We start from the raw sequence: 72,089 nt of genomic DNA, 5'->3' as shown, positions 1-72,089 counted from the left end.
TAGGGTATAAATACCCAGGTTGACGACCCTTGGTTAGAATAAATTATTCAGTTGTATTGTAAACTCCATTTAGTTGAAACTACAATACATTAAGTCTAACATAAATCTTACTCAACAAATTACATGTTATTCATTTTCCTGGTGCGAGATTGAATTACCATTGCGGCTTCGATGTGATAAAATAGCTCTCCTCTCCATTTGGTATATGCATCCTGGGTCTCACGTCTATCCCATTTGTGCCTCGTGAGAAACTCGTTGTACTTGGTGTACAATTTCATAACGTGAATCGTCCTATCACGAATGTGGGAAGGTTCATAATTAAAGTGTAGTTTTTTGTTGTAATTAACAAAAGGACTCAAACCAACTTGGCTCCAAAATATATTCTCATGTTGATGTTCTTCGGGAAGATATTTGACGATGTAACAATTTTTAACCCATTCGGTCTTTTCCTCGACTTGCTTGAATACTTCCCGGAGATGGAATTGTTCTTCGCCCCATTTTGTATGCGAGATAGTCTGATTAAGTTTAATACGGATATGGAAAAAGGGAGTTAAAAAGTAAAGACTTTTAGATATCTACCATTTGATTTCATTAACATAACAAGAATAAATACATCCTGTTCAAGTACATCAAAGATGAAAACAATGATAAAATACATATATCTCGTTTCATAGATGAAACAGATATTTGAAACATGGCATATGAAATAATATTCTACCATTTGAAATCTTCTTCTTCATTAAGAGTAACATGTCCCAAAGGGGAGTAATTTGCGCAGCCCATCGTTATCACGATCACCTCTACTAGCCATTGATCTTCCCATAACTGGAGAATTTCGACCTTCTGGTAAATCGTCATCGATGATATTGTTGATTTGAATGATCCATTCAAAAGAAACGCCACAATGGCTATCAGAAACATCTAATTGGCTCACAGAAGCCATTAGCAATGAAATCAATTGAAGATAAACTAGAAACATTATTTACAAACCCTAAAATCACTTAACAGTGATTGTTTTATTCATACTAGAAAATAGTAATAATATTTATAACCAAATCTGCCAATAGATCTGAAAATTTCAGACCAAATCTGACAGATTTGGGTTAAAATCTAAAAGATTTTTTGAAGAACTTGGTTTTAGAGGAAAAACGATTATTTTCTGGAGAGAGAGGAGGAGAACTTGGTTTCAAGTTAGAATGAAACAAATCTTAAATCTAAACCAATCACTCGGAAAATTGTAAATAAAAAATCACTAGTGGTGCTCTTGTTGTTTACTGAAATTTCTTCAGTATTCACACTATTATAATATGTCTCAAAGATTTTGTTGGCAAACCACTTTCTGTTTTCCAAGATCTTCAATTTGAAGCTTCAAATCAGCTAGCTCATTTTTTGCTTCTTCCATTATATATTTCAGACTGTCTCTATTTTATCAAGAGTATCTTGAATTTTGGGGCAGGAGACAATGCGGTAAATGACATTGGCACAGCACGTGTGAGAAGAAAGATGTAGTTTCATTAAGAATCAGACGGTGGAGTTTGAGGTAGGGTATGAGTGGTGAAATCGCGTCAATATTCCAAAAGAAACATAAGATGGTTTGCAAGGAAATACTTGGGTTCTTATTGACCGAACATGGAGTATCCTCTATTTCTTCCGAATCAGATCTTTCTTCAACAAAGAAATGCGCAATTGAAGGCCTTGGAATTACCTTTTCAGCATGAATCCACGTACGTCCGAGGATCATATCATATCCTGGGTCTTTCCTAATCGTGTGAAATTTGGTTTCCGCCCAGGTTGAACCGTTTTTTATTTTGAGAATGATGTAACCATACGCATCACTAGAAATTCCTTCGTGATCTCTGACCGAAACAAGAACATGAGTGGCTTCTTGTCGAGTGATTCTTGCAGCTCTGAGAGTCTTCAAAGGGATACTATTGACATATGTGCCAACATCGACCAATGCTCTCCTGAATTCATTTCCTTTTATATTTACCGTGGTAAGAAGTCCCCATTCATACATCTCTTTGTCAATGGTCGGAGGTTCAGGGAGTGCTTCTGCAATCATTTGTTGGATGACCTACATGCCCATGAAAGAGGCAGTAGCGCGGATTCTCCATTTCCTCCTTTTTCGGCTCTCTCTTAATGGGAGGTAGTTTGATTGCATCGTATTGAATCCAAACTTCTAATAGATCGATCAACTCTCCAATGGGAAAAGGAAGCCTGGTCTTTCCTGGTCATTCTGCTGACGCTGAGTCGGTATTTGTGCGTTTCGAGCTTGGTTTTCCTTCTTTGATTCTTTTGTAGGATGAGAGGTGGAGGAGCGTTCTTATGCTGATGCACTCTGGCTTTCCTCTTTCTTCCTTCAGAAATATTCATGGAAGGTTGGAGATTATATTTCTTGCTGATCAGGCCACTTTCACTGCCTTGAGTTTCTCACGGTTCCTCAACTTTTGTAGCTCTTGTTCTTTCTAGTAAGGTCGGATCAGTAGTTGTTGATCGCTTGGATGCTTCATGAAGTTCTGAGAAAGTCTGGAAACGGAGATTTTCCAATAAGGCTTTGTTGACCGGGATCATTCCGTTAATTCACAAGTGAAAAACACATGGTATTCACTAAGCATTAATCTACCATCTTCCAAGAGTATGCTTCAAAATACAAACCCCAAAATAAACATGTTCAAACAATTAAACACTCCTTCATTCTTTAATTTCATCATCACCCATGTCAACATAATCCGGTGTTGGATCCAAAGCTTTCCACAAGTTCATGCCGTAATCGTACTGGTTTGTCCACTCCTTAGAGAACTCTCCCAAGTCACCATAGCCCACCCGTGGCAAAGGACAGTCCTCAGTTATCTTCAAGCCTATGTAATGGTTCATGTTGACACGTGTAGTTACAATTCTTCTTTTCCTTAACGCCGGCTCACACCTAGTTCTCGAGGGTACATACGTACAAGAGCCTCCGGGGAACCCTTTGCTGAATACATGAATGACACAAGTGAATGTGTCCGCTAAAAGTTGGGCACCAAAAGGCATTTCGATCCAAAACTTATAACCGGCCGTCTTCGACCACTTTCGCCATTTCATGTTGGAAACATAATTCCTTGAAGTTCATTTCTTTCTCTTTTGAATCTCCTTCCATGATCATTGTTAGATATAATTGCTTGTTCTCAACGAGTTTAGCCGCCATTTTTTTCCTTGCATATTCAATTTGGGTGAGTTTTAGTTTGTCCGCTTCATCGAAATGACCTAACTGTTCCGTTGCAACATGGTAACCACAATTGTCATCGTCGTCAACATCGTCGGTGGATATAAGGTGATCCAAGATGACGTAAGGAAGTTGATCGGTATACTCTTTATACAAAATGTAAGCAACACGATGTGGTCTTCCTTGGGAATCTCTAGGGGTGCACGGATAACCCTTCATTTCTCTTATCGTCATCATTCCGCTAGTTTCACTTTGTTGGGTACCAACCGTATACTAAACAATATCCATATCCACCTTTTATTTCACTTGTATATGACTTTGGGTGACTACTTTTTTTTGGCGGACCCCTTTTCTTGGGTAAGAAAGAGTTCTCATACTCCTTATATTCCGGCTGGACATACTCATGACGTGATGGGTCACTTGTGCAACCCTTGTCCCCATTCACAGTTTCTATAAACGACTTTTTAGTTGTTGGTCTACCCGGTGGTTTTTGTTTGATTGTCTCTTCTTCCACTCCCAAGCTCTTACAGGCAGCTGGCCACAAATTAGAAACCAATATTTGCCTTCCTGCAGTTTTCATTGATGTACTTTCCAATCTCCAAGTCTCCGAATTCTTGCTCTGCGTCTCCTGTGGGATTTGGCGTGAATGAAAGTTGTTGCCAGAATGGATCGATATCTCCAAGAGGAATGATATCTTTGTATCCATCAAGTTTATGTTTACACGGGAGGCCGAGCCATGTCTCCGTTGTACAATAACACTTCATCACCTTTCCAACGGCCACATTGGCTCCAAACTTTATAAGTTCTTCCATCTTATATTCTATCGCTCATCATGATACTTGGTGTGCTACCCCTCTTATAAAATCTTTGTCTTATATGAATTGCATTATAAAACGGTCTTTACTTATCTCCATTTGAGCCACTATTTTTCATAGATCATTCTCTGCGTGCTCGTGAATAGCTTCTTGTACCGTAATCACCCCACCATTATTCTCTTCCAGAATTTTTTTTAAACGTCCCTGAGACTGCTCTGCAATACTTGTAGACTAATTTTTGAAGTGATTGTATCTATTGGTCCATGCATAAACAAACTTATTCTTCCAAGGATTCAACCAAGTATCTAGGCAATAGTCTACCACCTTCTTATGATCCGTGCTCCAATCATCAATAAACTTCTGCAAGTTAGCATAATACTTGACCTCGGTCTTCAAATGAGCCAAATGATCCCAATCTTTTCAGAAATCTTTCCATAGGTCCCCCTATTCGTCGTATTTTTTCTTTTCTTTCATTTTATCTTCCACTCGCTCCTTCTTGGAAAGTTCACTTAGACGCTCGTCTTCCTCCTTCGAACGTTGATTACCCTTCTTAGTATGGATCTTTTGGATTTGATTCTTACAATTAGATAAAAGATTGGTTTGAATGTGCCACGTACAAAGAAAATGTTGAGCTAGTGGAAAAACTTGACGGACGACACTCATAACTGCATAATCCTGATCCGTCAATATAACTTGCGGTGTCTTTTCACCACGGTAATCAACCTCACTTTCTCCAACGCCCAAACATAATCCTTTATTTCTCCATAAAGCACCATGCCATGGTGAATGATTGTTTATCCGAAGTATGACTGACCACGTTCAACATCGGCATGTTATACCTTTTTGTCTTGTAGGTGCAATCTATGAACAGAATTTGGTAAAAACACTGAGCCAAATCCACCATCCTAGGATGGGCCAAAAAAATATGAGTCACCGTGTTGCCCGGACCCACCCTTGTTTGCAGGCGCAGTTAAGTTTTTCTGCCAACCACTCAGGTTGTTGCATAAATAATCTACAATCCCATTCAGTTTTCTTGATCGTTGCTTTGGCAGCATAGATTGTGGAAATGGTGAATAAGTTATCCTTATCTTCCGCCCTTATTGCATTTAGGATCTTAAGAGGCCTACATCCCTTCGTCTGACAGACCTTCTCCATTTGATGCGGTTTCAACCGGGCATATGCATGGTGTCCATATAAACTTTTAGGTGGAGGATGGTTGTGACGACCGTCTGGAATACTATCCAATCTCCATAGATCAGTTTCGTGATACCTGTTGAAATAAATCTTGAACGAGCATTCACACTTCTTCAACGCAGTTTTGTAGCCCCTAGTCGTCGTCTTCTCATATTTGTAATTCTTACCTTTGTGACTTTCTCCTTTTTTCCCCGCTCTCTCGCATACCATCTCCATCTTCTTAAAATCCACGTGTTTGCTTTGAACAACCACGCACATCTTCTCTTTTGCGTTTGAGATAAGCCATTTGATAGGGTGTAGAATACATCCTATTTATTATCTATTGTTTATGCTTTCTGCTATTTTTCTTGTAAATTATGTATTTTACGCATGTTTTTGAGTTATTAGGTATTTTGGAGTCACGCAGAGGAAAAGAAGAAGAAATCACCCAATTTGTGCGAAATGGGCAATATTGTCATTTCATAGGCGACTCAATTAATGAAGAATTTTCTAGACTCATGGGTTTGAAGAATTGGGCTTGGATTTGGAAAGAGAAGTGGAAGATTTGAGAAAGACTTGGATTTGGAAGTTGAGTTACAAAGGGAAAGTGGTGTTATTATGGAATGAGGATTCTATTCCTAAGAGGATTGCTAGGAAATTGAAGCCTATAAATAGATAAGTTCTCTACACCTCTCTACACACCTTTTACACACACAACACTTCTCTTTTTTTTATTCTTTGTGTGAACTCCTTAGCATGAGTAACTAATCCTATTAATTAAGGATGAATTCCTAGTTCTTGATATGTTGTGAGTTTTGTTTTAAATCTACTTTGAAGTTTTCACATGATTATCGTTTGTTTTTACTAATAGGAATGTTTATACATTCATGGTTGATTGATAGGTCGTTTATGATGCATACTAAATTGATTTGTTAATTGATCTAAAGCTAGTCAAAGTTAGGGGATAAGTAATCGTTTCTTGACTCTTTACACAAGTAGCAAACACGAGACCTTGCGGAGGGATTCCGTGGAGCAATTGTGTGTGGAAACAACGTTAGCAAGTAGAACTTGATCTAAGAGTCTAAATACTAATATCAACCTAATAAATTCATAAATCTTAATGCGTTTAACTAAATTACATCTTGAGTGAGCTACTACTAGGTGGTTTGGTGAATAGAATCCGGTAGTCGAGAACTTCCGTATCCGGTGATACTAGGGATTTAGGGGTTTAGCACTGAGCTAGCTGCTTTACCTACGGTTGGTGATAATCTGTGACTAATAACATGTGGATGAAAAACATAACTTGAATCATTGTTTTGCAACGAAGAAGGATTCCTTGATCTAATCTCTCTTATTGATTTTCCTTTATCTTTTAATTGCTTTGTTTATTTATTTTTCTTTATAAAATCTAAAACCAAAACCCCCCTTTGTGACATTATAAGACAACTAAAACCTCTTGCTCCTCGTGGGAATGATCCTTACTATCGCTATATTACTTGTTAATTAGTGAGAAAAATATTAATTAATTTGTTGTGGTTACGATAAGCATCACCATTCCTTGGCCTCAGCCTTGTCTTTCCATGTCTACATTCAAAAAAGAAATTACACATCCATGAGATAACTAATTAAATAATTTAAATATAATTAAACGGTTAAGGGAAACATACCAAATCAGTCATATAGTGTTGGGAGGTATCCGGACCCATCATAGTGACTGGTTCTGGTTGAGAGCTTGGTTGCACCACCAACTGCAACATAGCACAAAACATTCATTAGAGGGTCGTCACAATTTAAAATAAAACAATGATGACTAAACTATTAATAACCTCGCAAAGGCTAGAGTCTTCATCACTGCAACTTGCAGATTGACAACTCAACAACCTAGAAAATCTTATATTTACGAGGGTCGTCACTTAATATTTTAGAAGATTGACGACCAAATAGTGAGGAAATGTCGTTTGTGTACCAGGGATAGAGTCGTCATAGGTTTTATAGCAGGCGAACGACTCAATTGGTAAAAAATGACGACCCTAAAATAATGCTAATGACTCTTAACATACAAACACAGGCCATTATGTTCAGTTTTAAGCTAGAGTCGTCACTATATATAAATATAAACTGACGACTCTATATGAAGTTATTGCAATATTTGAAATTCAACGGTACGTTTAACTACGACGTGCAGTTATTTCATATCTGGGAGATAGGTAACTGTTTTTTTTCAAAAAAATAGTCGTTGGCCATTTTGTACTATAAAAGGAGACCTATCTCTATCAAAGTTATTCAACCATCCCTTTCAATCATCTTAAATCAGTCATCCATCACTTTCAAACACCAAAAATGACCCAAACTCAATTTAATAATCAAGAGGATGTTGCTATTTTTAGAGCAAACATCACGGTTACAAATCACGACTTTGAAAGATAACACTGGGTCTTCAAAAACCACGACGAAACCGGAGATCCATACCTTAAAATGGATCAAGCATCCGATGCTTGGTGGAAACGTGTGTTTACGATATTCAAAGCAATAAACGGAAATCGTTATAGAAGGACGCTCCGGCAGATAAGGGAAAGATACGATTATTTATACAATGAATGCGTATTCCTGAGAGACGAATTGAAAGCTCGGGATGACGCTCTTCCCAACGAACCTCGAATGGATAGAGTAAGTTTGTGAATTAATAGGCCGTTCATCAAAAATTATTTTTTGGTTATTTTTGTTCAACAACTCTAACTTATATAAAAAAAAACTTGTTTTTACAGTACTCTTTGTGTCGCAGCCATTACGAATTCAAGTACGGACATGAGTTTTTGCACGAGGACTGCTATCGTCTCTTGAGGGAACGTGAATGGAAAATTCGGCGCATATGATTAAGCTCATTTAAGAGTTCAAACGCAATGTAGCGAACTATTTTATGTGTTTTCCTTTTATGTTATTTCATAGTACGTGTATGTTTTTTCGGATTCAATAAAATGCTTTCATTCAGCAAATATAATCCCCAAAAGGGTCGTCAGTGTTTGTAAATATACGGGTGACGACTCTATAGATTGTTTGAAAATGTTGGTATGAGTCGTCACTTTTGGATAATAGACATGTTATCAACTTTAAATGCTATCAACACAGAGACTTGTTGATAGTAGAGTCGTCATCCAGTTACAATAACTAATGACAACTCTTTGGAGATTAAAGGGTCGTTATTTTATTAATTTGACCAGTAACGACCCTCTTAGCAGTTAATGTGAATTTTGAATTCACCAAATGTGGTTGAGTCCATCAACTGAAAAAAATTCAAAAAAGTGGCAGTTGGGTCGTTCAATTCTATAAATAGAGACCCATATATCACCTCTTCCTTACCAAAACCATAAATATCAACCTTATCTTCTCATTCTCATAGATTTATCATCCAAGAGGGAAAAGAAGAGAAACCCCATGACTACTCCCTACACTTCCGAAGAGAATCGTGCCATTGTGAGAGCTTGGTGGACAGTCAAAAACCACTTTGAAGAACAAGGAAAAGACATTTATGAAAAATCGGATGCTTGGTGGAACCGTGTATTCATCGTTTTTGTGGCGTTAGACGGAAATTGCAACTCAAGGTCTTTAAAACTCGTCAAGGAACGGTTCAAGGAGATATTCTTCAAGTGTGAAGTTTTCAAAAGAGAATTGACGGCCGCAAGGGAAGCCTCACCAAACATGTTGGGTGCTTTAAGAGTAAGTATATAAACAAGAGGTAAAACTTATCCAAAGCTTTGATCAATACTAACTGAGTATGTTTGCGTTTTAAGTTGAGGAGGGAGTATGGCTATTACGAGGAGCTTCGTGGGAAAAAGTTTGAGTTCGATGATTGCTACTTTATCTTGGAAGACACAATGTATAATTACATGCTTTATGATTAAGTGTATAAGTGCATCGTTGTTATCTAGTGTTTTTCATTTCCTTCAATGCAACGCTATGCAAGATGTATGCCTTTTACGATTCAATGAAATGATTCTATGAAATCAAAAATTATGATAATCCAGTGTAAGAGTCGTTACACCATATTACTACGGAATCTAACGACCCTGCATAAAATTCGCAATGCCTAGCTAGGATCGTCATTTGGTATGACAACAAATGTGACGACCTTAAGTGTTGTATTTTACGGGGAGTTTTGGTTTAGAGTCGTTCTTTTGTAAACAACATAACACAACGACTCTATGTGACCTGGCTAAAAAGGGTCGTTTAGGTTTATGCCACTACCATAACGATTTTTCTTAACCTGGAAAAGTTGCAGGTTTGAGTCGTCATTGGTAGTGTCAATAAAGTGACGACATTAAAGAGTCGTTTGGGTATACAACTCCCGACTATAACGACCCTCACTCTGAGTAGTTGGATAATGACCATGAATCAACCACTTGGAGCACCATTCAGACAATTTCAAGAGTATATGAGGTTTACCTGATTGTTTTGAGCTGCGGGTTCTTCATTTTGAGGATTGGTTCCTTCATTTTGAGCAATGGGATCTTCATTTGAATCATCATTCATGGCTTCCTCTATTAACATATCTTCATCAAACATCCAATCCAAATTAGTTGAGACAATCTTACCATCAACACAATCATGATTGTTGTTTGAACCATCACCAACATCATTTCCTCCACTAGAATCACTCATTTCAAATAACCCTAACTTTTCCCCCAAAAACTCAACTTCTCCTTCTCCACGACACAAAAACACAATTTTTTTTATCAAAAATTAATCCCCATATCTGATTTTAATCTAACTAAACTAATTACAATTTAATTAACTTAATCACCACTAATAATTAGGGGTAATTTTGGTATTATTCAAAAATTAGGGATAAGGGATACCATGAATTGTTATTTCATGACCCTTTCTATCTTGTAGTGTGAGGCCCTAATTGTTTTTTGGGCCCCAACTAAACGAGGCTAGCTAGCTATGTAGCTAGCCAGAATAAAAAAGGATTCATATTACAATCATATTATAGTATCCGGAGGAGCCTTAAAAGTATTAGTGTAAAATATCCTCTTAGAGTATAGATCGGTACAATGTTTACCCTATCATTACTCATTAGCCTTCATCACAAATATAGTGGACTTGAGCTAAAGTCGTCATATTAGCCCCATTTAGTATGATAGTAACAGGATCAACGACGTACCACTGCATCTTTTGTCCGTCTTTTTCTTTTTTTATCGGTAAAGATAAATTTTATATATATAGAAATGCCACGTACAATATTAAGGAGTACACGACCCTTATACTAGAAAACCCACAAGACACCCTAATATAAGAATGATTTTTTAGGGACTATGTTTTTTTTGGGATCATGGTCTTATTAGGCTAACTTCCCTATACTTATAAGGGGTGTCCTAAAGTTAGGTAAATACACATTTACCCTTTATTTTAATTTAAATTAAAACTAACCTAATAACTATATAAATCTAATCATATACACGTAATCTAAATGAATCTATTATCAAAATCAAAAACAAAAATAAAAATAGGAGGGGAACCAAAAAAATTTAGTTTTGAAAATAAATAAATTATTATCTTCTTCTTCTCTCTTTCCTTGACGTTCCTCGTTCGATTGAAAATTATTCTTTTCTCATGTTTTCTCTTCCTCCCCATTACTTTTAATTGAATAGATATCATCAAAATAGGGTTCATATGGAAGTTACAGTGCTTTGTTCGGTTAGGACGCGTTTCACAAAAATCCTAGTTTCTTAACCGAACTTCCTGAAAGGAAGAACACGAAGAACAGTGTGGTTCCATAGGATTTAAAATTAGGTTACCGAACTGCGCGTTCGGTTGGTTCGCAAAAAATTCTAAAACTATCTAGTAACCGAACTCTACCCATATTACAAAAAGAAAAAACCAATGTAACCGAACTGTGCTATTTTTTCCACTATGTTGAGTTCTCATTCAACCGAACTTTTCCCACTCTGTTCGGTTGGTTCGCAAAAAATTCGAAAACTGGTTAGTAACCGAACTCTACCCATAATACAAAAAAAAAATCAATATAACCGAACTGTGTTATTTTTCCCACTATGTTGACTTATGATTTAACCAAACTTGTCCCACTATGTTCGGTTTGTTCACAAATTTTTTTGACAAACCGAACTCTTCACTAATTGCATACATGTGGAATTCGGTTAGATATGTTTTTACGTTAAAGTTTGCGAACCAACCGAACATGACTCTGTAAATCCTATAAACAAAGTTCGGTAACATGTCTATTAATCGAACGACTAAAAACCTCCATTAAAGAGCGAGTTCGGTAACCTGCGTGTTTGGAAAAGTAACCGAACTAAACTTTCAGATGAGTTCGGTAAGCTGTTCTTCACATAAGGTAACCGAACAAGCCCAAATGTACTCTAAAAATTTACATTTTTTTGAAAATTTGAGCAATTCAACCAACATTATCTAAGTTTGAAGCATACCTGGGTACCCAAATACCCTTCCTCTGATTGTGGTTGGTAAAATCCATCGTTTTTCATGTTTTCCTTCTTCATCTTCTTTAACTTTACTCTCTCAATAATTCTACTTCTTTTAAAAAAAAAACCCATCTGATTTTTTAATGTCACTAATTATCTTTAACTTAATGATTACACTAACTATTATTAGCACTAACTAATCATTACCCAAAATTAATTAGGAGGGTAATTTAGGTATTAATATAAATATCTAGATAAGGGGTGACCTAGATTTACATTTAATGTCTTATCCAAAGTAAAACAATGGTCCCACAAATAAACCATGGTCCCCACAAAAATCGTTCTAATACAAACTTTCAGGAAACCCATCAACTGATTGATGGCCCAAAATAGAAATCCCACAAGTTAAATTTTGAACCAACATAAAAGCCCACTGTATGAATCAAGAGAAACAAATATTCCCGCCGCGACCACCATGAATCAACTGAGAAAAACTCTTCATGAAAGGTGAAAACATCACCACCCTATGTAGATAAATTACCATTAAAAAGAACAAGCTATTGTACCATCAATCACGAACACTCATCACCATGATTGTCTGCAAATCCAACTTTGAAACACTTACAACATCCTCTGCACCCATCGTGTTCAAACATCACGACCATCAAACACCCAATGAAACCGCTTTATAAAAGTTAGGATAGTTTTACACATGGGTTTTGACTGATTATGTTGTTGAAAAAGAAAGCAAAGAAGGATGTAGAAGAAAAGTAGGAAGAACAATGGTTTTTGACTGCCCCACAAATCATTGGATATGAAAAATTACCTAGGGAAGGGAATAATGGAGGGAGATCAAGATAAACAGGGATTTAGGGATGTAGGTGATGAGAAATACAAGAAAAATCGACCATTTCGGACTCCTAAAGCCACATCAAGATGAATCCATACAACAAAGAGTGAAATCTTTGCTCAGAACCCCCATGGAACCAATTCAAGCAATATCTCTGCAAACCCAAATGAAAACCCCATAAGATAACGATTGAACCCCATGAAAAAAAACAGCCAAAGAGCAAGTAGAAATCAGTAGTCCTGTCCGGATCTAGTCCGGATCTTCCCGGACTAGATACGAGCAGAAGGATTATTAGAAAATTGTGTGTTTCATTTGTTGGTCTTTTTGTTTTCCAAGAAAACAGCGAGAGCGGGTAGAATAGGAATCAAGTCTCTACCAGTGTATTTCTGTTGAGCACTCTTCCATAAACATCAACTATTCTAGTATCAATTAGGTTATTAGCTGCAAGTTCGCACTTCTCGTAAGTTAATCACCAAAGTGTCCACCAACACCGACGGTAACTTACGTTAAGGCATTGTACTACTTTGAGTTGTAAGTGTTCTTATATCCATCGTCCCTTGAATTTAACTCATTATGTACTCGAAAATGAGATCTTTTGTTATTGCCAATGAAACTGATACTAGGTTTTCAAGATCCAAATCACTCGATGCCTATCTTCTCAACTATACCTGAATTTCTCTCCTTTCAGGGTAACTTTAATTCAATGTTTACATTATCAGCGTGTTACCTGATAATTGTAGAGACAGTGGTTTATATACCATATCTTTTATTGGAAATTGAAGGGAACTAAACAAGTTAAATATTATTTTTATAACATTTAGTAGTGTCCAGCAGCAACAACGTAGATAACGAACTGGAACGTCGTACCAAACATCAATTGACAATCCAGCATTTTACAACTGCGGACACATGGTTTTTGTATGGCCGCTTGGCATCTTTTTCTACGAATTACTTTTTTCTTTTCCCTTCAAAAGAGTTAGAGTAACTTCCTTTAAACAAAAATTGTGTCCTGATATATGCACGAATAATGTACCATGCCACATGCATGCTGATATCCGCCACGGTCTATGTAGCCCATTTTGGATAGTCTGCTCGAATATATTAAGAGGATAACTTAATGACAGCTAATAAAGTAGTACATTGATGTAGGCTATAAATTGATGCCAAAAAACAACGGAAAATGGGTCATTTGTCCAAATATTTTTAAAACAAGGTTCAAATGGACGAGGAAAAATTATTATGGGTGAAATGAACACCAAAAAAATAGCAAAGATGAAAATGGATTCATCCTGACTTAAACTTAAAAAATAGCAAGGATGAAACTGGATGCATGCTGATGTAAATTAAAAATAAGAAAAAGTATTTAAAAAAGGGTCGGATGAACTGTTTACATCCTGGCTTTTTTTTACATTTTTGTCCATCTAAACAGTATCAAAATTTAAATGTCATTTTCACCTGGAAATTGTTAATTTTGGTCTTTTTAACCAATTTTGTGAAAAACAAAAAGAATCGAAGGAGGTTGAACCTAGGCCGTAGGGCTCGGTGATACCTAGTTATACTCTAATAGGATGCATGGGGTTTTGGCCGTCTCACGGTGTTTTACACTTAGATTCTCCTTTTTATCGCTACTTCTACCTAATTATTTAAAAAATAAATCCAGTTTTTCATGGCTGCTAAAAATTAGAAAGATGAAACCAGAGTCAAGACAATAAAATACTAGCGGGTTATTACCGGTGAGACTCGTAATACTATTGACTTGTACGCTTCGTATATTGTGTCACAACTTACAAGGATTTATGGCATAGAATAATTTATGTCTCCTATAAAACCTTAAAATGTTCGTACACAAGCATCGTTTGTGTCAGTGTTATATAGTTGATGAATCCACAATCCTATACCAGACTTGAACTGATTGCAAACAAGAGGAAACCAATCTCATAAAAGTGCACTTATAAAAGTAATCATATTGTTAGTATTAATAATTTACAGAATAGCGCACATTGTACATAGGCTGATAGTAAGTAAGTAACAACCAACAAGCGTCGAAATTTCAAAGCAGTGCATATCACTGAAAACTTTATACAATAATGGCCTCAAAGAAGACAATGTAACTTGGTAAGAAAAGAAACATTTTGTATAACATGAGTGATGATGACTGTTATTGTCGAGTAATCCACCTCAACCGTTTTCCGTTTACTTTCTTATGGCATGTGAGAAAAAATCTTAATATGTTAAACTGAAATTCGCCCTAAAACAAATTTCTTTATATCATGAAAATATTGATATCGAGATTGATAAATTTACACCCCAAGAAACGAGAATCCACTTCATCAGAGGTCTTGTCAGTGTATCAATTCAATACCCTTTAATCTAGCATAGATAAGCGTAATTATCAAAATCTCACACGAAAATTACTTAGATGCCCCAAAATTTAATAGGAATAGTTGGATGGTGTTGTACCTGTAACATTGGGGCAGTTACAATTACTAGGATATGCATCGTCACGCAACCTGGATGGTGTTCTCTCAAAATACCAATCGCCAACTGACTCTGCTATCGTCTGTTAAAAATTATCTCATTGTTAGTTATATATCCGGGACTCGAGGCATATACAAAATGTGTAACTAAATATGTACATTTTGCAAAAGGTGCTTAAATGAGCATAGCTGAAGATGGATAACGGTGTATATAGCTAAACAACTTTTTTTTTTAGAAAACTGGAATTGGGCTTAACAATTTAACACAACCTCAAAACGTGGACCTAGACCACTATGTTTAGTCTTTGACTATAACCGAATTGGTTGTAGAATTGATCCGTTTAATGTTTTCCCGGTTTAATGTTATGATATGTTACTGATAGTTGCATTAGGTGATCATAATATCAATTTAATAATCTTATTTGATGATGTTAAGAAATTATAAAGTGGTTTTTACCGGAATAAAGGTAATCCATTTATAAAAATATGCTTCCGCTTTATCGAAATCACTAATGTATAATGTAGATAACATTTTCATCAAGAGATTTTATTATACATTTTTTTGGTCGGAAATATTTTATTTGCATTATGATATAGGACTTTGTCACAGATTCTTTACAATCGAAACCATTTTTTTGATACTATTGAATTTGTATGTGCATTATGATATGGTTTGCGTATGTGCATTATGGAAAAGTGATTAATATATTAGAGTTTTTCATGTAAAAATGTTAATATGTTGTCTTACCCTTCATAACATAGGAAGTGAAAAAGGAAAAACCAAAATCTCCACAAGGTATTACGGCAAACAGTAAGATAATCGGTGATGTGCTGCAGATTAGCGTTAAAAGATATTTCTCTCAAACTAGTCTTGGATTTTTTATTGGGTGATTATCATGAAGTTCAACGATCTTACAATCAATGTTCTATAGTATAAAATTAAATCTTATATACATACCTTATTGTGAATTCGTGGGGAATCCGGAGCAAACCATGTTTCGTCGTACTCGGCTTGGCAGTGAGCGAAACATGAATTTATGAACATCCCTCCCGTTTCGGAGAAATCGTTAAAGTCTGACAAAGCGTTAATCATTTCAGATCTTAAACCTGTAAGTTCGATATTGAGAGCCTTAATCAGAAATGTGAATAGAGAATCTAAAGATAACAGAAAGATATCCGTGGTTAGAACAACCCTGCAATATATTAAGCTGATCTACATCACACGCTGCAGTCTTGTTTTTACATTGCTCCCAATATCGGCTCGGATCAGTAGAAGGTGGGACGAGATGACGCTTAAACTAAAAAAAGAGTTTGATCAATTTTTCAGAAGGAATACAAAGCAGGATTCATTTGAGGTTTAGCACTTCAAAGAAAGCGAAACGCTACATTCTTACTTGGTAAGTATCATAAGCCGAATTTAAGATGAAGTATGGTGCTTTGACGTAAGACAAAGCATATTGTGGAAAGAAGCACTGTAAGAGACAAAGGACATATATATGAGATCCATGCGCCATAAACAACACGAAACCTTTATTCATACGACAAAATATATTCAGTTTAGTGGACTTGTACCTGAGATGTATAGTTACTTGAACTAGTACAGTTTTCATTCAGAAATTGTTTTGCACCCTGTAAATTTACCTCTCAGTTTGTTTATCCAACGTTGAATATTCTCATAATACAATTAATTCTAACCTTGTTGAGCAAGAGACATTGAATTAAGACTAACCTGTAGAGCAACAACTTTTTCGAATTTTTCCCTTGCTGTGTGAGTCGAATTAATGTCCTTTCTGGGGGGGGGGAAAAGATGAAAAGGGGACGATAGACCATAGAACTATTAGACTAAAACAGGTTGTACAATATTTGGTTTCGCGTGTGTGCATGGTAAGGGTTGGAAAATCACTTACATATCAAGGAAAACCCCAGCGTCACTCATGCATTTTGTAGTGGCATTCTTGGGTAAAAAAGTAGTGAAGTCATCACAGTGCAAGAAAGTTGCGAGACCACCGGCAGAACAACCTGAGAGCAGAGCCTAGAAAGCCAAAAAATTTGTAAATATTCCAACAAATTGATCCTTGAACTTCGGTTAACAACTTAACATGTACAATGCGAAACTAGTAAAATGAAAAAAAATAAAAATAAAAAATAAACGAAAAGAACTGGAATAAGAAGAAAAAGTTTAGCAACCACTCACCTTTTCTGTAACATTTAAACCCTTGGGAAGAAGATCAAGAATGATTGCCTTCCAAATCCTCTGACCCCTAAAGTATAGTATGTCTGTCTGTTTCCAGTAAGTAATTAAAAACCCCACCCATTAGTAAATCTGATCTCTAGTACAAAATCTGTAGGTCTTTTGTTAAGCATTGCTCAGAGTATGATGGGCACCAAAATCGTAAAAAATGCTTTTTGGAAGGCAATGACCATAAAATAAAACGTAAGACGACTTACTCCATTTTTGTACATAGAGTCCCCGGAAAATGACCCTCCATCGCAATATCTAATCCTAACTCGATTCCAATTATAAAAATCTGATACATATGTTAGCTAACTCAGTTGATAATTTTTACTGTATTTGTAGAGTAAAAGTATAATAATCAGCGAAATTGTAACATGTGTCAGCGAACTTAATTGATGGTTTTTCACGGTGATTACAAAAGCTAAATGGTGAACCACCAGTGAACCATGCATAACAATGCACAAGATCAGTGAAAAAGACCAAGCTGAGAGAACCCAACTAAAACTTTGTTCTTTTGTTTTGTTTACCAACTCAGTTAATCCCTTAATGGTGCTGGAGTATATATATGTATTGATGTGATGAAATCTACTCTTCTCCTACCTCCTGTATTCGAGTGTTTCCAATGCCAGCTGTAAGCTTATAGTATAATAGTTACGACATTTTATGCGGCATCATTGTTGTTTCCAAAAAAGAGAAAAACACATCGACATAAGTCTTGCTTAGGAAGGGCGGCAGTAGTGTGTAAGAGATTGTGCTTATACCAGGATTCAAGGATGCGTTCTTGCTCATGATGCCAACGAAAGGGTTCTGTTTTTCCATATGAGTACTCGACCCTCTATGCGTTATTGCTCTTTTCAAACATTGCTTAATAGTACGACACCAACCACCTCCCTATAAATTTCCCAAACACAACAGCCAGTTAGCAACTTCAACAGAAAAAGAGAACACATAATGTACCAATAATCTATCAAACTTTTATGTGAAGGAACAATAGTATGTAATTATTAGTTTGATCATTATCTTTCGATTATATGAGAGTGTAGTAATTATTATTTGATCATTATCTTTGGATTGCGATCACCATTTATGTATGCGTTCACGATCGAAAACGGTCAGGTCAACGATTACGTGAAGTTGTTGCTTTTGCTTTTGGACAATGATAATGGTGGTGGTCATGAGATTAAAAACTTCCCGCTTTTTTTTTCAAGTCCTTTTCTCATTTTCTTCGATGACTATGACTATCTTGAATATACACATTTTTCAAAAAAATGATTCACCCCTCAAAATAAACTACCTTAAAAGCGTATACACACACCCAATCGTTAAGTAGGATCCCCTTATTTTTCCCAAGAGCGGGCCCATATATTTCCACTTGCATTTTCCAAAAAAGCTGGTTAAACCGTGGAAACAAACTACCTTAAAAGCATATACACACAGCCAACTCTTAAATTTGATCCCATATTTTAACATATGCACAGAGGAAAAGGTTAAGCAAACATTAATTGATCTTGGATCAATGAATTTTTTATGGAAAATATAAATATTTTGAAATAAACTGAAATCTCAAAATTATCCTTAACAATAATAAATGAGTCATAGGAAACGGTAAAACTAGAAAAGATGTTGATAATATAATAATGCACAAATCATTTTACTATTTCTCCCTTTTAAACTCTTCTTTCTCCCAAATTTGACATTTAAGGTTGTGAACTGAAAGGTTATGAATCTGATTTAACTCGTTGAGAGATCTTGAATCTGATTTGACTCATAGTGTCATGAGTCAAAACTCACCTCCTTTAGTGTTTAAAAAAAGATTATTATCAAGGGATAACATGGTTGACCTCAAACTCGCCTACATCTTCAGACAAAAATACATGGAACAGTTGTTGTGGGATTCTCGGTTTAGTTAATTGCAATATGCAAACATAGAAAATGAGCTCAAATTTGTTAACGCCATGTACATTTTCACTAGAACTGTAATGATCAATCCATGCCTTATCTCTCTTTTTTGTAATGGACATAAAACGCCTCTAGTTAGTCTGATCAACGGGTGAACCCAAAACCATAAAGGAATAAAAATTATACTCCCTCCGTTTCATTTTACTTGTCGTTTTTAGGGTTTTTTTGTGTTCCAAAATAGATGACAGTTTAATTTTTTGCCCATAATCTCACTGATTTTTCCTTGCACTGGAATCACACAGTATCATTAATTTTTGTTGTAATCAGTACTCTAATTTTTAAATCTACTATAATATTTATTGTGTTGAGAATTTGATAGTATATCCCACGTAAATTATATGGGATTGATAAATTATTATGGGATTGATAACTTTCCCTAGAATGTAGGAACTAAAAACTAGGTCATTTAAATTTTTAAGAAGGAACTAATATGGTTAGAAGTGGAAAGATTTTACTCTCTCTGATATTTCTTAATCTCCGTGAAAAACTCTACAACGTCAAGTAAATCGGAACGGATGGAGTAAAATGGAAGGTATAAATTGCATAAGTAAACCATTAATTAGTTGTTCGCATTACTTAATACTAACACATATTCAAATGCAAGGGTATAAACGGAATTCCTAAAGTATTTGTTGAATCAGTATCATTTAATACAAAGTAACGGGTATTTCAAGATAAAAATATTCATTTAATTCTTCCTTAACCTCTTCTTGCATGCATATGTTAACGGGATCCTTCAAAAAATATTAAATCTTTTTCAGAAAATGGGTCATTCGTCCAAATATTTTTAAAAAATGGTTTTACTGGGCGAATAAAAATTAGTATGGACGAAATGGACACAGAAAAAATAATAAGGATGAAACTGGATTCATTCTGGCTTAAACTTAAAAATTAGCGAGGATAAAACCGGATGCATCCTGATGTAAATTAAAAATAAGAAAAAGTATTTGAAAATGGGTAAGATGAAACTATTTACATCTTGGCTACTTTTACATTTTTGTCCATTTAAACAGTATCAAAATCTAGATGTCTTTTTCACCCAGGAATTATTGATTTTGGTCTTTTTAACCAATTTTGTGATTTTTTTCTGTACAATCCAAAAAATATTGTTAAACCGTGAAGACAAACTATCTTAAGAGCGTAAACACATAACCAACCCTTATATGGGATCCTCCGTTTTTCCCCAAGGGTGGGGCCCAACCGACTTGTAGATCAACTGGTTTCATGCCCTCCACAGAGGTTTCATGCGCTAGGAGGTCCCAGGTTCGAGTCCCAGATGGCGCAATATTACAGAGTTTAACATGGACGGTAGAGTTAGTTTGGCCCCCTTGTGAAGACATTAGCCATACTATCCGCTTCGGCTCCTCGGCTTTGTTCCTCATGAGGCTCGCTGGTAGGCTAGCACGGCAACCTGTTCAACTAATGTAGTAGTACGTTGCTTGGAGCTTAGTTTGTTAAGCTTCCAATTAGTTAATTATGTAATAAATAATAATAAAATTTCTAAGAATTTTTTTTTTGTTAATGTAGTTGCAGAAAATCCTACAACCACACAAGCATGAGAATCTAACAATGATTAACCGACCTCAATGTAAAGCATCTCTTTATTAATCAAAATCACAAGAACAATTACAAGATAATGGAAACTCTAAGTTTACTCTCTCTCTCTACAATCTTTCTCTCCTAATTTCTTGACCAAGGATTCTAAGAGAAATCTCACTATACATGAACCATCTACTCTTTATATAGGGTATTACATAGTGGATGACATCTAAGAGATCCTTTATTTTCGAAATTCCTGTGCGTTATTATCGCACATGTACATTAGTTATACTCGCAGACTCCACAGGCTTCGCACGGATCTTCACACTTTACTTATGACTAGGCTGACTTCATTCAATACGTCACCACATCTCAGATGAGCGACGATCTTCGCACACACCTGATTGTCCTTTGCTCGTATATAACACATGTGCGATATTCTATTCCTACATTTTGCCTCTTCTCATTTCGTTCCTTTCGTAAAATGAGCGAAATGAGAATTTCAACTTGCCTCATCGCACATGCCTATTTTTTCAAATTCCATCTTTCCGACAAATATTTTAATCAAATTTAAACTTTCCTTTCTACGCGTTTCTTCTTTACCACATATCATTCGACACGTCTCTTTAACCGCTCATCCTACCCAATTATTCATCGTATTAATGAGGTAACTTCCTCGAAAACCAAGAGTAATTTCTCTTTGTATTTACTTCATCTTCTTCTTCTTTTTACTTCTTCTTCTTTCTTCTGCTACTTTTTCTTCATTCTTTATTATTCATTATTAGTTTTTGCGTTTTCTCATCTTTTTTCTCTATTAATTGATCTCACCTTGATCATAATCTTCCAGGATTTGATCTTGATCTTAATCAAATTAAATTGTTCTTCAAACTTTTTCCATTCCCCTTCTTCTGATGGAACCAATTGCTAAGAAAAACGAAACATCCTTCAAAATTTTGAAAGATCCATTCAGCGTGAGAGGCTATTCACTTTCTCTTCCTCCCGGATGTAACTATTCATCCAAACTTACACTTGAGCTGATTAATTCGGAAGAATGGACAAATCAGAGAATTATTGTTTCCTTGGAAAAACTTTTGAATGGTCTTCCTGTCCCATTATATAATCATAGCTATATATTCAGAAATCTACGTTATTATGATGAAGCGGCTTCTCTGTTTCGCTATGTTCATCATCCCATTGATGATGATACACTTCTTAACTACCTCAATTCTTCTTTAAATAACCTTACCGAAGATAAAATAAACTCCCTAACCTTGCAAAAACTGAAATCATAATACCAACTTCTTAGTATTGATCATAGAAGTGCCGTAGTAATAGTTTTAAACATCCTTTCCGAGAATCCAAAGAAAACATTAAAGTTTTAGAAGCAAAAGGTAATTCCCTTATTACTGAGAAAGATCAAATCATTCTTAACGGTGCGAAAGCTTTGAAGGAGTTCCAAGAAACTATTCTCCAAGTTCAAATAGATCGAGACTTTGCCATAAAAGAGAAGAGTGCACTTATTGAGCGAGAAAAATTGATTCGGTCTCGACTTCTTATAAAAAGCGACGCTGAATTTGATTGGGCTGCTAGAGTCTTAAGAAATGCTAGAGAAGGCTTAGTTGTGACTATGAGCCTTGAATCCGAACATTCTGCCTTGATTAGAGATATTACGTCCAATAATGAAGGTCGTTTATTGCTCCTTTATGTTTGTCATTTTTGAATAGAATTATCTTCTTTTATCTCTAACTTGTTTTTATATTTCGCAGAGAAGGAGAAGAAACAACTTGGGGATATTGAAGAATTGAAGAAACAACTTGACGAATCTAGAAGACTATCAGACGAATTGAATGCGAAGTTCACTGCTCGTGATTCCAAATATCGAAAGCTTAAGAAGAATTATGTTACTACTATCTCAAACAATAGCAAGGATGCTCTTCGCGCTCGTGATGCAGCAGTTAAGATAGCCTGCGAAGAAAATAATATTCCTCTTGTGAAGTATGAATTTGTTGATGTTCCTACAAATGATGATGTTCCTGATATTTCTGATAGTGAAGAAGAATATGAAGAAGAAGAAGAAGTCCATGATTATGATGTTGAGCGAAGCAACCATGAGAATCCTAGTGATAATCAAGGCAATGAAGATAATCCACACGAAGACTGATTTCTTTTTATTATTGTAGATTCTTCTTTCTGCCTCTTATCCTTCTAGTATTCTTCTTGAATACGTTATACTTCTCAAATATATTGACCATCTGCTTCACTTTATTTTTAAATTTTTACTTATCAAAATATCAACCTCCCTCATGTGTGTATGAGTTTATCATATGGGGAAAGTAACATATTTAGTGCTTGCATTCCCCTTCTTTCCTATGTTGATTGTCACAAAATGATGAACTCATAATCATATGAGTTTCGCATGCCTCACTCATGCGTTTTACACATGCGATTATTTTCACAACGTACGATATGAGATCATACTTCATAATATTTTCTCAAGAGGTCTTATTGCGCCTTCCTAAGTAAAGGTCTTATTTTGCCTCTCTTTTATTATTTATGCGACGAAATCGCAGGACGTCTTTACATTTTATTGTGTCGACCCATTGATCTTGTTTTAACTTATTCTTGTATGATTACCTCTTCAGGTTTTCTCTTGTGTGTAAATGCGATAAGCCTTAATACTCCCGTGAATAAAAAGCCTCGTGACATTTACGTTTTTGACACAATTCGGCTCCCTAATGGAGGGTGCGTCCTTATCTTCCCCCTAATTGCCCCTTCAAGGAGGCTTACCTCTACCGGGTTAAGGTTGGCTCCTCCCATCTGGTAATACAACAACCAGTTGATTTTGCAGTTTCTTTTTCCTCTACCGATAAGGTTTATGGTTACGATACTGCACCCTAAGTGGGGTATCTTCGCACCGAGTGCATCATAGTCAGGACTTGTCAAAAGTGTTAAAGTAGGCTCCAACGCCCCTCACACTCTTGACTCAAACGTGTACCTCGGCGCTATGATCGAGTTTTTGCACTCCTTGGGAAGATCTTATTACCTTAATCTTTTGATTTAGGCGTCTTCTCGAATGGGATTTTTCGTTTTTCTCACCCCAAATCTCCATGACTCAAGTTCCAGGGTTGGTATGGCTTTCCCTTGAGTCATGCATATTAGTTTACCCGAAAATGACGTGCTTTATGTCTTATTCTTTCCTCTTGCATGTATGCGAACTAGGTTGCACGCCACATTCGGATTCCTAGTCTCCCTAATTAGGATTTTTATCTCTGATGCCTTCTATTAAGGTCTTATTTCTGTCTCTTAGTTATAAGAGATTCTCTTTCATGGAATGAAACCATCATGAAGTAATAAAATTTTCTCTTTCTATTGTTACTTTTGAGTTATATAACTCTCAGTACATAGAATTTTTATTATATAGTTACTCATAAAGGAAACAATTATTTTCTCTTCATACTGCTTGATCATGTTCTTTGCTTGTGCAACATTTTGGAATTCGCAGACGCTTCATAGTGATTTAATTCGCATGGGTTTTTCATAGTATGCGAACAACCGCACAATGACTCATACTTCCACCTCCACCTTTTCCTTTAAGGTGTAATCTTTCTATGTTTCTTGATGCGAGCATTCTCAGAAGATTCTACCTCAGTATCATTCTTTCCAACCGTTCCAACTCTAGACACCACATCGACCATTAGCCTTTCACCCCTTTGATTGTCTTTAACATGTTTCTTCCAGTTTCTTCGCTTATTCTCTCTTTCTTAGCACTTATCTACATCAATTTCTTGGAAGCTTTTTCCTACGTTTGGATCTCCCCTTATGATTCCAAGACCTTGAGGTAATGGGAATTTTATACATTGATGGAATGTCGAAGCTACCCCCAAAATACCGTGCAACCATGTTCTTCCAATCAAAGCATTATAAGGAGATTCAACATCAACAACACATAATGTGATTTTTGTAGATAGACTCTTCAGAGGGATTCGCATTGACACCTCTCCTTTGGGATTATTAGCAGTACCATTGAATCCATATATCTTATAAGTGGACGGAATTAGTTCGTTATCTTTTCCTCCCATGGTCTTATATGTATGATAAAAGAGGATATCCACCGAACTTTGCATCATCGTCTTCTAATTTTTCTTTGGGATTAATGCCTAGCTTTACCACTAATGGATTCTCATGTGGTTCTCCTCCTCTTGGTGTCTCTTCAGCGCTGAATGATATGACTTGTCTTTGCCAATCTTTTAAGGGTGATATCTTCGCAAGGTTGAATATTTCTCGTCCATCATTATCTCTCGCATGCACCCGACTTAAGATATTATCATGAAAGTCTTCGATGTTTTTGAAAGAATGAACGATTGAATTCCAATATAAATTCTTGGCTTTCGCATCCACTTCAATCACATATGTGTTTTTTCCTTTCTCTGCGTTGCCTCCAAGTGGTGGTGGTAGTAAATGATGTTTCTGTTGTACTAAGAAGTGATTTAATTTTCCTTGCTCTATCATTCGCAGTATAATCTTCCTCACATTTCTAAAAGTATGTGTTGTGTGACCATGAAAGCGATGGTACGCACAAAAAATCTTTACTTCTTCGTCCTGGTGGTGGTTCATCTCCCAAATTGAAGGGTTCGGGAATATCTTCCATTAAAATAACAACTTCCAAGATTTTATCTATTGTTGTATTCAATGGCGGAAGTTTTATCGGTTCCCAAACTATCTTTTGGTTTCCTTGTCTCTTATATAATATGGTTGTTGTTGTTGTTGTTGACCTCCATAACTTTCTTGTTGATTATTTATTCTTTGAATTTTGTTATTTCCTCCCTGATTTTGAAGTTGTTTTTCTTTGTATTGTCTTTCAAACTCTTCTTGATCTGCACTGCCCATGGCTACTAGCTTTTGTTCTACCTTTGTTCTTTTATTTCCCTGACTTCCTTGAGATGTACACGCGACTGCATTTGTTATCCTTGGAAGTAAACTTGCATTCCCATTCGCATGACTAATCGCAACTGGGTAAGACTCTATATCTCTCTGCTTCTCTTCTAAAACTATATATTCTTCTTGAAATTCGCGCAGTTCCGACATAGTTATGGTGTATTTTATCCTAAAGATTTGTGTATACAATGGCGAGTATAACTAATGTACATGTGCGATAATAACGCGCAGGGATTCCGAAAATAAAGGATCTCTTAGCTGTCATCCACTATGTAATATCCTATATAAAGAGTAGATGGTTCATGTAAAGTGAGAGTTCTCTTTAAAATCCTTGGTAAAGAAATTAGGAGAGAGAAAGATTGTAGAGAGAGAGAGAGTAAACTTAAATTTTCCATTATCTTGTAATTGTTCTTGTGATTTTGATCAATAAATAGATGATTTAAATTGAGGTCGGTTAATCATTGTTAGATTCTCATACTTGTGTGATTGTAGGATTTCGTGCAACTACAATTAAATCGATAAAATAAACTAACTTAAAAGGGAATGCACACATCCAACCCTTAAATTTTTACCCCCAAGGGCGGGACCCATATATCTCCACTTGCATTTTAAATTTTATTTGTTAAGCCTTGAAAATAAAAAAAAAAAGCCGGATAACATCGGTAATGGTTCTTACTTACAAGAACCGTCTCTTCTTACTCGATGATAGAGTACGCCACTACTTAGAATGTGTGAATATATATAATATTAATCTGGCGGTCCTATCTATTTGTTTATAGAGTTTGTAATAAAATTGTAGATGTCTTAGGCCACCTGACTTGTTTATTCGCTACATAAAATCAGGACGTATCAAACCTTTCTGTGTAATATTCTTTCCGTTCCATTTTATTTGATGTTGTAGAGATTTTCACGCAGATTAAGAAATAATATAGAGAATAATTTTTTTTCAAATTTACCCATATTAATAGCTTCCTAAAAATTTAAAGCACCTAGTTTTTAGTCTCTATATTTAGTGTGAATTACGAATCCCGTTGTAATTTACTTGGGATAGAGTATATATTCGCTATGGAGTGGATTTAAAAATTAGATTAATTAATCCATCTATTAATTTCAATGAAAAGTAATGGTATGGTATGATTCCAAAGCAAGGACAAATTAGTGAGAATATGGGAAAAAAGCTTAAACACTCGTCTATTTTGGAACATAAAAAAACGGAAAATGGGTCATTTGTCCAAATATTTTTAAATCACGGTTCAAATGGACGAGTAAAAAATAGTTTGGATGAAATGGCCAAAAGAAAAATAGCAAGGATGAAACTGGATTCATCCTAGCTTAAATTTAAAAAATAGCAAGGATGAAACTGGATACATCCTGTGTAAATTAAAAATAAGAAAAAATATTTGAAAATGGGCACGATGAAACTGGTTACACCCTGCCTATTTTTACATTTTTGTCCATTTAAACAGTATCAAAATCTAACTGTCCATTTCATTTAAGAATTGTTGATTTTGGTCTTTTTAATCAATTCTGTGATAAAAAAAAATCCTAAAACATCACGTAAAATGGAACGGAGGGAGTATAAAAAGAAGAAAACGAACGAAGTGATTGTTTGTGTACCTCAAAGAATAAAAGCCAGTTATTTGCTCCAGAACCGAATCCTCTGTCTAGATGATAAGCAGGTGGACTCCCATCCAAACAAACTACAAATTAATTACAAGAACTAAATAAATATTTATTAAAAAGAAAAAGAAAAATGTAAGTAAAATGATGAATTTCGATCGAACAAGGTAGAATGTGAGTGACTTACCAGCTCCTTGAGTTGTAGCATTTTCAACCAGAGTTATGTCCACTAGGTTATCTTTCGTTGCTGATGAATGTGTGAATGTTAAAAATAATAACAAACTAATCAAAACAAACCCAAAACTTGTTGTATTCATCTTCTTTTTCTTGTTGTATTCCTCTGGATCCTGGATTACGTATAGCATAGAAGGGATATGAAAAACCTTTTAATGTTTGCGGTAAGAAATGGTGCGGGAATTTTAATCGAATTTTGTTGAAGCCATATATGCACTTCTCTTCTGTTTTTCAAATCAGAGGAGAAGAAGAGATGAAAGGAGAAATGTGGACAAGAAGAGATAAGGGAGGCCTTAAATATTTCTGATGGGAGAGAGAAGTGACTAAATCTGATGCTCTGCTCTGGCCTTAATTTGTTAATTTTGTTGTGAATATATGATGGAGAGTAAGGGAAGGAGAAGGTAACATCTTTTATCTGGAACTACAACTAAAACTGGGCATTTTTTTTTTTTTTGAATGTATGATCTCTACCCGCGGTCGGATAATCATATTCATTTCTTTTTCATCTACTGGTAATAATTTGTTATGCGAGATTGTTCATACCACGTAGTAGTGGTATTAATATTTGTCGACAGTAGATCTAATCGGCTTATGCATCTCGTAAAGGCAGAAGGGGGCGTAATACCTATAATGCTCACATTCTTGCCGGATTGCCTGAATAATTGGTCGGAAGTTGGAATATTCCCTGCCAACGGGGAGGCAAGGTTCAGGGGCGGCTTAAATACCTTCCAGGAAAATATTTTATGGGCAATGAATTCCTTAAAAGAATAAATTTTGGTGGGACGTTTTTTTATTGGAGCATAAGGGACAAATCAGAAGTTGGCATGTATCTTGGATATTAATTGGTTCCATTAATTTTATTTCAAAAAATATCAAAGATTAAGTATAATCAATTAAGATAACCAATAGCATAATTCAGCCAATAGCATAATTCAGTTCATCAATAGCTTTAATGCTATACATAAACAAGGTTATAATATAATGAATGACCTATATTATAACCCAAAACAGGATGAAACATTGTAGATTACTACTACTCTCAGAAATTGGTCTTCGCAGAATAATGTGATACAGGGAAACGGAAATCTGGCAATCACAATTAATATTGCAGCTCAAAAGTGGGAATGGCCACAGTTAATAATGTGATTCTGCAGGTACTGTTAGAGAAGCCAGGGGTTTCTATGCAGACTACACAACCAGGGAAGATTTAGAAAAAACTGGAGCGGATGCTGCTTTTCAATAGGCAACACACTGGAATGGCCACAGAATTTCTTTTAGGAGTGATTCGGGGCCAACCTTATTGTTGCTGATAGGAATATATGCAAGAGCGCGAAAACAGAGATACAAAATCAGTGCAGATTTTGGTAACAAAGAAGAGTTTGAAATCAACTTTCTAGTTCAAGACTTCACCTTAGTTATGACGGAAAATGTAATATTGGGCGTAAAACTTGCTATTTTTTGTAACAAGTATATAATCAAACATAACTGGACGGATCATAACTTATGGGCTCTTTTAACATACCTAAATATCCGAACTTGGAATGAAAATGTAACTTTATACCGATGCCCTACTCAGGGAAACAATGGTAACTTAATATCAATATAGTAAAGTTTTTAAAAAAAAATTAAGATAACCAATATTTTTTCCAAAAATACATTTATAGAATCAGATAATATGAAACACACGTGTCAAATTATGTTTTGTCTCTCATTCCCCAGTCAAAAAGTGTTCCTATCAACAATTTATCCCTTTTTGGACTCAAAAATTAAATTGGTAGTGGTCCAAGTATTTGCACTTCTGGATTCGAGAAGTTTTCCACAAGAAAATGTTAGATCCCCGGGATTATGATTCAAGATATTTGGAAAAGGGTCATATGTTTTGTACCTAATTGGGATATGGGTCGTAGAACAAGCAGTTGATGCATTAGGGTCGTCAATTAATTTTGACTGTCTGATTTTTTACCTAAATACCCTTATGAGATAGCTAACTAACATTATATGCTAACCCAGTTAAAACTTAACCCGCCATAATAGTGGCATTTCTTAAAACACGTTAACTTCTCATATTTACACACATCTTCATTCACAAAATCTGTACAAAGATTATTAAAATCCTACAGACCAGTAAACTAGTTTCAATCTCAAAAAAATCACGTCTTTCAATATGTTCTACCTCCACAAAATCAATCACCCTCAATGAGTAACTACCACACAAAGTAGCATTTGAATTCAATTTTAGTGACAAAAACGAAAACCCAGTAGGCCAATGAAAAGATAAATTCAGTGAAATACTTACATGAGATTGATGCGGTTAGATTTCTTACGTTCTCGAGTTAGTGATTTTCTTAGCAAAATAGTGTTGTTATCCATCTTTTTACAAGAAAACGAATTTTCAGATTTGCACTACTAAATCAATAGTATAAGAAAATAAAGATTGTTTCTACTCAACAATAATGAAACATGGATAGACCAAGTTGGAGGATATAGAGAGGGCATTTGAGGTTGATTGCACAGGATGATTGGTTTTTTATTTATTAATGGCGGAAGATGAACTTGGTATTCATAGGGGGAAGAAACGGAAAAGGATGAAAGGGCTATAAATTTTAGCAATATTTAAACAGTCGATTCTTGTCAGCTAACCATCAAGTTTTTTTGTAACATAATAAACGTCAGCTAACACTTATTTAACGGTCTTTCGTGAGTCAACGACCCTAATACATCAACTGCATGTTCTACAAATCAGATCCTAACTAGGTATTAAACATACGATCCTTTTACAAAATAACTCTTATAATTATGATGATAAATATAAAATATAAAAGTCAATTTAAATTAGATATTTATCACAATATGCGTTGAGTATAAACTAAAAACATGTTCAACCTAGCTAGTGCAATTCAATCTGGCAAGAAGAAAAGATTTTCTTTTAGAGAGAGTATATATGGTCCTTTCCGTGGATGCCAACTTTGTCTTTCAAGATAGTATTTTAGGTTCAACTTTCCACTTGATAATTTAGGAACGAGCCAAAACACCCTAATCTGCGGATTTTGCCAAAAATCAATCCGCATTTTGGGCGGGTGGACATCGAATCTATTTTTCGTCGGATTTAGGGCGGTGAATTTTTGAAACAGGTCAATCTCAGTGGTTGGACACCGATGGAACATCACATATACATCCTTTGGACAGATTATCCTAAGGATAATGTTAGAAGTTGACATATACCTTTCACATTAATAATTTGTTTTCCAGAAATATCAAAAATTAATTGTAATCAATTAAGACAATCAATATTTTTTCCTCCCCGTCCCATTATTAAGTGACCGAATTTAAGTTTATAAAATTTTTAAGGCAAGCAAATAAATAGAGTACTTTTAAACATTTTTTTACAATTATACCCTTATGAATAATAACTAATGAAATTTTTTAATGATTTATTTCTCAAACTACAAACTTCATAATTTTTAAAAACATATTTACACCACATAGAATTTCAATTTTATCTCCACCTATTTGACGCATTGAGACGCGACCGAGTCCCGCAACACCAAGTCAAAACTGAATCGCCACAGGGCAAGGTGAAAATTCCGTACTAACCAAATTAAAAATGCATCGCCACGATGTGAGGAAACCTGCACACACCATATTGAAAATGAACCACCACGGGGCAGGACAAAGACCCGCGCACACTAAGTTTAAAGATTAAAAATGTCCAGTGTGTAGAACGGGCATTTTTTTTTCTTTTAACCATATTTTTGATTTGGTATGATGTGGCTTCGTCCATCGTGATGCATTTTGATTTGTTATGGGTTGGCTTAGCCTCACCCCGTCCCGATGCATTTTTTAATTGATGTAGCTCGGTTTCCCCTCGTTCAGATGCATTTTTTATTTGGTGTCTCGCGGCTTCGCCTCGTCCCATCGCTTAGGATTTTTGATTTGGTGTGTCTCGGATTCGCCTTGGCCCCGTCGTTTAGGATTTTTTATATGGTATGGCACCCTATCCTGATGCATTTTTGACTTGGTGTCGCGCGGCTTCTCCTTGCCCCATCCTGATGCATTTTTTATTTTTTTTTGTTACGTGATTATGATGCAATAGACCTTGAATTTGATGTGGCAGGACGATGCACCAAACCTTGAATTTGGTGTAGCTTTGTGCATATACAATAAAGCTGAATAAGAAATAAAAATAAGGTGAGCAATCCAAGTGTTTGGTTATAGGAACACAACTTCATAATACATTCGACAAATACAAAAAAAACCCGTCATATTTAAAAGCTGAACGTATCTCTGTATACCTAAGTTGTACTCAAAACCAAAGACTAAATATCTTAGAAAAAGAAATCACCCTACTTAATTTCCTGGTAATATTGGTACTTGATGGGTCTGCAATCAAAAATATAAAATAAAACAAATTTTTTCTTTTTTTTTCGGAAAAGAGGCGAACCTCAAACACTATATTGATAATACCGATTTTGAAGATTGGAAACATTACAGAGATACATCAAGTTCATCATACATCCATCGGGTATATATTTTCTCCCCCAATTCTTGAACAATCCTAACCTTATAAACATAAAATTCAAATCAGTATTCCATGAGGTCCAAGCCTCAACAAAGGGCCAAATTGATTTTATAACAAAATCTATTTGTGTGACTGCATAAATCAGGTACAAAACCAACCCAAAGTTCTCAAGCTCATGTACAATTAAGTAGCATGATATATTTAAAAAGTGAAAATAACTATCTAAATCTAAGTAACAGTAAAAGCAACAACAACAAATTCTGAAGTAACAAAAGCCAACTGAATCGGTTTTTAGAGGTATGGATCCGGATAAATGGAACTGAATCGGCTTAGGAGTCTTGGTAACAGTGGTTGTAACTGATGATGAAGAAGATGATCTTGAGCTAGTTGTTTCTTCCTTTGATTCCTTAGCCTGAGTTGTTTTTGTTCTTGCTGAAGTTGTGGGTGATTTTTCTCCAGAGTGAAACACAGCCTTCCACTTGAACAGATACTTCAACAAATTGAAAATAACAAAAAACCCAAACTCCGAAAAACTTAAATCTAAAACAGCTTCAATAAATCTAAACATATTCCTGAAATTATAAATGCAAACTAACACAAACAAACATCAAATTAGAGAAACATCTACATCAGAGAGAAAAGTAGATCTAAAATAAATAGCTAAAACTGTTGATGTTCCTCTGTCTTTTTCAGATATTAAACCATGGAGAGGTGATGAATCTGATGATATGATAAGGTTTCTTCCCTGCAAAAAACCCCATCTCACACCTAAATGAGTATCAAAATATCCATGAAGCAAAACCATTAAAAGGAAACAAAAAAAAGACCAAAGAAGAAATTAGAGCTTCAAATGAGTAGATCTAGGCGAATTAAAGAGGTTGATGATGCTTGATCTGCTCAGATCATCCCCAAAGGACCTGATCTGAGCAGAGAGAATCAGGCTCGATGGGTTTTCTTTGAAAGAAAGTTGAGAGATAAAAAAGTTTTGGAGAGAGAAAAAAGTTTTGGAGAGAGAAAACATCGAGAGCATCAAAATCTCTTTTTCTTTTCAGACATATGAGTAACCTCGCGTTATTAGGGGCGACTCGGAAAGAATTAGGGGAGACATATAAGATAAAATAGGGTCACCCAAACCTAAAATCAAGCCACCCCTTATCTAAAAATTTTCGAAATGGCAAAAATGCCCTCCATAATCGGTAGTTTATATTGATGTATGTTGGTTTGTGTTATGAAAATTATAATCGGTAGTTAAAATGGTAATCTCGTAATGTTAATTTTCTACCTATTATGGTAGTAGTCCTAAATTAAAATATTTCAAAAAGCAATGGAATTTTGAGTTTATCTATTTGCACAATCGGTAGACTCGGGAAGTTTATTATCCACCGATTGTACAATCGGTAGTCTCGTGATGTTCATTATCTACCGATTTTTCTAGTAGCCCCAAATTCAAAATTTTCAAAAACCAATGGAATTTTGAGTTTCTCTATTTTCACAATCGGTAGACTCGGGATGTTTATTATCTACCGGTTGTACAATCGGTAGTCTCATGATGTTCATTATCTACCGGTTTTACAATCGGTAGTCTCGTGATATTCATTATCTACCGATTGTGCTAGTAGCCCCAAATTCAAAATTTTCAAAAACCAATGGAATTTCGAATTCCTCTATTTCCACAATCGGTAGTCTCATGATGTTTATTATCTACCGATTATACAATCGGTAGTCTCATGATGTTCTTTATCTACCGATTGTGACAGTAGTCCCAAATTCAAAAAAATTAAAAACCAATGGAATTTCGAATTTCTCTATTTGCACAATCGGTAGTCTCGTGATGTTTATTATCTACCGACTGTACAATCGGTAGTCTCGTGATGTTCTTTATCTACCGATTATGGCAGTAGTCCCAAATTCAAAATTTTCAAAAACCAATGGAATTTTGATTTCTCTATTTCCACAATCGGTAGTCTCGTGATGTTTATTATCTAGCGATTGTACAATCGGTAGTCTCGTGACGTTCTTTATCTACAGATTATGGCAGTAGTCCCAAATTCAATATTTTCAAAAATCAATGGAATTTTGATTTCCCGGTAGTCTCGTGATTTTTATTATCTACCGATTATATAATCGGTAGTCTCGTGACGTTCTTTATCTACCGATTGTGGCAGTAGTCCCAAATTCAAAATTTTCAAAAACCAATGGAATTTTGAATTTCTCTATTTCCACAATCGGTAGTCTCGTGACATTCTTTATCTACCGATTGTGGCAGTAGTCCCAAATTCAAAATTTTCAAACACCAATGGAATTTTGAGTTTTTCTATTTTCATAATCGGTAGACTCGAGATGTTTATTATCTACCGATTAGACAATCCGTAGTCTCCTGATGTTCATTATCTACGGATTGTGCTAGTACTCCCAAATTCAAATTTTTCAAAAACCAATGGAATTTTGAATTTCTCTATTTTCACAATCGGTAGTTTCGTGATGTTTATTTTCTATTGTGATGTTATTTATCTACCGATTGTGGTAGTATCCCAAAATTCAAAATTTTCAAAATCAATAGAATTTTGGATTTCTCAAAGAAAAAGAACATAATCACAATCGATAGATAAAAAGATAATACTAAACTACCGATTATGAAGGGACATATAAGTATTTCATCCTATTTTTTCTTATATGTCGCCGCAGATTCTTTCCGAGTCACCCTGATGACGTGAGGATTAATAAAACAGATTTCTAAATTATACGAATTAGGTAGGCAATTTCTTCCGTTTAACACAATGAAGAAATACGTAGTCAAAACTTGGTGCAACTTATTTTTAACTACAATCCCCTCATCATGCTTTCAGTTTCACCAAAAGCTCTTAAATTGACATACAACAGAGAGATCTCTAATATTTTAAATACATGTACAGGCTCCACAGGAAGAATAGCTTTTCTCTTCCTTCCACATGGTAACCGCACTGCTTTTACAGTAGTAGGATAGGTAGCCTAGTAGCAATCGATCAAATCACTAACAATTTGAGTTTCGAACAAATCACTGCACCTATAATTATATTACTGAACAATCACCATAATTAATTAATATGCAAATTGAGGATGTACCATGATAGGAATGTTCTTCAGTAACTTTGATCAATATAAGTAAGTGGAAGAAAAAATCATACTGTTGGTACAAAGATATTCACCCCAACATTCTTCGAGATGTGTGTAGATGGATTAAATCTCCTTCGTCAATTTGATTTCACCAAAGATATTGATGAAACTGTAATTGATTGATTGACACTATTGATTCAGCTCCACAAGAAATTGGTGATGCAATCGATGTGGAATGGTGGAGGTACCTGCAAAAACACTCTGATGCTAAAGTCAGAGAGAGTTTCTCAGCAGGTGTTTTGTTGGAAAAGGATTAGAACATCTGTACCCTTTGAGATAGGATTTAGCCTCTATTTATAGGCAGAAAGTAGGTCTAGCTTTAGAGTTTTCATAGTTATCTTAATAACTTCCCTTTACCTGTACAAATCCAAGAAAACAACCAAACTCATAATAAAGTTTTTCATCTATCATAATTCTGATTTATCTTAATTATTATCTTGAATAATAATTATCCTTTCTCTTGGGAAACTATAATTATCTTAAATAATTATAATATCCTAACTAATTCCTCCCTCTTTCTATTAGGGTTTTTGCACTTATTTTAATTTTTATCTTAAATAATAATTAAAAATAAAGATAATTATCCTCATCTGTTAGGGTTCTATAATTATCTTAGATATTAACTATAACTACTCAAGATAATTACCCCATTGTAACAATTATCCTCTTTTTGTTAGGATTTAATATAACCATAATCATCTTAAATAATTTCAAAGTCAATATTCAAAATATCCTAGTCCTCATGACCCTTATCCAAGTTTAAACCCCTTTCCTGGAGAGAGGATAATTCGGGTTGGTGGACCGATCCATAGGTTCTAAGAGCTAACACATGGGTCATTGGGCTTCCACAATAAGCAAAACTGGTTTCCATAATAAACCAAATGAGCTTCAATAATAAGCCTATTGGACTTTCCAAATAAGCCAGTTGTATTTCTATAATAAACGACATGGGCTTCAATAATAAGCCATCTGGACTTCCCAAATAAGCCAGTTGTGTTTCTATAATAAATGAAATGGGCTTCAATAATAAGCTAACTGGACTTCCCAAATAAACCAGTTGTGCTTCTATAATAAACGAAATGGGCTTCAATAATAAGCCAACTGGACTTCCCAAACAAACCAGTTGTCTTTCTATAATAAACGAAATGGGCTTCAATAATAAGCCTACTTGACTTCCCAAATAAGCCAGTCATGTTTCCATAATAAACGAAATGGGCTTCAATAATAAGCCTACTGGACTTCCCAAATAAGCCAGGTGTGTAAACGACATGGGCTTCAATAATAAGCCATCTGGACTTCCCGAATAAACCAGTTATGTTTCTATAATAAACGAAATGAACTTCATTAAAAAACATGATCCATATATCGTTTTAGTATGGTACAAACATCGCCCCCTCTTAATTCGCGATTTGTTGAAGGATTAAGAAAATTAAATGTTGAACGAGGAATTAACCCAATTAGAATCCTTCCTCAAGTCATTTCTCAAACATTCTACTGTGAATTTGGCGCAGCTTGCGTAGGACATCTGGGGTTATATCCATATTTACAAGTACTAAAAATATGTATAATGTACTTCAAAACTTTCCATATTGAAATACTCACGTACCAATTATTAAGCAAGTGGGCTTGGCAGTACCGAAAATTAGGCTCAGGCCCCACCCATGGGTAACCCATAATATGAGGCCCTTAATTAAAAGAAGTTTAAATCTAGGCCCCGAATTATTAAAAGACCTTGATACCCTTATGCATATTGTCAAGCCCGTAATTAAATATAATTTAAATCTAGGCCCAAAATTATTAAATTTAGGCCCGAAATTATTAAAGTACAGTGTGAATGTGTAAACAGAAGTTACACATGCATATGGCATGTGTATCCAGAAGTTACACATCCTTATGACATGTGTAATGCAAAGTTACACTTGTATATATATGCAAAAAATAGACATCAAAAAGAAAATATAAAAAAATACATGTATTACTTTAATATTCGTTTACAACAATTTTTTAGCATGTGTAACTAGAATTTACACACACATCTGTCTAGTGTAATCGAGAGTTACATATGCGTCTATCTAGTGTCATTGAGAGTTACACATGCATCTGACTTGTGCATTCAGCGTTAACTCCAGTTCCAGCGAGACCAATACCACAAATAGCAAACCATGACTGCGGTTCCTGTCTTCGTTGAACACAAAAATAGTTTCAGTGTATATAGAACATATAATAGTTTCTCAGATTCTATAGAACCTTACATATAATATTTCATGAAAAATGAATCAACTTTCTGTTAATAAAATTACCAAAAATAAGAATAACACTTTTTGCATGTGCATTTAGCATCTGTAACTAAGAGTTACACATGCATATGGCTAGTGTAACTAGAAGTTACACATGCATCTGGCTAGTGTAACTGGAAGTTACACATGCATATAGCATGTGTAACTAGGAATTACACATACATATGACTTACGTAATCAGCAAATACTGAGCCTAATTGTGTACCTCTGGCAAAAAAATTCATCAAAGCATCAAAACTAACAAGCTTCAAAAGACATCAGTGTCAACTAATGTAGTAGTCACCATTCACATTCTAAGATATGCTTTTCCCGTGTAAGCAAGTAACATTGCAAAAAATTATGTAGCAGAAACAATGTATGAAAACTAGAGGTCTTCAGATACCATCTATTCAGCTACCGAAGACGCAACACAATACAAAGAATTCAACAAATATATCCGCTAATTATTACTCCTACCCTAGCACATTTACATTTTGCTTATTTTGTTTAATGTTTCAAAAACTAAATGAAATGTATAATAAGGCACAAGACTGACCTTTTAGCATTTCTTACAAGCAACTGCACTGTTTAAGGTAGATACTCCATAAGCCAACACATGAACTGTCCCAAAAAAACGCCTGCAACATAAAGTGTACAACAGAGCCTCAATCAGTATTGAAATACATAATCCCCAGACATTGCAATAACAGAACTAACCATCCTCACTTCAAGTAAACACTCGAAATACTTGTTCATCCTCTAAAGTCTACAACCACCATTTAATAACATTTAACCACGAAAAACTCAAATATTTTCCTCAACATAAACAATCGATGGGTCACAAGTTCATGTTCAAATTAGCTTTTCAATAATCATAAATCAGGAGAAAAAACAAAAATGCAAAGCAAAGATGAAAAACACTTGAAAAGTAGTAAATAACCTCTTGTTTAATAAAGAACAAAAAGTAAAAAAAACTTGAAATAAAATTTCACCTCAATGTCTTAAAAGTATACTTCCAACAACACGAGCATCGAAGCTCAGCACTGCTTGCATCTCATACGCACACTGCTTGAAATAAAGTTTCACCTCAACGTCTTCACATCTCATATGCACATCTTGTGTAAACTGTAGTTACATATATACAATGCTTGTGTAAACTGCAGTTACATATATACAATGCTTGTGTAAACTGCAGTTACACATCTTGTGTAAACTGCGTTCTATCATGTGTATATATAAGTTACACATCTAATTAGCATGTGTAACTAGTAGCTACACATCCATTTAACTTGTGTAAATAAAAGTTACATATCTAATTAGCATGTGTAACTAATAGTTACACACCCAAAAAAGGTCAGATAACTTACAACAAATAAACATTTCTCTTCCTAATACAAAGTTCAAATGAATACATCTAATACAAAGTTACATATCTAATTAGCATGTGTAAGTAAAAGTTACACATCTAATTATCATGTGTAACTAGAAATTACACATCTATTTAGCTTGTGTAACTAGTAGTTACACATCTGGAAGTTACATACCCTTATTGCCTCCTAGCACCATAACTTGTTTATCTGGCTCCAACAAGGCCACTACAACAAAACCACATACTATCTCTAACCTGTAAACAGAATAAAACATATTCATCAATCTTCCAAATGGAAATCAAAACATGCAACACACAATGCACATCTGAACCCTTGGCGACATAATATCCATCAAAACTTAACTGCAAAAAGTATATAACAAAGGCATATCCTCACCTCAAGAGTGGCTACAGAGTTACAGACTCAACAAAATAGATTCAACACTCAACAATACAACAACATCACCAGTTACATATGCATTTCTCTGCTATAACTAAGAGTTACACATGTATTCTCCTAATGTAACTAAGAGTTACACATATCAAACCTAAACCTGAAGTGTGAGGAAAAAAAGCTCGTCTGCAATACTTCATGTATGATTTCAGGTTCAAGCTTCCATTCAATCAACTTCAAATCATTAACTCAAAAACTCAGTTTCACAATCAAACCATGAATCACATGATGCAAAATGACAGTAAGTAGCATTGTTGTAGTAATTTCAACCATAATTGAAAACCAACAGTCTTTGACCTCATAGGAAAACATCATTCTCCTAAATAAATCTATACACACCTGATTTATAAAATTGAATCCACATCATTCCTTAATTTTTCTCCAATCCAACTGAAAATCACCTAATCTAAATGAACAAAACAAAATTAAATGATCAAAAACAGATCAAGATTGATTTTCATAGGAAATCAAATTTGCGATAAAACTGAATCAAAATTGAAATAGAGAACGGAATTAAAATTGAATCGAGAAATTACAAACAATAACAACAACTAAAAATCAAAACGTGCCTTGATTCTGTTGCTGTTCTTCCGAAACAGTGATGATTCTTCTTGATTTCCGAAATTAAAAGAAACGACAACTTCAAATCAGAAAACCTTACATGGAGTAGATTTGAAACAACAAACTAGAATCAATTGAGAGTTCGTACATAGATGATCAGTTGTTAAATAAATTGGAATCGAATCATTCAGATCTATAAATTGATTAATTTTTCAAATCAACTGAAAAATCTTAAATCATTCAGATCTATAAATTTGAATCAATACCTTTCACATCTTCGAATCAACTGAAAAATCCAGACGCGGATAACATCTATTAAGTTCAATCGATTATTTGATTGAACATCATCGTCAAGGATCCATAAACATCATCTTCTTCTTCGTAAAACAGAGATATTCGAACTAAGTTTAACAAATCCATAAACATCATCAGCAGAATCTCCAGATCCTCAATGACGAATGATTTTACGAAATTTCTATTAAATCAAATTGATTCGAAAAGTGAAAAATGAATCTGAGAAAACCCTAGAAATGGTTTTCTCTACAGACGAGAGAGAGAGGCAAGAGAGAGAAAGAAAATTGAGAAATGAAAGTGTATCTACTTATTTTATGCTTGTATATATAGAAAAGGGTAATATTGTCATTACGAAAATGTCACTTTATTATCAAGGCCTTAAAATAAAAGTTCTGGGCCTAGAAATATGCAAATGTGAAAGAATGGAGTTGATAGTGTAGGATCCATTTAGTGGGGCTTCTATATATTGAACCCATATACTAGGGGGTTCTAGTATTTTTCACCAGGCATTATGCTTCTAGCCAAAGGCCCACTTGATACTCTTTATAACCTCTCAATTTTTGCCTTGCTTCTAGCAGATGTGGAGTTTTGTCCCGCGAACCAATGAAACATTTTCCAATACGACTCCTCTGCGCCTCGTCTCTTCTAGAATCTTCATCTTCTTAGTTCAATATTTATCATCTTGGATTTCTCCGACTGTATCAACGACGGTATTGTTCCGTATTTCGTCCACTAGTTGCAGCCGCCATAACCCTTTATTTTTAATCAAATGGTTTTTTTTTTTTTTTGACAGACCCCTTTTCTTCTTCTAGTGCTTTGCTCTTTCTCATCTTTGCTTTAACAGAAACCTCTGTACGTTTTCTGTCAGCACTTGTTTGTTTCTTTTTCTTTTAGAAGTTTCTGGATTCACAATGCTTTAATCTGTCTTCATCACCTATTTCTCTTGCATGTTAACTGGCTGTGATGACTTTTCCCTCTTCTTATGTGATCGATCCTTTTATGACCTTCTCTAATGTGATTGGTCCCTTCATGACCCTCCTTAAATCGGAAAAAGTATCTCCGCCTTCTATATTTATTTTTTCTTTTACTTTAAATAGTTCACAAGTGCTCGAACAAAAACCACTTCCTTGATTAATTGTTCCCAAACTGCACTTCTCTATCTGAACTTTATCTTCTCTTTGTCTCCGTTTTTTATATATGACAGCAAACTATCTCTTCTATCAACAAACTATAATCACCAATGAAATTACTTGTACCTTCTTTTGTCTTCATTGTTGTTATCTACACTTCCCATTTCCAAGCCAATATCACATAATCTGTTGCAAACTGTCAGTCGATATCACATAATCCATTGCAGCTAACAAGTAGTCTGTTGCAGCTAACAAGTATCTGACGCCCCCGGGTGCAGCAAGAAATGATCTTCACCGAGCTTGGTTGTTCCTGTACTGGGTTTGTGCTTCTCGTTCTCTTGAATATTTTATTTTTTTGAATCGAACTGCAAAGCCACTGCTTCTTCTCATTTGCTGATTTGGTAAGTTGTAGCTAACAAGTATCTGACGCCCCCGGACGCAGCAAGAAATGGATCAACAATATCTAACTTCAATTGCAGAAATGTCACAGGTTCATGATTGGATGCAACACATTTGCCGCTCTCTTTATTAGAGGGCCACGTAGCTCACACACCATGCATTTCTTTGCGCATTCATTCGCATCATTGTGCATATAAGGCCAGAAGTATCCTTTAGATAAAAGTCTATATGATAGATCTTGTCTCCAGAATGGCTCTTACAACATCATTTATGTGGCTCCGCAAGCAATTGCTTTCATATCTCTCTAACCACACAATGCAGGTGTGTCACGACGTCCTTGTGTCTACGAATAATGAATGTACGCCAATTTCTGGTCTACAGGCTGACTGAATCTAGCTTGTTGTGATACATTTCCTTTCTTCCGCTCGAGCTCCTTTACCAAACGCTTTGTGTTTGCTCCTTTTGTTCCATTTCCCTTGGTGTGGTCTTTCCTTCAACCCTAGCCACCCCCATAACTTGCAATGATATTGGAAATGATGTCTCCTATTTTTCGACCAATTTGATGATGTAGTCAATTGCAGCTAGCAGGAGTAGGCGCCCAGGTGCAGCGGGAAATGGACCTACAATGTCCAATCCCATCCCACTTGCTGGAATGGCCACTGACTCATAGATCGACTTCGCTCACCTGCGGGACTCTTCATAAGAGGCCATGTAGCTAACAACGATTCTTGTATACTTTGTTGCCTTACTTTTGCATAATGGCAAAAGTATCTTTAAGATAAAAACCTATATGTGTCAGACTTCTTCCTCCGAAATGATTCTCATAGCACCTTTAATGTACCTTTAATACTCTATTATTATTCTAGAATACTTGGTCTCTGTCTTTCTCTTTGTTAGAAAGGATATCGCAAGTATTTCTTTGATGAATTTATGCAAAAACTGTTTTTAATTATGACCATAAACTCGATGTATAATATAAGAGTTAGTGAGAACTTATACCCCGGGCATTAGTCGTTTCTTCAACCCAAGCCGACCCCGTTAATTGCAGTGACATTGAAAAGGACGCCTCCTTTTGCTCGACCTTCCTGAAATATGTCAATTTTGATTGCATTTTAGGAGACACTTTAGCCGCCTCAATTATCTGTAGAGATATTGCCAAAGACGTCCCCTAGGGGTATTGGGAAATGAACCTACAATATCCAATCTCTTCTTGCCAAAGATGCCCGTAAGTGCGTTGAGAAATGGACCTACTATGTCCATAACGGTATGTAACTAGCTTGTTGGTCTCTCACTCCACGCATTTTTTTTGTATATTCTTTTGCGTCATGTTGATTTGCAATACACAATCCCTTAACAGCAAATCTTGAGCTGCTGTGGATGGAGGCTTGCTTTGAACTGCGTCTCGTAGAGTGTACATGTGCATTCAGATCCAATGATGTATATACAAAAGTATACAGGATGGAGTTGTTGTTGGGCCTTTAGGATAGTGTCTTGTATCAGAGAGATCTCAGATTGCTTAGGACCTTTTTTTTCCCTCCAAACAAGTTGTGAAGAGTTGCACGGTCCTGTCTCCTGTATGCAGTTCCATTCGCTCAACCCGGCGAACTACTAAGGTGTTAATTACTTCTTTCGTGACTCCTTGTGGGCGCTTCTGGTTCGGATATTAACTTGCATTAATCTCCAACATGCGGCTGACAGTACTAGTATTCAGATGTATATGGATTTGATCATGCAGAATTGTGGTTGTCCATTTTAGAATGTTCAACAATAGCCTGCCCACTTAGTGCGCATCTGCATCTATAGCTGCATTGAAGTTAGCCACTTTTCATCTGTAGAAGGTCTGCCTTGATCTCGTTGGTACAGTTTGTGGAATGCAGCTTCATTCAATTCTTTAGTGAAGACTGGCATCCCTTATTTGTTGTTTTTCCCTTCAGTGGAAATTTTAAGAAGATTGTATGCATCTGTGACTTATGATCAGAGTCAGAAAGAGTTGTAAAGACCTATTGGAATTAGCATTTCCGATTAAATAGGTGTGCATGCCTTGGTCAGGAAATAAACACAGCAGTTTCACATTAGATAATGGATCCAAGCAAGTTGTGATGAAGTTTATGAAACGAGCATGGCGACAGTCTACAACATATCATAGTAATATATAGTACATTTTTACTAAGCATGTATGGAATGTGTGACTCATGGAGAGGCTTCATTACTGATTAGTATAGATGATTTCTACCAAAACAATATACTGAGCTTCCAAAGATTTCTATTGATTTTAAATCTTTAAAATATTTCTACTCATTTTATTAGTGGATGTCATGATTAGTTCTCAGTCAAAAGAGCAATAAATGTAAAAATCATCAATGTGATCCAGGTCTGCTAATAGCTCAAGTATTGTTTCATGGTATGAAAAGAGTATAAAATCTTTTAAAAATGAGATACTTAGCTCGGTTTGGGATAGGAGATTGATCGTTGTGCCTGCAGTTAAGGTCCAATGAATCAATCAATGTGACTCGTGACTTGACCTGAAGTGCTCTTGATTGCTGTTCCGGTTGCGACTGAATTGTAGTATTATTCGAGCATTTCTCTTGTTTCCAATGACATTTTGAATAATGGAATGATCGGAGATTCTAATGCTCTGAGTATTTCATGATGACAATGATAAAGCATCGCTCGATCTTTTGCTAGAAAAGAGGAACTTCATAGTCCCTTGGTAGACAGTTGATGTGACTTGACTTGATTCCAAGAAGATAGTAACTGAGATCTGCCATACTAAACTCAAGTTGTGGAATTGAGTTTGACTAATTCTTGTGTATGCCGGTAATCTCATCATTTATCCCACGTGTGTCGGTGAGCTGAACTTTGACTTCCACCTCAAATCGGAATCTTCTCGAACTACTGTTTCTCGGGTTAAGACCATAAACTTTCTCAATTAGGGATGGATTTCTCTGTGAACTCCAGCTTAGACGTGATAAAGGCACACAATACGTAATTTATCCATTTGTAAACTGTATTTTATCTCTAACAAGCTCAACGGAACATGACTTAGCTCGGTGTTAGTGCATGAGATTGTTAATCACGTCCCCTTAGTCCGTGCCAAAAGATGTTGGTGCAAAAATATTCACCCCAACATTCTTCGAAATGTGTGTAGATGGATTAAATCTCCTTCGTCGATTTGATTTCACCAAAGATGTTGATGAAACTGTAATTGATTGATTGACACTATTGACTCAGCTCCACAAGAAATTGGTGATGCAATCGATGTTGAATGGTGGGGGTACCTGCAAAAACACTTCGATGCTAAAGTCAGAGAGAGTTTCTCAGCAGGTGTTTTGTTGGAAAAGGATTAGAAAATCTGTACCCTTTGAGTTAGGATTTAGCCTCTATTTATAGGCAGAAAGTAGGTCTATCTTTAGAGTTTTCATAGTTATCTTAATAACTTCCCTTTACCTGTACAAATCCAAGAAAACAACCAGATTCAGAATAAAGTTTGTCATCTATCATAATTCTGATTTATCTTAATTATTATCTTGAATAATAATTATCCTTTCTCTTAGGAAACTATAATTATCTTAAATAATTATAATATCCTAACTAATTCCTCCCTCTTTTTATTAGGGTTTTTGCACTTATTTTAATTTTTATCTTAAATAATAATTAAAAATGAAGATAATTATCCTCTTTCTGTTAGGGTTCTATAATTATCTTAGATATTAACTATAACTACTCAAGATAAGTACCCCATTGTAACATTTATCCTCTTTTTTGTTAGGATTTAATATAACCATAATCATCTTAAATAATTCCAAAGTCAATATTCAAAATATCCTAGTCCTCATGACCCTTATCCAAGTTTAAACCCCTTTCCTGGAGAGAAGATAATTCGGGTTGGTCGACCGATCCATGGGTTCTAAGAGCTAACACATGGGTCATTGGGCTTCCACAATAAGCAAAACTGGTTTCCATAATAAACCAAATGGGTTTCAATAATAAGCTTACTGGACTTTCCAAATAAGTCAGTTGTATTTCTATAATAAACGACATGGGCTTCAATAATAAGCCAACTGGACTTCCCAAATAAGCCGGTTGTGTTTCTATAATAAATAAAATAGACTTCAATAATAAACCAACTGGACTTCCCAAATAAATCAGTTGTGTCTATAATAAACGAAATGAACTTCATTAAAAACCATGATCCATATATCGTTTTAATATGGTACAAACACATACCCTAGCTTTTGATTAGCTGACAAAAAAAATTGTAACTCCTCTGCGCATCAACTGGTTCTCGCAAGGCAAATGCTTTTGCTAAAATATTAAAGTTACATCGGATGTTCAATATCGATTGATGTTGCTAACATAATAAGCTGTGGGAATCAAATTAGAATTAAAATATACTCCTCCCACATGTCTTTCGTGTAAGGAAAACACTGGGAGACATTGTCGGCACTTGCTGACATTTTCCAGAAGAGAAAAAAGAAAAAAAGAAAAGAAGCAAGAGAAGCGTGGCTGATGGGCGATAGTTTACCTAGCGCTTTTAGGGGCCACCCCAAAGAATTTGGGGGCCATTAATTTATACCCAGCCAAAGATTCTAGTTAAGGGGTACCCTATATGATATTGAAGTTACATAAATGCCCTTATGGTAAAACTGTATGAAAACCAAATCAAAAACAATTCTACTCATTTCAACTCTTCTTCTTCCAGTTTCCTATTATCTTTCGATTGTGGAAGAAAAAAAAAATTCCGCTCCAAAGTCAAATGGCCCCAATTAGGTAAGAATCTATCATTTTTGGGGTTTATTTCGCTTTATTTCGGCGAATCGAGAAAAAATAATTCTAGGGTTTTCGGTTATTTATCCAGATTCGGGCGATATTCATGCTCCTTTACTTTCGAATGTAGTCGTGTTCTTCATTTCTCAAGAACATCGACAGTATTCGGGAGAAATATTTGATGGTTATCGGCCGAATATTGTTGGTCATATCTTCCTGGATACAAACTGGTAATAATCGGTAGTTTAATGAATTTTTTGTCTCCCGAATATATTTAAGTAGACACACAGTATTCGGAAGTACACTCACTACCGAATATATATATATATATATATATATATATTGAAAAATCTCAAAATTTCTGATAAAGAAAAAATCCCATTTTGGGGCCAGTATTTATTCGGAAGACAATATAATGTTATATACTTCCGATTATTTCAATTTCAAAATTTGAAAAGTATAAGTTTTTCCCAAATTCTGAATTTTGGGCCATCATACATTCAGAACTTTACAAAACAATTATCCTCCGAATATAGCAAGTTCAAAACAAACCACGCCTTGGCTCTAGGTGGTTCCAAGGGCCAATATAGAATGTTAGACAACCCATATTCGGAAGTTTGGGTAACTAATTATACTTCCGATTATTTCAATTTCAAAATTTTAAAAGTATAAGTTTTTCCCAAATTCTGATTTTTGGGCCATCGTACATTCGGAACTTTACAAAACAATTATCCTCCGAATAATATAGTCGTGTTTAGAAATACCAACTTAATCGGTAGATAAGAATTTAAGTTTTCCACCGAATGTCTTATTCGGAGGTAATACGTGTATCGTTAACAACCGATTGTAGTGCACCAATGATACGAAACCTCAACGGCCATATTTTCAGAAACCTCAACGGCCATATTTTCAAAAATTAGATCCGTTGGAACTCTAATCTATATAAGGAGGGTAACCCCTCTCAGTTATTATTGAGTAACAAATCTGAATGAAAAACCTTTTCAATGGCAAGTCCATCATCAATCGACAACATACTTCGAAGATGCAAGCGAACAACTACATCAATTGCAGCAAGGGAAGAAGAAATACAAAAAAGGAACAAACAACCCAAAAAAATTAAACCATCGTTAGTGGCAACGGAGGAGGAGGAAGAGGAAATCAAGGCTAAGAAGCGAGGTCAAGAACAATTCCATCATAGAGAAAGATTAAAACAAGTTGAGGAAGAGACCGAATGGATAAAAAATTATTACATTGTGAAAGATCTACCCAAAGAACAGCAGGACGATCGTATATTTTGGATTAACGTTTCATTGGGTCCTTTTGTTGGTAAGTACAAGAAGCCACGCCACAATTATGAACCATCCCATGTTTCTTCAAGGGTGCACCATGTTATAAAATTGTGCACCGAGTACAACCGTATTCTTGCTAGGCACAGAGACGACAGGTTTGCGGCACAAGATGCTTATTCCAAGTGGAGAGGAGAGTCGTTTCTACATTTCGAAGCCGCGTTGATTGTTGCATCTCGGACTGGGAAAAAAGAATAACATGTGATGTTTGAGTGCTGTAAATTCAAATTTTTAATATTAATCGGCGGTTTGATAAAATATGGAATTCCCGAATATGATTAATCGTATTGAAGTGTTATAATACTGTTGTTCCGATTACATAGTTTCAAAAAAAATTATATCGTGCCTCGAAAAAAAACGATCAAACATCGTCATCATCCGAGGGGATCAATTCGAGTAACTCAGCGGGAAAGTTGTTGTCCATAACACGATCCCAATCAACCATGTTGGACTCATATTGTTTCACCCAATCCTTGCAATGGTTCATCGGGAAGTAATCGTGCCACTTACTCAACGGAGGTAACGGACAATCTTTCTTTACTCTTAAACCGATAAAATGCATTTCATTCACAAATGCCATTACGATTCTTCTATCTTTAACCGACTCGTCGCAAGCCGTTCTTGTGGGTGCAAACGTCATGCTAAGTCCATACATAGGAGGAACGAAGAAATGTACCACGCAATTCAAAACGTCCGCTAGGAGATATCCAAATTTAGGCATTGTCATCCAATACTTGGATCCGATTGTCTTCAATCCCTTTCGACACTTTCACATCACACCGCAACTAAGTCTTTGAACTCTTGTTCTTTGTCGTATCTATCTCCTCGCCTCATCATCTCCATATAAAAACCCTTGTCCTTCACTAGTTGTACCGCCATCTTATTTCTTAAATATTGGCATTGGGTGACATCTTCGATATCCGCCTCTCTAAAGTAACCCATTTGTTCCGTAGCAACGTGAAACCCACAATTTCCATCCCCATCAACCTCGTCGGTCGACAAAACAAATGGAATGATAAGTGGAGGGAGTTGTTCCAAATACTCTTTGTATATTGTATATGTGGATCGATTTGGTCTTCCAAGATCTCTAGGGCAACGAAGAGTACCTTTGTCCTCTTTTATATAAGAATTTCCATTGGTTGGGTTTGTTGCGAGGCGTTCATTTGCTCAACAACTTCTTCGACAACATTGGGTTGACTTACTTGAGAAGGCTCTGTAGAGATCTTTGGCCTTACTTGTCGGGTGGTTGGTCCACTTTGATCATTTCTTGGACGACCTCTTTTCTTAGGTTCCGGCTCATCTTCAAATTCGGCTTCCGAACGCTCGTGCCTAGACAATATTCTTTTATTAGACAAATACTCCTTCAACTCTTTTCTTTGGATGGTCCTCGACACTTCGGTGTTCGGCCTACCGGTGTTCTTTTGCTTAATAGGTTCATCAACCTCCCTTAAACAAGGGTGAAGGGCTTCCTCCAAATTATGCATCAATATTTGCTTTTTGGTGCCGTTTGATGTAGCGTAACGCTCGGCTATTCGTGCACACAATTCCGACTCCAAGAAAGACGGACCATCAACTACCGGGGTGTTCGGAGTGAAATTTAATTGCTTCCAAAATGGGTGAATATCATCGATGTCAATCACTTCAACATACCTACCCAACTTATGACGACATGGGAGTCCAATACCTATCATATCCTTGCAAACACAAACCGTATTCTCGTCATCATAAGTTTTATATAACTTCAATTGTTTCATCATTCGATTTATTGCCCATCTTGAAACTTTATGAACAACTCCCCTTAGAAGCAATTTTTCCTTAATATGTTCCATCGGGAATTGGTGTGCACTAAATTGCATACATTTCCTAATCTTTACGAGATCACGATTGGTGAATTCATGGATTGCTTCTTGGATCGACACAACTCCATTTTTACTACCAATTAGTATTTTCTTTAGTCGACCATGAGACCCCTCCGCAATGCTTGTCGCCTCGTTCTTGAAGTTACGATATTCATATGTTCATGCAAACACAAACCTCTCCTTAATCGTTAACCATTGTGTTTTACAATACTCAAGCGGTTTTGGGTAGTCCGTGTTGTATTCATCCTCAAATTTCTTCAAGTTACATTCGTAAATTTCCTCGGTCATCAACCAAACGGTCCCATGCTTTCATGAACATTTTCCAAATTATTCCATCCTCCTTCCACTTTTCTTCAAATAGCCTATCCTCTTCCTTACGTTCTTCCAAGGTTAATTTACTAATGCACTCATCCTCTTCCTTTGACCTCTTGGTACCCTTCCTTGGTCTTTTAGCTTGGAAATGATGATGGCAGTTGGTTTTGAGATTGCATTGAATGTGCCACGTACATTGCAAGTTTTGGGCTTCCGGAAACAATACCGCTATTGCATGCATTAAGGCTTGATCGTTATCCGTTACAATAACCCTTGGAAAATTATCACCGTTATAAATGGACCTCAACGTCTCCAACATCCAAATGAAACTCACATTGTTCTCATGATCCATTAAACCCCATGCAATCGTAAACGTGTTTTTGTCCGAAGTATGGCAAGCAATGTTCAACAACGGCATGTTATACTTGTTTGTCTTATAAGTATCATCTATCAACAAAATTTGATGAAAGCATTGAGCCAATTGGATCATTTCGGGATGTGCCAAGAAAATACGAACCACTATACCATCCTTTTCTTCCCTTCTCAAGGTGTAGCCGTGTAACTCCGCTAACCACTCAGATTGTTGCATGACCGTTCTACCATCCCAATCAGTCCTTTTGATCGTATCTAGGGCCGACTTAATTGTAGACAAAGAAGACAAGTTGTCGGGATCGTCCGCCTTTATTTTACTTAAGATCACACTCGCTTTTTGGATCCGCATAGACCTCACCGTCTGCATTTGATGTGGTTTTAACTTGGCAACCATTACATGTCCAATTAAATCCAACGGATCATCATGGTTGTGACAACCGTTATCAACTTTATACATTTTATACTCTTTAACTTTAATACCATCGGGCTTATAGAAGACAATCTTAAATGGGAATCCTATCTTCTTGGTATTGCTTCGGTATTTCCTATTCGTCTTCCGTATGTACTTACTATTCTTTCCCTCGTGACTCTTTCGCGTCCCACCTCGCTCACAAATCATTTCAAATCGAGTGTCACTAACATGATTATTTTGAACTACCACGCACATGTTATCTTTTGCCTTGTTCATAAGCCATTCCTTTGCCTCCTTCTTACTTCCAAATGTCTAAACGTGCATAAAACAAAACAAACCTAATAAGCATAACCATTTAACATATAAATTTTGAAAAAAAGAAAAAAGTAGTAATGAGTATACCAAATCGTTTGCATAGTATAGGGAAGTGTCGGGCCTCAAATAGAAGTCATCAACAAACTCTTCAACGGCCTGCATATGAAAGCAACAAATTATTATACAATAATCGGAGGTTATTAAGTAAGTCAAACTTGCGAATATTCTATATTCGGAATCCTATCGGTTACCCAAAACACCCGATCTATGCAAATGAATGTACACAGTTTACTGAGTGCAAAAAATGATATAATCGGAAGATAAAATATATAGTAAAACAGCCGAATATAAATAACCGGGAGATAACTTTAATCGATAAACATCCGATTTTCAAGTTTTCGGAAATTTTATTTTGAGGCCACTGTTATATTCGGCAGTCAAATAATGTTAAACTATTACCGATTGTAAAGGATAAGAATACTGAGTTTTGAAATTTTCTGAGGAATTCGTTTTTGGGGCCATTCGGAGGTAAATAACTCTACATAACTACCGAATGTAGATATTTTTGGAAAACCAGGTTGGGGTTTTTCTCATATTCGGCAGTAAACTAGTATCTTGTAACTACTGAATATACATATTTGGTACTCAGTGTGTTATATTCGTAAGTTTAATCTAGAAATTATCTACCGAATCTGGGTAGTTCATGGCATTCAATGCATGCAATAATCGGTTTTTCTTGTTTACAAAAGCACACAAACGTATGCAAATCGAGTATTTGAGTTTCTTAACACAATACATGTGTTTTACATGCATCGTTAGCTTCAATATCATGCGATTCTCCATTTTCTTCCATGAAAGGGTCGTCTATGTTTTCCTCTCCACAAAAGTTTGGATCATTCAACATATACCCCAAATCGTCTTCTCTAAACGGTCGTGAACCCTCAACATTTTGTTCTTCGTCATGATTCTCACCTTCTTCTTCGTATCCATCCATTTTTGTAGTGATAAAATGAGTTTTCTCTTTTTTTCCTTCACCTTCTTCTCTATAACTCTAACAACTCAAAAATTAAAAAGAAATGGAAAAAATGAAACACAAATCATTCTAATACTGCACCGACTACAATCGGAAGTATGGGAACGATTTTGGCTTCCGATTGCATTCGGAGGGTAACAATGTTATCATATCCTCCGAATATATAAGGGTAATTTCGCCATTACGAATTACGCGAGATAAGGGCTGGCTACATTTTCCCTTTGGGTGACCTTTTTTGTTTTATTGTTGGCCCCTAAATTCTTTTGAGTGGCCCCTAAAAACGCCAGGATAGTTTAGATCCACCTGGGAAGGTCATACGCTAGTGCTGCGCGCTTGCTTTTCAGTTTCTTATCTAATTATGCAAGAATATGAATCATATCAACTTAAGCACACTTGATGAATCAGAACCGAAGCACCAATTAATAGAAAAGTTGCGTCCAAAAATTAAAAACCCTAATAATAAAATCAAAAGATATCAAATATATTTGTATAGCAAGAAGGTAGGCGCTCAGAACACACTATGCACACCAAATTACCAAAGTTATAGTGGATGTATGCATACCAATTCTTATTTTACAAAAGAAAAAGTAGTTACGGAGCGACCATGTTTTTCAGAGTCTAATTGGACTCTGATATTGGTACATTACCCCCTCCGAACCTAATTGGACTACTTCATTTATATTTGGATTTGACCTACACCTTGGCCAAACTCATTTATATTTGCATTTGACACCACTTGATAATTGATACTTATTGGCATCATCCAATCCCAGCCCCAGCCCCAGCCCCAGCCCCAGCATAGTACTCTATTGCTGCTACCGAAAAGGAGAAAACGTGGGGACAACATCTTTTCGAATCTGATATATAAAAAAATTGAATTTATATGTAAGAAACCGAATTAGTGTATATAGATTAGTTGGGCATATCAAAACATACCACAACCTTTTTTATTCCTTGACCGAGTTGCATACGGCAATATTTTTAATGTTTACCTGTAACGACAATCCATTTAAATACTACCTCAGTCCCATTATTAAGTGACCTAGTTTATAACTACTGAGACCGGATGTAAGGCATGTTCATATCTAGGCCATAATCCTCTTCAAAACAACTATTCAAATGTTCATCTTTTTTCTTCTTCTCAATGTTCATATCTAGGCCATAATCCTCTCCAAAAAAAACCATTCCAGGACTTAAAAAATCTATAGTTCATTTATTATGGGACAAAATCTAAAAGTAAATAGGTCACTTAATAGTGGGACGGAGGGAGTATTTATTTTTTACTTTTTGAAACTAGGCGATTGAAAACCAGAGTCTTCCAATGGATTGGTCTCATCCCTGTTGTTCTTCTACATTGATTTGCCTTCTTTTTCCTTTTCTTTTTGTTAGAGCGCTGCTCAGTTGAACCCACCAAGCGTTGGTATGTCAAGTTTGGTTGTCATATTTTATTGAATCAAAACTCATCTAAGAGTCGCTTGATAATGTACTAGAGACAACTTTGTATAGGTTAGACTAGAAAGTCTATGAATATGAGACATACAAGTATTACTCAAAGACCTGAAGAACGTGAAGAAGTAATGAGCTACATCGACGACATCATGCTTCCTCTTGAGGTTAGTAATATTGACTTGAACTGTTTCATTCCTAACGTATATTTCATGTCGTGATATATTGAAAAAATAACTGCGAAGCTGTGAATGAATATTTTAGTCTAGTAGTGAGACATGATCATATGATCATAGTATTAAGGAATTAGACTACGAAGTATAACACTTATATTTTAAACTTCGTAGATATGACATCGACATAATCTTTTGAATGTTATTATGATTATGTGTATGGGTAAAGGTGAAGATTTCATGCTAGGAAACAATGTTTAAAGGAAGTACATTCATGAATTTATTTTATGAGTCGAAAGGGAAGTCGCTTAACTAATATGTGTGAGTTAGTACAACCGATCATAACTTGTTATGTATCTTGGTATAACTAATCACAATGCCTGACTTATCATTTGGTATGACTTGTATTAGTGTAACTGATCCTAAGTAATCACCTAAGATGGTATGATCGATATTTATAATGGTGTGACCGATCCTAGTAACTTGTGTGACGGATCACAAAATAGTTGTGTAATCGATCCTTGTAATTGGTTTAACCGGTCCTAATAATTGGTGTAGCCGATCTTAGCGACTGGTGTGGCCGATCACAAGTAATACAATGTGTATATGGTAACCGGTCCCGGTAATCGACGTGACCGATCCTGGTAATTGATGTAACAGGTCTTGGTAATTTGTGTGACCGATCAAAAGTAGACCATATTGAAGGAATAACCGGTCCCGTGATTGGTAGAACTGATTGAACCCATATTTGTGATTTGATATATGATCAAGCACATAGTTTTTTTGGAATACAGATGAACCAATTCTAAGCTTGTTTGGAAGTGTGGTATAATCGAATCCAAGGTTGTAATTCTGAAAGAGGATTTACAAAGTAAAGATGTCAACATACTTTGAACACGATCAGTGACTCTTATCTTTTATTGTTCAAAGATATTCCTTAATTACTCAAGGAGATCCCGATCCGAAATAAATTAAGAATCATTTAATTAAAGTTGTTAGTTTTATATATGCTTTAATTACTAGCAATTAAATGCATATCTCTAAAAAATAAAAATTAGTAATGTGCATTTACTAATTGGAGATTTTATATTCAGGATTTCAGAAATATGGGACAAAGCTGAAAATGCGGGAGTCTAACAACCTCACCCAATATTTTGATTAGCAATCTGTATGGACTAACTCCAATATACTTTCTAGATAATCAACTAGACAGTCTGACTCAATCTAGAGAAAAGTAGTCTAAAACGGACGGATGGATAAAAACCTCGCCAATTATCTTTCCCAGCCGTAGGATTGTCGAAATCAATAGTCGTCTATTATCCAAGACAGACAACACTTCTTTTTATAATATAGACTAGGTATCACCCCGGCCTATGACCGGGGCTCAACCTTTTTGATTTTCTGTTTTTTATTTGGTCGGCTGGATGGTCAGTGTTTCCCCATAAAATTTTAGTCGTTAACAAAACTGATTAGATTAGAACGGTCAAACATCAAGTTTATAAATTAGTCGAGGCCTGTGACCATAATGTTTTATTGGTCGAGTCAAATTGCCCCGGCATGGCCCCCTAAGGATGTCATAGTGTTTTGTTGGTCGGATTAAATTAGTCGGGACCACTCAAGAAATTCCCACTGTTTTCTTAGTCGGGGCAAATTAGTCGGGACTTTGACCATTTAAGAAATTCCCACGTTTTGTTACTCAGGTCAAATCAGTCAGGGTCATTTAAGCAGTTCCCAGTGTTTTGTTAGTCGGCCCTACAGTCCCGGTCGTGACCACTAAAGTAATTCCCAGTATTTTGTTACTCGGTCAAATTAGTTGGGGCCTCTTAAGCAGTTCCCAGTGTTTTGTTAGTTGAATCAAATTAGTCCGGCCTACAACCCCTGTCGTGGCCACTTAAATAGTTCCTAGTGTTTTATTACTCGGGTCAAATTAGTCATGGCCACTTAAGCAATCCCCAGTGTTTTGTAGTCGGGTCAAATTAGCAGTGACTACTTAAACAATTCCAGTGTTTCGTTAGGACGGTCAAATTACTCGGAGCCTACAGCCCTGCCTTGTCCATCTAAAGGGTTCCCAGTATTTTGTTAGTCGAGTTAAAACTGACGTACGGGTAAATGAAGAGCGAGATAGAAATTGGCCATAAATTTAGCCGTAGGTTCATGGCACAAAGATACTCCCCAACCTCCAAACAGAGCCTACGTAGCCTACCTATAAATTATTTGACCACAAAGTTAAACACTATCCGTAGTAGCAATTGGCTGAATCAATATGACCCCTATAGTAACAGCAGAAACTTATGTGACTCATAGTGCAGGACTAGATTAGAGCCTATGTCTCTTTATCTTGGTCTTTTTTGTGAATCTGGTTCTTAGTTAGCTTTACTTTCTGCTGTTTTTCCCTTTGTGTTTATGCTGTAATTTACTTTGTTTACCTGTATCTACTTGCTTTGCTTCCTGTGTCTGTAATTTAGTGCTTGTAATCCTGTCTTTTCATGTTATATATCCTGAATATTTTGGTGTTCTACTGCATTCTGTTTTTCCGACATTGTCAATCCTGTAGAGTGCTCCTTGTTATCTCTTGGTTTTGGTGTAATTCTTGAACTTAAAATCTCCTTGCAATCAATCTCCTTTAATTTTATGCTCTTAATATCTTTTCCCATTGTTTTTGATTGACGGTCTCTTATTTAGTACTCACATCATATAGTCCTTTCTCTTTTTCTTCCCTTCCTTTGTACTCTTTGGATCTTACTGTGGTTTTTTGACATTATGAAACTTCTGTCCTGGAATGTCCAGGGCATAGGTACCCCAATCACTGAGGACCACTTCTCCTACATTTGCCAATCTTACAATCCTGATATTATTTTCTTAGCTGAGACAGAAGCCCCACTGTTTCACATGGAATTATTTTTAAAACTTCCCCTTTTCATGACTGGTTTATTATACCTTCCGTGGAACTAGCGAAAGGGTTAGCAATAGCGTGGCACAATAACACGGAAATGAATCCAATATCTGCACAACTTAACGTGTGCCATTTTGAAGCAATTATAACATAGATGACAAAAAATAACATAGATGACAAAAAATCTTTCATCACATTTGTTTATGGCGCAGTGGACGCCGAAGGAAAAAGTGAACAATGGAATTATATTTTAAATTTAGTTCAACAAGCAGATAAACCCTGGACCCTGATTGGTGATTTAAACATCATCCTTGATCCATGCGAAAAGCAAGGGGGAAAAAGGCCAGCTCCAGTAACAAACAAAATATTCTCCAGATTATAGACTCATTGGGCTTACAAGATGCGGGCTTTGAGGGTGCACCGTTCACATGATCAAACAACTGAAAAGGCGATGCAAACATTTGCGAAAAAATCGACAGAGCGTTGACTTCATTTCTGTGGACACAGGTATTCCCGGATACAAAAATTTATTACTCACCTAGAGTTGGTTATAAATATACGCCTATTCTACTAGATACTAAGCCAGAAAAATTAAAACTTCAAAAGCCTTTAGATGCATCAGATCTTGGCTTTCATACTCTAGCTTACCCGAAGTTATTGAAGCGTCTTGGGAATTTCATTCCACATACTCAACTAAAGATAATTTTTCCCTCAAACTCCAACTTCTGTCCTCCGATCTTGCCAGGTGGAACTCGGATATCTTTGGAAATATACATAAAAATATCAGGAACTTAAACAATAAAATCTAAAATATCCATAGAACCGGAAATATTGCCAAAGATATTGATAAGCTTAAAAAGCTACAAGAAGAATTAGGTAAATGGTACTAGATTAAAAATTATTACGACCATCAGCTGTCAAGAGATAAATATTTCAAAGAATATGACAGAAATACATAATATTTTCATGCCACTGCCTCCAATAGGAAAAGAATCAATTCCATCAATACCCTTAGAGAACCTTCCCGTTTATGGCAATCAGACAAAGATCAAATATATTCCCTCCTGCTTAATCACTTTTCCCAAATCGGCTCTTCCTAAAAAAACATCTGTAACTTTGATCTGTCCAGCATCATTAAATCATGCATTTCTGAAGATGAAAATACATTTCTATTAAAAATTCCCTCAAAAAATGAAATCTGGCTAACTCTATCCAATATGAATCAATGTGAGGTTTTCGGCCCAGACATTATCAATACAGTGCAAGAGTTTTTTAAAACGGGGGTTCTTGTTGAAGACTTAAATCACTCCTTCATAACCCTAATTCCAAAAATCTCAACTCCTCAAACCCCGAGTGATTTCCGACTAATAAGTCTAAGCAACACCATCTACAAACTCATTTCAAAAATTCTTGCTAGTAGATTAAAGACCATCCTCAACAAAATCATCTCCCCTAACCAATCTTCTTTCCTTCCCGGTAGACAAATCACCGACAACATTATAATTTCCTATGAATTCATCCATTCAATGAAAACAACTAAAAAAAAAAGGACATCTAGCTCTGAAATTAGACCTGTCAAAGGCCTTTGATAGAGTGGACTGGAATTTCATAGATAAAGCTCTCCTTAGTTTGGGATTTGATGAAAGGTGGACTGACCTCATTTTTCAATGCATCTCTACCACAACTTTCTCTATCCTTCTCAACGGCTCCCCTGGTTCAAAATTTAGAACATCTATAGGATTAAGGTAAGGGGATCCGCTCTCGCCTTATTTATTTTGAATCTGCATGGAAATTCTTTCCAGACTACTAGATAAGGCGGTTTCCGAGAAGAAATTATCCGGTTTTCAGATCAATAAATAAGCTCCAAACATCTCACATCTTTTCTTCGCCGACGATTGCTTTCTTTTCACAAAAGCCGATATGGGGGAGACAAAAAATCTTATGGAAATCATCTCTCTCTTCGGTGATATAACATGCCAAATGATAAATCTACAAAAATCAAGTGTTTATTTCAGTCCAATAATTCATCCTAAACATTGAAAATTATTGGCAAGAATCCTAAAAGTTCCACTAGTGACAAAAAATAATAGATACCTCGGAACCCTCCTTTTCTTTGATAAAAATAGGAAAGAGAATTTCGAGCCTCTTCTACAAAAATATTATTCAACTCTACAAGGCTGGAAATCGAAACTCCTCTCTCAAGCGGGGAGGACAGTTCTGATAAAATCAATCCTTCAAGCTTTTCCAACTTACCAGATGCAAGTTCTTGCTCTTCCCAAGGAAACCTTAAACAAGTTGGACAGAGTACAAAGAAACTTCTGGTGGAATAAAGACGGGCAAAAGTGGCAAGGAGGTTTCATTAGGGCTTGGAAATATATTTGTAAACCCATCGCTCAAGGTGCACTAGGTATAAAAAACCCACATCATTTCAACATTGCCCTTCTCACTGAACTAGCTAGCAGATTATTAATAAAAAATGAGCAACTTTGGAAAAAAATCATCAAGGAAAAATATTTCACATATGCAAACCCTCTAGAAGAATCAAAAATTTCCAACTTATCTTGGATTTGGAAAAGCATCCGAAAAGTTTTGGAATTAATCAAAGGAAAATTCATCTGGAAAGTGAAAAATGGAAACTCGATAAATGTTTGGGAAGATAGATGGATTCCAAATGAGGAAATACTTCCGCAACCTCAAGATTCTCAGGGTTCAATTCCGACAAAGGTTCAAGAATTCATTACAGAACAGAACAAGTTGGTCCAAGAAAAACTAAACACGTACTTTAGCCCGGAAGTGAGGAATAAAATTCAAGCCATATCTCCAAGAAAAGAGGAAGAAGATAGCATAAAATGGTTACATCATAAATCAGGACTTTTCTCAGCCAAAAATATTTATAATTTCCTGGAAAACCAAACTCAAGAAGAAGATATATCCTTATTAAATTTGCCATGGATTTTTTTTTGGAAAATACAAACAATTCCGAGAATAAAGCTTTTTGTGTGGAAACTTTCTGGGAAAGTTTTACCCACATCATCGAGACTGGGGGCCCACAATTTGGAAATCGATTCAGACTGCCAAATGTGTAATATGCAAGATCAGGAAACGGAGGAACACCTGTTTGGAACATTCCCTTTTACCAAAGCCATTTGGTTCAGTTTCTCTTTAGGTCTCCTAATTCCTTCAGACGATACGACTTCAATCACAACTTGGGTTAAATGGTGGATTCAAAATCCAGACCTAGATAAGTTAAAGGGGAAAATTGCAACCATATTATGGTTCATATGGAAATACAGATGCTTAGTGGTTTTCGAGAAGACAACCCCAAATCGAATGCAACTAATATCTCAGATCAACAATTTCTTCCAGTCCATCCCGAAAAACTATGAAAGGACCAGAAACCAACCAAACACAGTTGATCAATGCCAAGTGGTCAAACATAAATACTGACTGAATAATCTTTGTAGATACCTTTTTCAAAAAAGAAGACCTATCAACGGGATATGCACACATAGTGTATTCAGTTGATCAACACACATTCATGCACATTTCAGCAGGTTCGGAGAAATGCACTTCTGCTTTCCATGCGGAAGAGAAAGCTTTACTCAAGGAGGCTACGTAGCTAAAAGAAAACGTGTTATCTAGTATCACCATTGTAACTGATTGTAAATCCTTGGATGACAATATCAACAAAAATAACATAAGTCCCTTCTGGGAAGCCGAAAACACAGGGCCAAGGAGTAAAGACAATCTTACAAGATCTTCCGCAGGCAAAGGTAAAGTATACTAACCGAAAATTCAATTCTGCAACAGACAAAATTGCCAAGGAAGCAAGGATAAAATGTCTCCAACATTTATCCACGAAGTTACAACAAAAAATCAAAATTACTAGCATTGTTTCTAATGTTTTCGATAGAAACGAAATTGTAAATCTCATGTACTATATTTGTTAGTGAATATATTTCGTCTTTCCATCAAAAAAAAATTTATACACCTACAGTTATTTTCGGTTTTGTTTGTGTGGACCTTATACCCCAATTACTTTCGGGCGAGCGTAGGTTATAGTAATACTTGGCCACTATAATCGAGCAGACCGAAGATTAGTTAACTTGGAACTATACTGGTAATTGGTATTGGAAAGTGATGTGTTTCCTAAAATAGGAATGTTTCCTAAAACAGGAATGATAGAAGTGGTCTATACGTATCTTATTATGGTAGAGAAGCAAAACCAGGAAACCAAACGGATGTGGGTTGGCCAAAGATACTTTCATGAACGGACAGACGTAAGTATCTCTTAAAATTATATGTCAAATATGGACGGACGGATGGAAATCTCGTCGACTATCTATCACAGCCGTCACATGGAAGAAATCAATGGATGTCTATTACCCAAGATAGAAAACATTTCTTTTTATAATATATATATCTTAAGTACAAAATAAGGTTTGGCTACGTTAGGATAGATAAAGATCGGCCGAGATTTGTCTAGGATGATAAATCTACGGCCGTGGTTTTTTCAACTAATTAGTGTCCTATTAGTTGCTCATGATGAATGATTAATAAATTTTTCATCATAAATGTTCATTTATTAAATCTAATAAATAGATATTATTACTAATAAATAAGTTTATCAAAAACTATATATATATATATATATATATATATATCGGTAAAGAATTTGGTGCTCGCGAGTTTCGAACTCAGGTAATTGGTATCATCACCCAATGATTTTACCACTGTACTACGGTGACCCCGGTCAAAAACTATATTAATAATTATTAATGGTGGTAGTGAAAGAAGCAGTGGGTGGTGGAAACAGTGGAGGGTATTTGTGAGTGGTGGAGGTGGTAACAATACTGGTGGTGGAAAAAATAGTGGGCGTGGCTGGTTTTTACGTACGATGGTGGATGTTAGTGAATAATTGTATCTTTACAAAATGGGCAACATTTTATTGTGATAGATGTAGTTGCCTGTTTTTAGCACAACTGGTAAGGACAAAACACAAATATTTTGAGGAGGATACTAAATCATATAAGATAATATGATCATGACCGTTGGATCACCCAAATGGGATCCCATCTATTTATTGTACTCGATCGAATAAATCACAGTTTTTAGTATTAAAATAAAATTGAATACATTTCCAGGATACAAAACAAAGTTTGGACAAGTTAGGCTAGATAAAGAACGATCAAATTTATACTTGCACAACATAAATCTAACGCTATAAACGTTGACGTTTAATTAAAATTTAATAATAAATGTTCAATTAATATTTCATAATAAATGTTTCTTTAATTAATCAAATGAATATATTTTTGTTGATACATAATAAATTTATTTGATACTAACCATATAAGTAAGCATTAATGTGATTGTGATGGTGGACAGTGGTGGGGATAATGGTGGTGGGTATTGGTGAGACTGGTGGAATGGTGACGATAATGTGGTGGTGGAAGAAGTAGTGGTAGTAGAGTGAGAAAAGGGGTCTTAAGCACTAATGGTGGTTGTGATGGTGGACGGTGGTGGTGGATCGGTGGTGGGTATTGGTGAGACTGGTCGAGTAGTGACGATATTGTGGTGGTGGAAGAAGTAGTGGTAGTAAGGTGAGAAAAGGTGTCCTAATATAGGTAAATTATTTAGTCACCATTGGTTAATTTTTCTTTGTTTTGTTTTAATTTGATTTTAGTTTTCAAATTATTTTTTATTATTATTTTTTAAAATTAAAACAATTTCTTCAGGCCAGATTTTTCCAAAAAAGATGTTGTGATTTTAAGATTTGCCGAATAGGGGAAAGAAGAAAAATGAAACCTATAAAAAAAATTGACCAAACACAAGGATACACGCGAATTAATTGTAATCGGTTTAGTTTCTCACATCTCTCTTTATTCCCCTTTTGTTGTCATGGTTTCTGTTTCTGTCCTTATTTCTCCCCTACTTCATGGGATTATGGAAGGCTATACGTGAATTAATTGTAATCGATTCAGCTTCTTACATCTCTCTTTATTCCCCTTTTTTGTCATGATTTCTTTTTTTGTCATTTCTTCCCAACTTCGTGTAATTACGCATGCTTGAGAAATAGTTCATGATAATAGGTAAAGAGACAATAAAAGAAATGGATGAAGAATTAAATATTATTATAAATTTTAGGAAAATGGATAAACACAAATCTATGTCAATTGGGAACCCAACAATTTATATTAAAGAGAAAAATTAAATTCTAATGCTAACAGATTTTGCAAGATTAATCTAATTGATTTTAAAGTAATTTTAGGTGTTTGTAGTTTTGTTACAAGTTTGGTTAATGACCTTTGATGATATTTTTTTTGAACGAAGTAGTGTTCTGCTTCCCATAGGATTTGCTCTAACGATTAACTATATTTTTCCCAAAGGGTTATATGAGTTACATACACAATATTAAAAGATTCGAGAATATGGACATGTTTATTAACCAACTCCTAAAAACATTTAAACCTGGATTGATCGGTTCGATTCTTCTCAGACAATTACGACATGTATGAATCGGTGGATACATTTGAAACACATATCCTTGACCGTGCCGTCACGACACGGGTTGAGGCCTAGTAAGATACAAAACAAATCTTGGTTAAGTTAGGCTAGATAAAGAGTGGTCGAGATTTGTCTAAGAGGAATAAATCTACGACCATGGTTTTTTCAACTAACCATTATAAATACTTTATTAATTAGTGTCCTATTAATTGCTCATGATGAATGATTAATTAAGTTTTCATGATAAATGTTTATTTAATGAATCTAATAAATAATATTTTTATTAATAAATAAGTTTATTAAAAATTATATATATGTATATTGATCCCTAAACATCTGGTGTTTGCGAGTTTCGAACTCAGGTAACTGGTATGATCACCTAATGACTTTACCACTGTAATACAGTGATCCCGGTTAAAAATTATATTAATAATTTTTAATGGTGGTAGTGAAAGAAGCAGTGGGTGGTGGAAACGGTGGCGGATATTTGTGAGTGGTGGAGGTGGCAACATTACTGGTGGTGAAAAAATAATGGTTGTAGCTGGTTTTTACACACGGTGGTGGATGTTAGTGAATAGTGGTGAACAATAATAGTTTTGTTTTTTTTCAAAATGGGAAACATATTATTATGATAGATGTAGTTGGTTGTTTTTATCACAACTGGTAAGGACAAAACAAAATTTACCGCTAAAAATTCATACTTTCAGAACATAAATTTACCGCTAAAATTGATCATGTTTAATTAAATTTAATAATAAATGTTCAATTGATATTTCAGAATAAATGTTTCTTTAATTAACCAAATGAATATATTTTTGTTGATACACAAAAGATTTACTGATATTAACCATATCTGTAAGCATTAATGGTGGTGAGTATTGGTGAGACTGGTGGAGTGGTGACGATAATGTGGTGGTGGAAGAAGTAGTGATATTAGGATGAGAAAATGAGTTCTAGAATAGGTAAATTAAGCACTAATGGTGGATTTGATGGTGGGTGGTGGGTATTGGTCAGACTGGTGGAGTGGTAAGATAATGTGGTGGTGGGAGAAGTAATGGTAGTAGCGTGGAAAAGATGTCCTAAGATAGGTAAATTATTTAGTCACCTTAGTTAATTTTTGTTTTTGTTTTGTTTTAATTTGATTTTAATTTTCAAATTACTTTTTAATTTTTTATTTTTTAAAATTAAAACAGTTTTTAAAGCCAGATTTTTCCAAAAAAGATGTTGTATTTTAAGATTTTCCGGGTAGGGGAAGGAAGAAAAATGAAACCTATAAAAAAATTGACCAAACACAAGATTACACGCGGATTGATTGTAATAGGTTCAGTTTCTCACACCTCTCTTTATTCCCCTTTTTCTGTCATTATTTCTATCCTACATCATGAAATTAAGCAAAATTTTTGTTATAGAGAAAGCTGCTTTGTTTAGGGGAGAAAGATACCGTTATTAGATATGTACGGGGGAAAATAATCACCGAATTTGACTTTCATATATTATTTTTATATTACCCATTTATCTTCTGACCAAACTTATACCCACCTAGAAAGCAACAGCCGAGAGACTACTTCTCTGTTCTGTTTACAGGAATTAGGGTGACTAATAACTGAGAATGGGTTTGTTGTTTATTACTAGATGCCAATAGTTTTGAAAACAAAATCCGAAGAAGAAAAGGTTCTCTTCATGTTCTTATTGTTCTTGTAGTTCTTCTTTTTGTGCTAAAGATTTTTCTGGACGGTGAAAAGGTTCCATACAGGAAAACTACTACCATTTTTGCACCCGTGATTGATGTATATATATATAGCTTCAACCGATATCTTCTTGTATACTAGATTTTGTGAAAAGAGAAGAAAAATAGGATTTAATAATAAAGATACATTACGATTGGTTATACAGTTGCTCAAATATAGGATTAGGTTAAGAGTGATCAATTACAAGATAATATTAAGCTTTAAAAAGCCAGGGTGATACTCTTAGAGTTACTAAAACACCGTCCATATTATTTGTGCCAAATCAAAACCGTATCCAATAAAAATAGAACAAAAACTCCATTTGAGTTCAAATTAGTTAAATTTAGTTTTTAACCGTATCTAATAATTCCAATCGTACCCTTAACCATATATACGGTTTCTTCAAAATAGAAAATTTTGGCGGGAATACAATTTCAGCAGATCGGAGAAGAGGAATTAAGATTTTCTCTACCAGAATCTTCCTCTATTTAGATTTTAGGGTTTGATTTCGTATATTCTCTACCAGAATCTTTATAGAGATATCTAGAAAAATCAAAACCAGATCTATATTCTTATCTCTTTCTCTAGTTCGATTCTGATGATTTCAGAAACTAATTTTCCGATCTCGATTTTGTTTCAATTTAGTTGAATAACAGAAGAGATCGTAGATTTCAATCCTTCGAATCTGAAGATTTATGTGTATTGTTGAAGAAATTCAATTTATTTTGGTTTTCGGTTCTCATCTTCTTCGAAGAAATTAAGAGAAGTAACAATTTAATCCTTCGAATTGTCATCTTGAGTTTGTAATCATACGTTGGAATAGTCGGATCATATTCATCAGGAACGCGATTTCGATTTCCAGGTATTTTTATTTATTTGATTTGTTTTGAATTTTCTAGTTGATTTCATAATAGAAGTTACAATAATGTTACAATTTTGGATCGTTGTTCGTATTGAAATAGATTTGCTTCTGTTGATTATGTTTGTTTCTTGTTGTTCATGTTGAAATTTGTATGAATGGAAATTTTTTGTTGTTAAGTTGTTATATAGTTTTCAGTTTAAATTGAGTGAAACCTTTTTTGGTTCCATACTTTTGCTTGTAGATATGGACTCTGTCATTGCAGTTGTATGTTACAATGAAGCTTCATTGTCGTTTCGTATTGGTTTAAAATCAACTCTTATGAATTTGAAGGATAATATTTGTTTAAATTGGGTTCAACTATCTCCATTCACTATTGAAATCATTCACAAATTTGGTGAGCAACAAAAGGTACTTCAGTCTGATTATGATCTCCAATCAGCTGTTGTGTTTTCTCTGTTTAACAAGTTGCCAACACTAGACTTATATGTATATCATAGAGGTGAAAGTTCAAGTTCAGTATGCCACATAGGTGCTAGTTCAAGTTCATCATCCCATGGGTCAGAAGTTGTACCTGTTAATCAGCCACTAGTTACCACTGTCACTGATTATGATGACCCTAAAGTAGTCAAAGAACCGTTGAAATCCGCTCGTTGGCTAGCTTTTTTTTACAGTGTTGAACAACTGTTTCCAGTAGGTGTGGACCAAGTGCGTCACGATTTGATGAAGTACCATGCTGCAAATGGTTATGCATATAAGGTAACAAGAAACGAGAAGTTGCGGATTGCTGCTTGTTGTGCTAACAAGAAGAAGGACAAGTGTAATTGGCACATGTATGCTGTTTCTTGTGACGGTGTTGAAGGAAGTCCCTTTATTATCAAGGAGTTAAATAATCAGCATACTTGTGACGGTGGATTTATTAACGTTCCAAATGTATCGAAGAACCTAATAAGTTCCTTGATCAAGGATGAGATTAAACAGAACCCAAAGAAGAAGATAAAGGATATTATGGAACAAATTAGAAGAGAATATGGCTTTGACATAAGTCGTTATTATGCATACGCAGGTAAGATACATGCACTGAATTTGGCATGGGGAGAGGATGAGAAGTCATTCGCTTACTTGCATTGGTATACAAAGCAATTGTCTGAAACCAATCCTAGATCCCGTGTTGTTTTGGAAACTGACGCGAGTCAAAAGTTTGTGAGATTGTTCATTGCCTTCGGAGCATGTATCCGTGGATTTAATTACTGTCGTCCCTTGCTATTCATGGATGCAGCACATTTGAAGAGTAAATATCTCGGTCACATGATGGCAGCAACATGACTAAACGGGGATAATGGTACTGTTTCTTAAACTTTTTTCTGTTGGTTTCTTTTATCATTTTTTTTTGATGAAACCTTTTTCTGTCTTGTTGGTTTCATCATTTTTTTGTTGTGTTGTTTTGTCATTTTTTTCTGTTTTTTTTATTTTGCAGGAATTTACCCTTTAGCTTACGGTGTGGTTTCATCTGAGACTGATGCGAACTGGAAATGGTTTATGGAGCAACTCAGGGATGTCGTTTCTCTTCAAAGACAACTTACATTTGTGAGTGATCGAGGTAGTGGTTTAGTCAACCAAATCCCCGTCGTTTTTCCAGGTGCGTATCATAGGTGGTGTTACTGGCACATGTCAAACAATGTTAATGCATGCTTGTCTAAGTAAGCCAAGACATATAACAATCATGTGTTGAAGTTGTTTGAAAAATGTGCATATGCGAATACACATGTAGAGTTTAACGAGAGTTGGGATGACTTGATGCTGGTTAAAAATCAGAATCTACAAGAATATCTTAGTAGGGCTCCAATTGATAAATGGGTTAGTTTTTTTTCCCGGGCTGTCGATATGGGGAGTTGTGCTCAAATGTTGTTGAATGTTTGAATGGTTGGGTTAAGGAAGAGAAGGAGATGCCTATTGCTGTCATGGTTGATAAAATACGGCTGAAGCTTATGGAAATGATGTGCATTCATCGTGAAGAATGCGTGACATCGTTCGATTGGAGAGGAGTTTTGTGTCCAAAAATGGAAACTGAACTCTATAACAATAAGATGCATGGCCGTGATTACAGTGTTACTAACTCGTCTGAATTTTTGTATGAAGTTAATGCCTCATTAACACAAAGGGTTGATTTGAAAGAAAATACATGCTCTTGCAACCGTTGGAAAATCAATGGCTTCCCTTGCGCCCATGTTGTTAGGTGTATAATGGGGAATGGTGAAGATCCTTATGAATATGTTGAAGACTACTTCACCAATAAGTTCTATCGAGAGTCGTATTCAAGACCAATCCATCCATTTTCCACAGTTGAAAGGCCTGCAACAATTTCACCCAAGTTTGTTGTTCATGGACCTAAAGTTTTGCCACAATCAGGACGTCCAAGTAAGAAGAAAAGGATTCCTAATACAGGTTAATTCCAAAGAAGAAGATGAGAACTTTCGGTGGCTGTAATGAACTGACTACTCATAATAGAAGGATGTTCCCTAATAAGCAGACGTGAAGTCTTTTTGAGACTGATTTACTTTTAGTTTTAGTTCAGACTTCTTCTATTCTATTATCATTTCGCATACAGTTCGTAAAATTTGAGTATCTTTTTTAGTTTAGACTACAATATGCTTTAGTCTACATTTTGAGAATTCATTTTTTTCTGTCGATTTATATTCCTGTTATTGACTGTTATTGCTCATTTATATTCTATTTGACTGTTATTGCTCATTTATATTCCTGTTTTCTTGTCTACAGTAAAACATGTTGATTTCCTGCTAGTATTTCACCTGCAATATGGTGTAACTCTTTTTGGTTTCATCATTTCTACTGTTATTTTGTAACCAAAATAGGTTGGTTCCTTTTTTTGGTTAGATCACTTCTTTTGTGAATGCTTTTGTAATTGTCTTGGCTTTTTCCCTTAAACTTTTGCTTTATTATGAATTATTGCCATGCCTTTGAAACATATCAATTTTTACTGTAAACCAAGCCATGATACGACCCTTTCCCATTTGATTTCACCTGCAATTTGGTGGAACCCTTTTTGGTTTCATCATTTATGCTGGAACCCTTTTTGGTTTCATCAAAATACAGATATACACAACATTATGCGCCAATATGGCTTCGGTTAAACATAATTGAAAACATTATAAACATTGTTTCCAGGTATTTGACAGTACTCTAATTGAAACCATTCATACACAATTTAAACCTTTTATAAACTATTACAAGCATTCAAATTTATAAATAGTTGACAGTATACATAACTTTGCTCTCATGCTTTCTACCCTTTCTGAAATATTCTCCCCATGAGACTCTTCATGCATCAAGGAGGATCTTACACACCAGCTTTGGTCTCATCTCATGCACCTTTAGTGAAATATCATCTCCAGGAGACGACGCCATGTTTCCCTTCAAGAGGCTCTTCATGTAATAACAAACATGAAGACCACAATCATTCGTGAAACAACCAAAAAATTGTCTCAATATTTAATATTTAAAACTGCCATAAATAAATAAATAAATAATTTTACCGAACTTCCAAACATAGGTGATGATTTTTCTAGCTTACCCCATTTGTTGACAACATGATGGCGTGTGCATAGTGTATGGCGGGGGCTGAGTTGTCTGCTCGTCACGGGGGAGCTTTGCATCGTGTTGTGCAAATGCTGATATTATTCTTTGTCTCATGCTTTCAACACTTTTCCTGCATTCTTCTTCAATGGAAGCCAAGGAGTTGTAGTGAGAAAATTATGCGGTTTCAGTATCAAAAGCTAGCAGTGTCCAATGGTCTACCTCATCTCCAACTGTTGTCAGCAACGGAACGAATAAAAATTGTACATTGTAGTCCATTTTTTCGATGAAAGCTTCAATTTCACTACCACATCTCATTCCTAGTGAGTGACATGTCTGAAAAAATACAAGAAAACAGATACCTAATGAGTGACAGACATGCAAGTGTTTTTTTTCTTCGTAATGAGCGACATTTTTTTCTTCCTAAAGAATGAAACCAAAATTGGTTCCATCAAAATAAACTATATAACCAACAACATTTGAAACAACTATTTACACTCATAGTTTGATTCTACAATCAGCTAGACCTACAATCACAAAACTGATCCCCCGCACATCATAAAGTGTTTAACTGAAGATTGAGAAACAAAAGATGCAATTGGTTTCACTCAACTTGTTTTTGCTACAAAGGTTTACATTCAAAACAATTTAACCAAATTGATACTAAGATCTTCAAATTACAATTCGTATCCACATCCTAAGTAAAACACTCTACTCAATATGAATGCTTCAAACTAACGAATCTTTCCCACACTTTTTGATGGAAATTTATCTAGTATGCTAGTACTAACAGATCCAACTTAGTCAAGGATTCCAAATTCAACTAATACAGTACACAAGAATCTTGTCATGCTTAGTAAGAATATATCTACTAAATTAACAGTAACCAGAAATCAACTCTAACCGGAAATCTTGTCCATGCTTAGTAAGAATGTATCTACTAAATTGCAGATGAAACTTACATAGGAAAATGTGCTTAGAAACACAACTTTCTTGTACTTCGGATTACCATCTGGTTTCAACTCTTCTTTGAGGATGTTCTTTTGCAATTTCAAGATGTAAAACTCAATGATGTCTCCTCCGACGTCTCCCTTTCTCATTAACAAATACAGCATCCTCCCGGATATTATCAGTTGGTGCTCCTTGTTCTCCCACGCCGTGTAGCTGTAAAACTCAAGCTAGTGAATGCTGTATCTAAGAATGAAAAAAAAAAGTTTTTTAGAACACATTTTTTGATGAAACCATTTTTGGTTTCAGCACTTACCTTTCAGTTTTGCTTCTGAAAAACCTGCTCACAAGGGGTCTCTGACTTTCATCGAGCACCTTCATAATTTTCAATTTTTCAACTGCTTTCAACTTCACATCCTTCACCTCATACACCTCCTCATTATTCGCCTTCTGCTTATTCTTTTCATTAGGATTTTTTCTCCAATGGCATTTAGTTTTTGTTCTTTTCTTTTTCTCAGTTGTATAATCCCGATATTTGATTGGTTCTTGCATTTTTCTTCTGTCATCCCGTAGTCTTGTAATCATATTACTCAACTTTTTCTTGGGACTGATGTTTTGAGATCCTTTCTCAACATCTTGTTTTTCACTGTCACTCTGCGTCAGTCCTAAACTGAATCCAGGTTCACCGTCTTCTATATCAGCTACATCCTCTACCATTCTTACAGTTGAGTAGTAGTATACACTTTGCACCTTTTTCTTTGACAAACAACCTTCCTTTGCATAAACGGATTCCATTTTCCGAATAGCATCCTCACTATCCTCATCATATATAAACCGAGTTTCATTGTCTTCTTGTTCAATATTTTTCTTCAAAGAAGAACATTTCTTCGCCTCATATTCGACCTGTTCGGCCACCTTGATATCCTCAATAGTGTTTGGAGTCAAATCCATACCCTCTTCTTGTTCATTCCCTATCTTTGATGAACATTTCTTGGCCTCGGATTCAACCTGCTCGGCCACCTTGATTTCTTCAAGAGTATTCAGAGTTAATTGTTCAGTCTCGTCCTCCGGTTTTGATGAAGATTTCTTCATTTCAAATTCAACCTGCTCGGCCACCTTGATTTCCTCGATAGTGTTTGGAGTCAACTCTGAAACCTCTTCTATTTCTACTCCTTCTTGTCCTTGTTCTTTATCAGACTCTTCTATTCCTTGTTGTGGTTCTGCATCTAATGAAGAGACAACATCGCCAGATTTTTCTGCATCTCCAGACAGTGAAACCCTTTCGGGTTCCATCAAAACATCTTCAAAAACATTTCCAGGTACTGAAACCTTTTCTGGTTCCATCAGAAAATCTACATAACCTTTTCTGGTTCCTCAGTAAATGCTCTTGTTCTGTTCCTTCATGCAGTAAATGCTTATCGGCAATATGCATCATTTCATCCTCCGCCGCTGCACCTTTCACCACCTGCAATACAAGGTTTAAGATACAAAATGTCACATACTAACATACAAGAAATACAATGTAAAATTACTTTGAACCAGTTTGTCAAATAAAAATGTAAAATTTATAAAAAATAAAAAAATAACCAAGACATAAAAAAAATGTAAAATTTCTATTTAATAAACAATAAGTTAAATTCGCAGATCAAATCTAACATATCAATAAAAATGTAACATTTTTTAATTCTATTATCAATAAGTAAATTCTGCAAATCTAACTAACATATCACCTCAACATCTGAAACCATTTTTGGTTCCGAACGAACATCTTCTTTCTGGAGAAAGTCTACTTGGACTCTCTTACGCTTCCTTCTGGAGTAAGTCTTCAATGATGGTTGAAACCCAACCTCAGCGTCATATTTTGCCAATACTGCTTTATCTTCTTCGGAGAGTC

The 72,089-nt window shown here is 35.5% G+C and overlaps 2 protein-coding genes and 1 long non-coding RNA gene across 4 annotated transcripts; 1 reads left to right on the top strand and 2 right to left on the bottom strand.

Moving 5' to 3' along the window:
- Positions 1 to 14,412: 14,412 nt before the first annotated feature.
- On the bottom strand, positions 14,413 to 27,783 carry LOC113304745 (pectin acetylesterase 9-like). 2 transcript variants are annotated; one of them, XM_026553887.1, is made up of 13 exons: positions 27,431 to 27,783; positions 27,241 to 27,323; positions 17,952 to 18,081; positions 17,403 to 17,482; positions 17,149 to 17,235; positions 16,862 to 16,986; positions 16,684 to 16,744; positions 16,527 to 16,583; positions 16,349 to 16,426; positions 16,147 to 16,252; positions 15,913 to 16,061; positions 14,938 to 15,037; positions 14,413 to 14,840 (listed from the first exon to the last, which is right to left on the bottom strand). In XM_026553887.1, exons 1-13 carry the CDS (start codon positions 27,606 to 27,608, stop codon positions 14,833 to 14,835), a joined length of 1,242 nt encoding a protein of 413 aa, XP_026409672.1. In that variant the 5' UTR covers positions 27,609 to 27,783; the 3' UTR covers positions 14,413 to 14,832. The 2 variants fall into 2 exon arrangements, with proteins under 2 accessions (XP_026409672.1, XP_026409673.1); XM_026553888.1 differs by having other exon boundaries at positions 14,413 to 14,847; positions 27,431 to 27,781.
- A 9,478-nt stretch (positions 27,784 to 37,261) lies between these two features.
- Positions 37,262 to 38,428, bottom strand: LOC113304096. The gene is made up of 3 exons (XR_003338046.1): positions 38,418 to 38,428; positions 37,982 to 38,063; positions 37,262 to 37,328 (listed from the first exon to the last, which is right to left on the bottom strand). It is a non-coding gene; the product is annotated as an uncharacterized LOC113304096 (long non-coding RNA).
- A 27,471-nt stretch (positions 38,429 to 65,899) lies between these two features.
- LOC113304998 lies at positions 65,900 to 68,103 on the top strand. The gene is made up of 4 exons (XM_026554116.1): positions 65,900 to 66,944; positions 67,131 to 67,292; positions 67,425 to 67,510; positions 67,588 to 68,103. The coding sequence occupies exons 1-4, from the start codon at positions 65,900 to 65,902 to the stop codon at positions 68,101 to 68,103; spliced, it is 1,809 nt and encodes a 602-aa protein (XP_026409901.1).
- The last annotated feature ends 3,986 nt before the right edge of the window (positions 68,104 to 72,089 follow it).

Source organism: Papaver somniferum, chromosome 8 (assembly GCF_003573695.1).
Source record: "Papaver somniferum cultivar HN1 chromosome 8, ASM357369v1, whole genome shotgun sequence".
NCBI classification, from domain to species: Eukaryota; Viridiplantae; Streptophyta; class Magnoliopsida; order Ranunculales; family Papaveraceae; genus Papaver; species Papaver somniferum.
The sequence above is the reverse complement of the archived record's forward strand: the minus strand, read 5'-3'. Positions and strand labels throughout refer to the sequence as shown.

Bases quoted from the DNA above. Each gene is read 5' to 3' on its own strand.
- LOC113304745 (XM_026553887.1), bottom strand. From the start codon at position 27,608: ATGCTATACGTAATCCAGGATCCAGAGGAATACAACAAGAAAAAGAAG. The intron at 27,324-27,430 runs GTAAGTCACTCA...ATTAATTTGTAG, and splicing joins TGCTACAACTCAAGGAGCTG to TTTGTTTGGATGGGAGTCCA. The intron at 18,082-27,240 runs GTACACAAACAA...GGAAATTTATAG, and splicing joins ACTGGCTTTTATTCTTTGAG to GGAGGTGGTTGGTGTCGTAC.
- LOC113304998 (XM_026554116.1), top strand. From the start codon at position 65,900: ATGGACTCTGTCATTGCAGTTGTATGTTACAATGAAGCTTCATTGTCG. The intron at 66,945-67,130 runs GTAAATATCTCG...TTTATTTTGCAG, and splicing joins GGATGCAGCACATTTGAAGA to GAATTTACCCTTTAGCTTAC. The intron at 67,511-67,587 runs GTTAGTTTTTTT...GGTTGGGTTAAG, and splicing joins GGGCTCCAATTGATAAATGG to GAAGAGAAGGAGATGCCTAT.